Source organism: Mirounga angustirostris, unplaced genomic scaffold (genome assembly GCF_029215605.1).
Source record: "Mirounga angustirostris isolate CCGP_5_RB_7025 unplaced genomic scaffold, mMirAng1.0.hap1 SCAF_7, whole genome shotgun sequence".
In the NCBI taxonomy this organism is placed as follows: domain Eukaryota; kingdom Metazoa; phylum Chordata; class Mammalia; order Carnivora; family Phocidae; genus Mirounga; species Mirounga angustirostris.
The window spans coordinates 77685842-77757930 of NW_026991715.1; positions in this window are offsets into that span (position 1 = coordinate 77685842).

Consider the following 72089-nt stretch of genomic DNA (forward strand, 5'->3'; position numbering starts at 1 on the left):
AGACAGCATGAGAGGGGGAGGATCAGAGGGAGAAGCAGACTCCCCACTGAGCAGGGAGCCCGATGTGGGACTCGATCCTGGGACTCCAGGACCATGACCTGAGCCGAAGGCAGCCGCCTAACCAACTGAGCCACCCAGGCACCCCATTGTTTAATTTTTTTAAAGATTATTTGAGAGAGAATAAAAGCAAGGGAGTTGGGGGGAGGGGTAGAGACAGAGGCAGGGGAGAGAGAATCTCAAGCAGACTCCTCGCTGACAGCAGAGCCTGACTTGGGGCTTGATCTCACAACTCATGAGATCATGACCTGAGCCGAAATGATGAGTTGGACCCTCAGTCGACTGAACCACCCAAGTGCCCCTCTAGTTTACTTTTTAATAGTGAAAGTAGACATTGTATGATATCTATTCTTTGCTGATGTTTGTTTTATAACCCAGAATGTGGTTTGTCTGGTCAGTCTACCAGTATACTTGGAAAAAAATGGATTTTCTGCTATTGTTGAGCAGAACATACTATAAATTTCAGACTGGTCAAGTTGGTTGGAAGTTCATGTTTTCCAAATCCTTACTGATTTTCTGTTTTCTTAAATTGATTAGTGAGGGAAAAGTGAGAAGTCTTTAAGAATACTTCTAGGCTTTTTCATTTTTCCTTTTAGCTTAACAATATTTGCTTTGTGTAATTTTAAGTGCTGTTAGTGGGCGATACATGTTTAATTTATATTTCTTGGATGAACTGACTACTTTAAAATTATTTGATGATTCCCTGTACTCTTCGCAATGTTTCTTATTCTGCAATATATTGTTTTCTGGTATTATAGTCCTGCCAGCTTTCTTTGATTAATGTTGCATGGCATATTTTTTTCCCAATTTCTTACATGTAAACTATCTATATATTTATAGTTAAAGGTGGTTTCTTATACACATGCCATATTTTTTACTTAAAATTTGATGATCTACTTTTTAATTTGATAATTTGTATTCAGTGAATTGTTGAAGTGATGTTAAAAATTGACCTTGTTAGATATGGTCTCTATGTCCCAAAGGTTTTTTTCTTTCTTTTCCTTCTTTTGGCTTTATTTGGATTATTTTTTTTATTTCATTTTTTACATTGGGCAATTAATTTCATTTTTCTTTATTTTATAGCCTAGGTTTTATAAAATATCTTTAATTTATAGTCTCCTTTCTAGTAATATTATACTACTCACATAAAATATATGAGACTTAAAACAGTGTGCTCCCATCATTTGTGCTATTTTAAAAATACATGTATCATAATATATCGTATAAATTTCAACATATGTTGTTAGTATTTTCCTTAGGTAGTAAGTTATTGTATACAGTGTTATGAAATCGGACAAAAATGTCTTTATATTGATTTTTGCAATTTCTGTGCTTTCCATTCCTTTTTCTTCATCCAAATTTTCATTTAATGACAAATTTCTATCCTAGAACTGCCTACAGTCTTTCTTGTAGAGCAAGTCTCCTTGCAGTAAATTCTCTGCTTTTGTTTTTCTGAAATGGTGGTTATTTTGTTTTGTTTTTGAAATATATTTCACTGGGTATAGAATTCTGGGTTTATTATGAATTGTTTCTCTGAAGATGTGTGCTATAATTACATTTGTTCTTCTCTATGTATTTTTTCTAGATGCTTACATGCTTTGCTCTTTTAGTTTTTTTTTTTTTTTGTAACTTTAATTTTAAAGAAACCTCATTTTTAAAAAATATTTTATTTATTTATTTGAGAGAGAGAATGAGATAGAGCGAGCATGAGAGGGGGGAGGGTCAGAGGGAGAAGCAGACTCCCTGCTGAGCAGGGAGCCCGATGCGGGACTCGATCCCAGGACTCCAGGATCATGACCTGAGCTGAAGGCAGTCGCTTAACCAACTGAGCCACCCAGGCGCCCAAGAAACTGCATTTTTAACAAAAACTATTATTTATAACTCTTTAACCTTGTGCTCTTTTAGTTTTAAAATTTTTTTGGATCATATTATGTGCTTTTGTTATTGTTGTTGCTTATCCTGCTAGGGTTTCTGTATGCTGTTAGTATCTATATTTTGTTGTTTGTCTTTATTTTTGGAAATTTCTCAACTATTACTTCTTCACATATTTGTTCTGCTCCCTTTTTTCTCTGTTATCATTCTAGAACTTTAATTATATATAATTTAGACCATTCATTGATTCTACAGCTCCTGAATGTCTTTTCTATTTTTCTTTTTAAATCATTTTCCTCTTTATGTTTGAGTTTGGATTTCTACTGACTGTTAAGTCCATCAAACTAACTGTTTATCACTGATATTTTATTTTTTTAATTTTTAACCGTCCCCTTTGATTCTTAGATTATACCTTTCCACTAAAATTCCCTATGTGTTAATGTATGTTAACCTTTTCCACTCAAATCTTTCATATATTATAGTTGGTTTTCATTTCCCGTTTGACAACTAAAAATATCTGGGCTATTTCTGAGTCTGGTTCCATTTATTGTTTTATCTCTTAAAAATGGGTTATTTCCTCTTCTATTTTTAAGATGGGTGTCTTGTAACTTTTGACTGAACTATAGCTATCATGTGTAGAATAAGAGTGAGGATAAGATAAATTCTACTTTCCTCAAGTAATAGTCCTGTTTCTTTCTCTCTCAGGCCTGAGTATAGGTGACTGATTGAATCTATTCAGGAGTTGAACTGAGTTTGGATTTTGTTATTGCCATTATTGCCTTCTTGATACCATATTCTTTATATTCCTCCAGGAGAGGGCTCTGGATACTTTGTGTTTTAATATAGGACCTGGGTAGCTAGAGGATTTTCTTCAGTGTTTTTGCTCCTCCCTAAACTTTCTGCTATTCCTCTTCATTTGTTTTAGAGAGAGTCCTTATCGCTGCTCTTTTAGCTCTGCCAGTGGTAGATTACTTCTGCTAGTTACTTATTCCTAGGCTTATAATAAAGCAGGGGCAGATCTCTGTTGTCCTTGCTCACCTAAATCTTAGACAAACCTTGTGCTCTTGGACATCAGGATGAGGTTTTCTCAGAAACCTACCCTGCTTTCTTATGTCTTGGTTAGGGAAGAGATTACTAACTCTTGTCCTGAGGTTGCAGTTGCAAACCTCTGCTTGCAATCAGTACAAGATCCTGCACCCAGGAAGCTTTTCTTTTCTTTTCTTTTTTAAAGACTTTATTTATTTATTTGAGGGAGAAAGAGTGAGTGAGAGAGAGAGCACAAGAAGGGTGAAGGAGAAGCAGACTCCCTGCTGAGCAGGGAGCCCAACACAGGACTCAATCCCAGAACTCCGGGATCACCACCCGAGCTGAAGGCAGATGTCCAACCAATTGAGCTATCCAGGCACCCTCCCAGGAAGCTTTTCTGACCCTCTGCTGCGGGCAGAGGGTTTTTGCGTTTACCCTACCACCAGCATCGTGTGTTATTGCCTGTGTCTGGGACACAAGTAGTTTCTCTATACCTTTCCCAGAGGTATATATTATTTTCTTCTACTTCTCCAAAAGAAGTCATCCTTAGCTGAATCCCTATAGCAAGAGTATTTGTTGTCTCTTACACACACACACACACACATGTCAATTTAATAAGGAATTCTATTGATCATTTAGCAAAGAAATAGAACCAATCTTATATAGAGTGCTTCAGAAAGTATAGAAAAAAAAACAACTCTCCTGAACAAGAATACCAAAATACTTAACAAAAACATTTATGTATTAAATTCTAAAAAATTATGAAAAGGTGTGGAATGCTTTCTATGCTAGGAATGCATGGTTGTTTTAACATTTTAAAAAAGCAATCAGTATAGTACATCAACAAAATAAAACCTACAAATCTTGTTATTATCTCAATAGATGTAGAAAACCCATTTGTCAAATTCAACACCCATTCATTACAAACACTCTCAACAAACAGAATAATTTTCTTAATCTGATAAAGGATACCTTCCAAAAAACTACAAATAGCCTCTTACTTTACATAAAGAAAGATTAAATTATTTCCTCTAAGATTAATGAAAAGATAATATCTGATTTCATCCCTTCTTTTCAACATCAACTGGAAGTGATGTTAATTGCAGATAAATAAGAATCAAGTATGAATGGTTGTGGAGGAAGAAGGAAAATGGTTTATCTATGAATGGCATTGTGTCTAGAATCTGCAGCTAGAATTAGTAACTTGAGTAAGGTTGCAGAATAGGAGGTTGGTATGCAGAAATAAATTATATTTTTCTGTAGTAGCAATGGGATGCTAGACATTGAACTAGAAAAATACCTTTAACATAGCATCAGAATATCAGTATATCAAAGAGTAAGATATATAATGAAAACTGTGCAAGACATCTACATTGAAAATGACAAAATAATGCAGAGAGAAATTAAAGATCTAAATAAGTGCATAAATAAACAATTTTAATTGATTGCCTCGATATTTTCTTGATGTCACTTCTTACTAAACCTATAGATTTGTCAAAAATCTGAATTAATAACAGACTCTAACAAATTAATACTAACAAAAGGCTTTAGAATAAATCGATAAGCTCTTTTTGAAACTTGCATGGAAATTCAGAAGATTGGAGCCAAAACAATTCTGAATACTGCTATAGACTGAATATTTGTGTTTCCCCTCACCACCAAATTCATATGGTGAAACTGTACTCCCCAGTGTGTTGGTGTTTGGAGGTGGAGCTTTGGGAGGTTATTAGCGTCAGGTCCTAATGATGAGATAAATGTCTTTATAAAAAGAAGAAGGGGGGGCGTCTGGGTGGCTCAGTTGGTTGAGTGTCAGACTTTTGATTTTGTCCTAGGTCATGATCTCAAAGTCATGGGATCGAGCCCCACATCAGGCTCATGCTCATTGGGTAGTCTGCTTGAGATTCTCTCCCTCTACTCTGCCCTTCCTCTATTCTCTCTCTCAAGTAAATCCTTAAAAAAAAAAAAAAAAGAAGAAGAAGAGGCAGGAGATCTCTCTGCCACGTGAGGACACAGTGAGGAGGCAGCCCTCTGTAAACCAGGAAGAGACCCTTTACCAAGAACTTGACCATCCTGGCACCCTAATCTCAAACTTTGATCCTCCAGAACTGGGAGAAATAAATGGTATTGTTTTAGCCATCCAGTCTGTGGGATTCTATTATAGCAACCCAAATTTGACTCTGAAATACACATCAATAGTAATCAGGACAATGTGGAATTGGTATGAATATAGATGAATATATTAATACAATATAGTAAAGAATCTTGACAGATACAATATTATTAAAAGATTTTTTTTAAGATTTTATTTATTTATTCATGAGAGACAGAGAGAGAGAGAGAGAGGCAGAGGGAGAAGCAGGCTCCCAAGGAGCAGGGAGCCCGATGTGGGACTCGATCCCAGGACCCTGGGATCATGACCTGAGCCGAAGGCAGATGCTTAACCATCTGAGCCACCCAGGTGCCCCCTATTAAAAGATTTTTGACAAAGGTGCTGATTCAGTGGGAAATTTTTTTTAAACAAATTGTGTCAGAGCAACTCCATATTCATAAAAATAAAAAAACAAAACACAAATAAGCAAAAAAAAGTCAACAAAAATTAAAGATTATTTTAGACCTAAACATAAAACCTAAAACCATAACTTCTAGAAGATAGCATGCGAGAATCCTTTTGCAACTTGTAGTCTTGTAGACAGGACAAAATATGCACTAACCATGAAGAATACATAAATTGGATTTCATCTAAATTTAAAATTCTTCCCATTGAAGAAAACAATAAAAAAAATAAGTAGCAAGCCCCAGGCTAGAATGTGTTTTTGAAATACATCTATTACACAAAGAAGTTATATCCCAGTGGTGGACAAATCAAAATAAAAAGACAACTGAACCACTAAAAAGTGGGTGAAAAAAATTGGACACATCACAAAAAAAAATAAAAACAGTCAATAAGTCACAATGTGTTCAACATTCTTAATCATCAGGATAATACAAATTAGAACTGAAATGAGATTTAATTTTATACTCAGTAGAGTGAATAAAGAAAAAATAATGAAAATACCAGATACTATTCATTGACAATACCAATTATTGGCAATATTTTGGAGCAACTGAAAATTTTCATACATGAGAATATAAAATGGCACAAGCCATTTGAAAAACTTTTTGTTTCTTAGAAAATTCATTGTGCGTCCATCCCATGACCTAGAAGTTCCACTCCTAGATAATGACAAAAGTGATATAAAAACAAAAGTCCACAAAATGACTTGTATGGGAATACTCATACAAACAATTTATAAAATTTCAATATTGGATATAACAGAAATACCTACGAAAAGGAAAATGGATGAGCAAATTATCTTATACAATGAAATATTATAGAGGAATAAAGTAACACACTCAAGAAACATGTATGAATCTCTAAGTATTATGTTGAGCAAAAGAATACCTACTGTATAATCTCTTCTATTTGAAGTCCAGCTATAAGCAAAATTAACCTAGTAGTAGAAATAAGAAAGTGGTTACCTCTGGTAAGGTTGGGATTGAATGGAGAAAGTCATGAGAGAACTTTCTGGAGTGATGGAAATATCATGTTTCTTACTTTCTTATGCCACAGGTAATTGTTAAAATTCATCAAATACTTAAGCTTTGTGTTATATAATGTTTGTGAATTTTATCTCATTTTTTAAAAAGACTAAGCTTAAAATGATTTTGTAAAGAATATATCTTAATGATTTATTACTACATAAAGAGAGATTAAAATTTAGTAAGTATATTATGTTTTCACATTTGGAAGTAAAAAATATACATGCACAAAATCAGAGAAAAATAGTAACTCCAAATGGAGGTATGAATTATTTCTGAATAGTGGGATTTACAGTTAAGTTTTATGTATCTTTTTGCTTGTCTGTATTTTTAATCTTTACTATAATATAAAAATACTGATTTTGTTTTTGATTTACTCTTCTTAATTTGTGAGAATTCTGGGTACATAAACTGAGGATGCTTTCCTTCAGGAAGAATTTACATTTACTGCAGCCTATGTGAAGATGGACCTACTAAACTAGTAGCTCTTTAGCCTCTTTCTGTAACCTGTCTTTGTAAAGAAGTCTTGCATTGAGTATCCTCATCTACTAGGCCCATTTTTTTGTCTCCTGTACTGACTTGCTTGGTAACAGAGTAGAAACAGAGGGCTTGTTCCCATGGACCATATACCTATGAGAACAGGCGAATGACTCCGCGAATGATGAAAGTGTCCTGACCCTGATCTTGACTTTCTCTGGAGCAAAGACAGTGGCCAGCAGTAGTATCTACTCACAACCTCCCCATGGTCTAAATCCATTAAGTCCTCAGAGTGGCAGAGTCTCATTAGACATGAAACAAATGAGAAGTATCCCTCTAAATAGATTAGAGAGATTGAACTGTGAGAATTTTAGAACGGTTTCTAAACTTTTCTTCAGTTTTTCCAGTTGTTATGTGGTGTCAGTCTTAATAGGGTGCACGGACTTTGGTTTCCTTTGATTAAAAGCAGGGGTTATAATCTATAAGTCTCATCTCTACTGACAAAAAGGAAAAATAGTTATTGCATTACAAGTTCCTGTTTAGAAATTTTTCAAATATTCCTTTTCCAGATTGGTAAGCCTGAATGCACACATCCCTCTCAGTATTTTTAAAATTTCACAAGTAATATAAGGACACATTTTTTATGTGAAGCAGTAAAAATCTCCAAACTATTTCTTGACCATTATCCAATCCCACTCCTCTCACCAGAAGGAGCCACTCTTGGAAATTTAAAAGGTGAACCTCAGACATTTCTGTCTTTTCCCCGACTCCCTTTTTATTTACTATACTTTTCCTGACTTATGCTTACCTTGGCATTTACTATAATTTCCTTGTAAGTTTTTTAAATAGAAATCATATTATACTAAACCTTTTGTTCTTCATATTGCATCCTTACTAAAACTTTTCTTTGGCTTTCTCACCTGTCTTGCCAACATACTTATCAGTGGTAACAATTCTGCTACATATTTTATTCCTTCTTTAGAGTTGCTCATTAAAGTAATAGTCCTAAATTCTCTATGATAGAGAATATTTCTAAATTATCTTTTGCATAGACCAATATCCTTTAGCTCACTATTTGTGTAAAAACTTTTATATTTATACATGCCTGCCTTACTAGTGACATATTCTTGGTCAGCGTAAATTCTGTGGTAGTCACGGTCCTCTCAGTAGGCCATCTCCTTTTGACATTTATTTCCACACTGTATATTGGCATACAAAAGAGACATATTTAATTATCTGCTATAGATAAAGAGGAAATAGGTAGATATAATCTTTGTAAAAACATACATAGATCCAGTAAAATCAGATTTTTTCACTCACAATGTATTTGTTGAGTACCTATTATGGTGAGTTATTGTATTTATATGCATATCACATAATATTTGTGTGTATATATGTATGTTATTATAATAAATGCCATTCATTCATAAAATCATCCATTTATTCATTCAACAAATATTTACAGAAAGCTGCTATAGTCCAAAAACAATCCATGTCCTAAGCTTAGACCTTCAGGTTGTTCACACTGTCAACAACGTCACTACTGATAATTATTTAATGAATAACTTTTTATAATATCAGTCATTGTAAAATAATGTAAATAATGTATGTCAAGTGATTGAGCAATACGGAGTGGCTGAATTAGATAGTGTAATCTGATACCTTTCTGGAGAATTAACATTGAAGCTTCTCCTTTCTGGAGAAGTAACTATTCAAAGACCTGAATAACATAAGAAAGATAACCAAAGATTTGGATAAGTAACATTTCAGTTGAAGGAATATTTAAAGAAAGTAATTATTGGAAAAATGACTTTAGGATGCTTAGAAAATAAGAATTAATGTGATTAAAATAGAAATATATGATAGACATTGGGGAGGGTAGTGCTATGGTGAGTACCATGAATTGTGTAAGACTTTTGAATCACAGACCTGTACCTCTGAAACAAATAACACATTATATGTTAAAAAAAAGAAGATAGTAGGAAGGGTAAAATGAAAGGGGGGAAATTGGAGGGGAAAATGAACCATGAGAGACTATGGACTCTGAGAAACAAACTGAAGGTTCTAGAGGGGAGGGGCTGGGGGGATGGGTTAGCCTGGTGATGGGTGTTAAAGAGGGCATGTACTGAATGGAGCACTGGGTGTTATATACATACAATGAATCATGGAACACTACACCAAAAACTAATGATGTAATGTATGGTGATTAACCTAATAAAATAAAAAAATATAAAAAAAACCCACAAAACCTAATGATGTAATGTATGGTGATTAACATAACATAATAAAATTAAAAAAAAGAAATATATGATTAAAATAAAGTAAGGATGAGACATTTGAAATTATGCCTGAGGGGTAGGGGAGAGATCATGTATGGTATGGTAGATGAGAGTACGGGGCTTGCTTTTTTTTTCCCCCTAAGTCCAGTAGGAAGCCATTGTGGTATGATACTTAGCAAAATGTTCTGATCTTATTCATATATATTTGAAGCTCATTGTCTGCTATATGGAAAATGGACTGTAGAACAACAAAAAGAGGAAATGGAAAACGTTGGGCAAGTCCTCGTGAGAAATGATGGTAGCGTGTGGGATGGAAGTAGAAGAATGGATGGATATGTTTTGGATATATTTTTAAATTAGAGTCAGAAGGACAATAGCCACGGATATGAAGGCAGGGAAAAAATAGAGGACCCTAAGGTGAGATCACCATAGCAAATATATCTAAGACACTCATAGGGAGACATCTGAGGCACTTGTAGGAACAGCAATTTATGCTGACTACTAGAGGATAAAGCAGAGTTAGTCCCATGGTGAAAGAGGGAAGAAGCATAGCAAGAACCATGTCAAAAGATTTTAACATTATCTGGGGAAAATGATGAATAAATGCAATTCTAACTGGGATGTGGGATAATCATATATGCCAGATCAGAACGATGGATCAACAGAATCATCTGACTCCCATCATTGTAAATTCAGACCTATTCTGGGACAGATGCAATTTAGTCTATTCCAAATTTGGATGAAGTAATAGAGGTTTACAGTTTCTTGAAATTCTGGTAGGGTGCAAGATACTGAGAAAGAATTTTACACACGGAGGTGAGGATCACTAAAATATCAAAAATCTGGCATGAGGGAAAATTGAAAGTTTACATTCTGCAACCTTAACCACCTTAAAGATTTTGCAAGACAGTTGTCAAAACTGGTAGGCAAGCTATAATAAGCACAGATATGTGTGGGGGAGGGGACTCTTCCAATCAGCTGTACACAGATGATTTCCATACCTTGTGAACTGCTGTCATTCATTTTATGAAATAACACAGTCCTCAACTGTCTAATTGTAAGTTTGGTATGTGAGGAAATATGAAATAACATCATAAGTGTTGCATTGCCCTTATTTTAAAACATTATTCACTGTAATTCTTAACTTTCAGTATTTCTATTGTTAGGGTTTTTAAGAATTTCCAATAGGTAGAAGTGAAGAGCAAGAATCTCCCTTGAGAAACAGCTTTCTCTGAAATGAAGCAACTTTCTGGGTAATGAACAGATCTGAGTTTTTACATCATTTGGCAGCACAGGTAGTTCAACAATTACTGAAACCACTGATAGTCTTTTCAGCTTTTTCTTCCTGGGCATGTTATGGCAAGTATAGTATTAGCAGGTGCCTTGCGACTTAATTACAGTGATGGGGATGTGTTAGTGTAGTATATCAGGAAAGTAGAATTTTGCAAAGTGGGAGATTGATTTAGGGAATTATCAAATATTTTTCATTTTAGATTTTAAAATGTTTCAGGTTTTGCATTTTATGTTTACATTTTCTGTTCCTTCTCTGCCAACCCATTTTCTAGAAATGCAAATATATACATACATACATAAATGCATTTGGCAAGGCAGGTGATGAGATCAAGTTTTGAGATCAACTGTTACTCTGTTGTCTGATGTCATGTGAAATAATTTCCCCAACAGCTTCAAAGATATAAAATATCCCTTTAGGATCTGGTCTAATTTCTGCATCCTTTTGCTGATCTACACTCAAAATTTAAACTTTAGCAAAATCTCCCTAATGTCAAGCTTCCAAGTTACATAGTGTAATTATGGAATTGAATCAGGAGGGCCAAACAAATGTTATCACATGGACTCAGAATTTAAGGGAATTTGTGCTGATGATTCTCAGGTTGCTGTCTTCTTTTTAGCTACCATTTCTGTTGTATTTGAACTGATGCTCCTTATATTGGACTTTTGTTTTCTCATATAGGGGAAGGGTGCTTACGAATTGTATGTGTAATACCTCACATCTTCCCTGCTAGTGATTTTATGTTACTCATATTTTCAGTTATCAGTGGACCTTTCCTGTCTATTCAGACTCACATTCCTGACATTTCTTTTCTGTACTTTTCTGTCAATATGCAAAGGTGTAATTCGAGAAAAAACGAAGACAAAGAGGAAAACAACAGAACAAGACTGGGGACTTACAAGAGGAGGTGATGGACTGTTTGTTGTATGTTGTTGTCCTTGGACACAAAATTTTGCTTCAAAGTAAATCTTGTCCTTAGTTAAGCCAGGCCCAATGAAGACAACAGAGTGTATCTTAATTAGGTTTTTGTCTGAGTAATTAGGTTTAAAGAGAAACTTCCCACAGATTTCCAAATATTAGTAATACTGCCCTAGAATATTACCTTGGAAATACCATGAGATTATGGGCTATCTTTAAATATCTTGGGAGTATATTGGTGTGGGTTCCCCCAAAGTCTGGATGTGAGTCACTTACTGGGAGGGGCTCTCAGGAAGCTCTATTAGAGAGTGCTGGGAAAGCTAGTGAAGGGTGTTATTGAGTGGGCAGCTGATTGTCAATCTTCTCTGAAGTCTCTGACAGCTGTGTGGAAGACATCTCAACATTATTTCACTTAGGGATGATTAATTTATATTCAAGATTTACCTCCCTCAGTGTGAGGGCAGTTTGGGGGCATAACTTTTTGGCATGTCTGGCCTGTTGTGTGGGCCAGAATGTTAATCCAGATAAGATATGGACTCTGTGTGACATGTGGAGGCAGTTGAGATATGAGCAGGCACCAATAGCATTTGCTTCACAGGAGATATGCCAAAAAAAAGAAAATGATTATGCATCTAGTCTTTCCTTGTCTCCCATGGAAAACAAAAACTTGGAATCTTTTAAAATCAGAACAAATTAAACCATTTTCTTTTCAATAAATGCCCACCCTAAAATCAGTTTATCTGGCTTATCAAAGTACTTTCTGTCTATTGTAATGTTGCATTGCAAAACCGTGTTTCAGTATCCTTTTCCAGGGGAAAAAGTACTAGAAAGCTTGCTCTTTTAGTGTGATGCCCATTATGGAAAGTGCTTTGAGACATCCCTTTTGCAATATTCAAGCAATGATCAGCACTAACTGACGAGACCTAAAGGACTTCATTGAAATATTGCCAAGAGAAAGGGTCTATACAGTCCACTGTTACTATTTCTAACCTTAGAATCAATGTTTATGAAGTATTTGGGAGTACTTATAAACAAACAGACATTTCGTTTTTTCAAATCTCTTTAGTGCTATTGCTACAGCCAGAAGATGGGAAGATTTGGACCTAACTAGGGGGAAATCATCTTTGTAGATGCAGTACACCTGCTAGGTTGCTTGATTCTTAACACATCAACATGTTTCTGAAACTCTCTTTACCTTTTCTTCCCCCCCCCCTTTTTTTAGAGAGAGAGAGAGAGCACACATGGGTGGGAGAGGGACAGAAGGAGAGAGAGAATCTTAAGCAGGCTTCATGCCCAGTTCAGAGCTTGACTTGGGACTCCGTCTCAGGACGCTGAGATCATGACCTGAGCCAAAATCAAGAGTTGGATGCCTAAATGACTGAGCCACCCAGGTGCCCCTCTCCTTACCTTTTCAACTTTTGTGGCTAGGCATAGAAAGGAAGCACAGCCTCTCTAACATTTTCCTCTGGGTTGTGGATGGTAGCCAGGTTTGGTAAGAAAAAAAAATCCCTCATCAGGCATTTGTGAGTCATTGGTCAAACATTAAATAGCACACGATTTTCTGATTTGGCTCATCATTTCAGTATTTACAAAACTGAAATGGGGTCATGCTTAAGCAGAACAAAAGCACAGTTGCTTCTTCTGTCTTTGCTCTCAAAGTCATTTTTGGGAAAATAACCAAACTTCTATCATCTGTAGTTCTGTAGCAATATGTAAAAGAAAAGGTCCGATTATTACTGAATTAAAGTGAGCTCTCCACCAAAAACTGGCATTCTGATGAACCCCCACCTGACCACTTGGCTTACTTGTTTTATCCCTGATGAAGAAAGAGCCGGAATCGTTCAAACATTTCAAAATATCCAATTACTCCTCCAGAAATCACAGTAGCATAAAATATACTCACAATGTAGCATACAATCTTACTGTGATGGAATTTGACATGATTAAGAGGGGTGTGTGTGTGTGTGTGTGTGTGTATTTGACATATGGTTAACAGAGTTGAGCACCACAGACAGGAAAATAAGAACATCTGTTACACTCTACACTCAGTTGCATTAATAATGTATTATATTAATTTGAGTTCAGCCATTAAGAAGGAAAAATTTATAGATAAATATAACATAATCCATTCTCAGAAAACTACTTATGACCTAAAATGGCTGTTTCCTCAATTGTCTTCAGTGAACATAAATAATTTTTTGAATCCTTCTTTTTAAATAACTATTTGAAAAATAGTAATCTTAACTCTTTAGTCTTTTATTTTTGATGATGCTAACCCTTAATTTACACTTTCATGGAGTATTTTTATTTTAATTTTTCTGTCATGAGTTTGTATTTTCTCTTTATTTTTCAAATTCTTCAAAAGCCTTTTACCTAATATACTTTCTATTTCTGTTGAATTTAAAATAAGAGAGATAAATCCAGTTACTAAAGATAACTCCATTATTGTAAAGGTTTTGAAATAGAAAATATTACCAAAATCCTCTGAATATTTTTGTTAGGCTATATACAGTCTATAGTATGCAATTCTATTTATTTTACTTATCATCTTGACCTACAAATGTGTTTTTTATGCTTTGCATGTGTGATACATTCTCATACATATATTGTAAATTACTTTTGGGAAGGAATCCTCTTTTACATATTGCAAAATTATTCTTATCTCTTCTCTCATTTTTCTGTCCTCATTTTGCTCAAGGACTCTGTTTTTGTCTCACCATTATCTGTAGGCTTATCCTTTCCCTCTCTATGCTACAGGACTTCATGCAGAGCTGGGCTTCTCACTCTCTCCAAATGCTCTTTCCCCATCATTGTCTGGTTCAATGTTACTAATTCTTTGAGTTTCATCTTAAACATGTTCCTCCTTGAGGTCCTCCTTGACTCTCTAAAGTAAGTTAAATGGACATGCTATACATTCCCATAACACCCCACTGCTCTCTTTTGCTCGTTTACTTTTAATACTCATCATACTGATAATACCTTATTTTTGTCTTTCTCCACTAGATGGCAAATTTCACAGGGCAGGGACCCTGTCTTATTTACTAATCTTGAGTGTGTAGCAAAAATTATCTGGCATAAAGTTGGTGATGAGTAAAAACTTATTGAACATTGATTGTATGACTTTTAATGATAATAAGAGGAGTTTTATCCTAGAAGACTGATAGTTCACAAAATGAAAAAAAAACTTCCCATATTTTCAGTACAATATAATGCAAGCAAGTACATACTAGTCTGTAGATATACACATAAAAAGAAACAAACTCACACAAACACATCTTCTTTCAATGTCTAGCTGTAAGTTATATCACTCTTCTGGCTATTCAGTAAAATTTGGAAGTGGGCTGAGTGTGGTGTTTGTTGGTAGAGAGGAGGTTTAAAATAATCTACTTTCATACAATGATGATTAAAATATATGGTGTACCTTATTTTCAGGAATAGTATAGCCCATATGTCAAACATAGTGTAAATTCATGGAGTGTAGTTTGAAAGTTTTGTATAGATTTACATGTTTGGAAATGGCTGTTCTTTATGTTCTTAAAAAATATTTCCAGAATTTTCTAATGACCTCTAAATTTTGAAAGTCCCATCTCTTACCAAACATTTCATGACAGAATTCTTTGAATGTCAAGAGGTTCATGAAGTGAATGGGCTTTTCATTTTATTTTCTTAAGTATTGTTATTAGCTTCATTAACTAATAAAATTGTTGTTTAAAAAAATATTTCTGTCAAAGAACAGCATGTGAAAAAAAATCAGGTAGGAATAAAGGAAGGTAGGTAATTTCTATGCAATTATAGAATTTGAAATCATGGAAAATACATTAACTTTTTAAAAAAGACATTACTGTAATTAATTTGGCATAATATTATCAAAAAACATGTTCATAAACTATTTAAACAAATTTAATTGCTCTACTACATAATTGCTCCCAGAGAATAAATTAGATGCTTCTACAACTATATTAACTCTTTAAGATTACATAGAATACACTGGAGCAGTTCTTCATCAGTGTTCATCTAGTATTAAAGATGACTTTTATTCATTCCCTCAACATGTGTTTCAAAATCAAAGTCCAGTAACAATACATTCATTTATTTGTACATTTTCCTTAGACATTTAGTTACAGGTGAAATTTCTAAAAGATTTTTTTAAATGATAGCATAGTAAAAATTGTTTCTCACTAACTTATTGGGATGAATGTTTCCTGTATAGAAACCCATTGCATCGATTCCTTCTCATCCTTTTGCCATTACCTGTATTTAAAGGACAGGTATAGAATGCATCAGTGCCTTGGCTCAGAAGACTGTTATCCACTGTTGGAAGGACAAGTTTGCTATTTATTGGAAGAACCCCATTTATAAGTTTTTAAATCAGTCTCTGTCCTGGGATCTTAAGAGTGTTCATATACATAGGCAAAATGTGAATTTAATGCTTTCATTTGGCTAACTTAAGGTAAAAATAAGTCTGGGCTAAGTTTAGGGAGTTATATAACATTGCAGTTACTGAAGGACTTGGGAATGAAACCAGTTCTCTTGTATTTAGTCTACTTCCTTTGAGCTATGTTGGGTCTGGAATATCTACTCCTTCTTTTCATAAGTATTTGTTGAGCACCTACATTGTGAAGGCCCTGGGGATACAGAGGTAAACAGGTCATAAGTAGTTTGTGATCATGTAAAAATGGTGCATTCCCTTTGTAAATAATTTATAATTTATAGAAAAGTTTAAGCCACTTTCTCTGCTTAGTTACTGTGGTGAACATCCTCCTAAATATCCTGTGCATGCTTTCCCATAAATACAATCTCACTATTTTGTCAACATTTTTCTCCTTTGGGAGTAAGTCTTTAAATATATTGCCTAAGATGTACTTAACAGGATACTTCACATCAAAATCTTATACACTATCATTTTCTAATAGATCTATATCTTGACCCTCCAAAATTTTAGAATAATCTGATGAACACCAGGTTAAAATGAGAATATTAAAATTAGTATAACTCAAGGTATTTTCTCTTTGGCAGGGTAAAAAACCATCATATAGCAAATGCAGGTAAAGGGACCAGGCACATAACAGAAATAAAATGAACGAAGATAGCTGAATATGAGTGAAAGGTTTGATCAGCGTGTCTTAATAACATACCACAACATTGGTGGCTGAAGCAGCAAACCTTTATTTTCTTATAGTCGAGGAGGCTAGAAGTTCAAGATCAAAGTATAAGCAGAAGTGGTTTCTGGGGAGACTTTTCTTTCTGGCTTGCAGCAGACTTCTTCCTGCTGGTGCTCACCTGGTTTTTCTGTATAGTGGAGAGAGAGAGACAGAGAGAGAGAGAGAGAGAGAGAGAGAGAGAGAGAGAGAGAGAGATCTGGGGTCTCTTCCTCTTTTTATAAGGACACTAGTCTCATCAGTTTAGAGCCCCACTCTGTGACCTCATTTAACCATTATTACCTTAGTAAAGGCCCTGTCTACAAGTAGAGTCACCTTGGAGATTAAGGATTCAGGACAGGAATTTGGAAGGGGGCACAATTCAGTCCATAACAATAAATAAAAAAACACTGTAACATAAACCTCTAAACACCAGTGAGAGGGATATAAAAGGAATTAGGATATCTGTGGTGAAGCCCTGCCCCAACTAAGGAAAGCAACCACTGTTGAGCTCCAATCAGTTGTCCCCAGAAAGAGAAATGCCAGATTTTTCAGTTTTTTATGTAAAATCTTTTTTAAAAAGTTTGGCATATAATTCTAAAGTGTTCCAAATCTTGATGCAGGCCAAACAAAACAGTCTGTGGATCATTTCTGGCCCTCAGAGTATCAAATTAAGATCTCTGGTAGAGTCAGAAAGGCACGTTTTTAGCAACATATAGAGCAGGGTTCCAATGTTGGTCTAGCTGTTTTTTACTGATGGAACAGCAGATGTCCCCTCTTCCCCAGCCCCCTTATGTCTTAGTGTCCATACCTCCAAAATGAGCATAATAAAAAAATCTATTTTTAGTGGTGGTTATGATATTGAAATAATATGAATATATTAAACTTCATGGGACATGATGTTACGTTCCCCTCACCCCTAAGATGCCTCTCTTAAAGGAGCTGTCTGACTGCCTGAACAATTTAGGGGTCAGTAAAGAGGAGCAGATTTGTCTACTCTCCCTTTTTCTGAAACATTTTAAATTATCCGTTTAAATATATGAAGAGCAGTCATCCTCTTTTTGTCAGTCATTACCCTGTGTAGCTGGATACCTTTGTTCTTGGAAGATAAGCAGGAAATAACATCCTTTCTCCTGAATTCGATAGCAACTTTTCTGAGTTTCTACTCAAAGGTTATAACGAGCTAGTGTTGGCAGCTGGTGAAAGTTTTTGTCCTCAGGGAAGTAATAACCCCTTTTCTCAACCTAGGCCAAGTTGAAAGGATAATCTTATAAAAATTTTCCCCTTAGAATTCAAACTGATTCCAAACTTCAAAGCTCGAGGAGGAGAACCAAGCTTGGCAGGAACCCAAGGGTCTTTGACATCTACTCTTCTATCTCCTTCCAGGGCCATTTTGGATTTGGTGGAGACTAGGAATTCATGCCATATGTGAGCAGCTGAAAAGCTATTCTTTGAGCGTAGACCTTCGCTTTGATGAAAGCTTAGTAACATTTGGTGAAAAGCATCTATAATGTGTTTTCATTGTTGTGTGAAACCTGCCATGCACAGTCTGGTAAATGAGAGATGATGCGGCTTTAGCTACTGACTCCCTGAAGCTTTTCTTAGAGCAGTGTTGCCTACTCACAAACAAGACAAACCCATTTTATGGCAATAATAGTTCATTCTTACAATTACTTATGTGAGTCGATTATTTGTAGGGTCCAATTCTTTTGCTATCAAGAAATAATTTAATAAAACCCCACAATCATACTTAACCTAAATTCGAATTTCTGTGCCATAGTTATTGAGTTAACATAGTTGCTGAGGTCATAGTTATGTTGGTAGTAAAAGTAAGCCAGTTGGCTCTGAGAAAGTAAATCAAACGATTTGTTTCAAAAGCAGACAAAAATTCTGTGCATGTATTTTTACTTATCAGTAACACATTTCATTTGGTTAATGTAGTCTCAGTGTAATTGTTACTTTTATATTCAAAGTAGAATAAATTAGCATGAAGAAATGTATTTATATTTTTGAAGATGGTAGTAAAAACTCAGAGTAAGGGAGAGCTATGTACTCTTCTGAACTGGTGAAGATGCTGATTTAAAAATGCAATTTTAATACAGTGCTGTAATGCTGACATGTATTTAATATCATCCCAAATAAGCTTGACTATTTATTAGATAGAACATAATGGGTGTATATTTAAAAAATAAACTTGCTTACAAGTTTTACTATACAGTTGATAATAAGGATAATAGTTGCTCTGAGTTCTGGAAAGAGAGAATTCAAAATCCAGTGTTTGAGAACTTTTCTGTGAGTACAGGACTGATGACCCATTTACCTCCCGGTCCCTGACAGTTTCCTGGCGAGATTCAGAGTTAAAAATTCTATCACAATTGTTAAGGAAGCTCTAGTCAAGGTCACTGTGAGAGAAAGGTAATAAGGTTTTGAAGTAAAGTTACAATTAAAAATAAAAAAGGGACCAATTGTCAGTCCCTAGCCCTGAATCAGGAGGGAAGGAAAGAGAAAATACTGGGTTGATGACTGTGCAGCAGTCAATAGTGAAATGGGTCTTGATAGAGCCTTTCTATTCCTTGATAGAGCATCTTTGTTTTCTATCAGAAGCAGGGTGCCTGTCACTGCCGATCAGGCATAGCCTTGTCTTACAGTAAGAAGGTAATTTAAGCACATGGAGACCTTATCTACTGCAGTCCACATCTCTTCCTCATCGACCATTTTGTGAGGAGCTGGATCTTATCATGAGACTGTCACTTTTAGGGAAGTTGGCCACAATGTAGAAAGATCTGTGAGAGAGAAATAAAAAAAATTTTGACTCAAAATCTCTTTAATGGTTTGCCAGGGACCTTTTCCAAGCAACTACTAGGAAGTGAACCATCTTGCCCTAAAGAATTGCTACCCAGGAGGCAAGAGTTGAACTAATCATCCATAGTAGGTGCTGAAGTTATCGAATTTGTACCAACCACTGTGCTTCAGACATTACATGCAGTGACGAGTTCTCTATCATACTGTTGTAGACTTAGAAATAAACTTGATGACAACAAACAAGATTGAATGCCTTGTCTTCTTAGATCCAAGGGAGCACAGGGGCATCTGTAGACATGCAGGGATTAGGATTTGAGGACTTGGATAGCCAAAATAATCTGGAAAAAGGAAAAAAAAAAGGAGGCCTCATGCTTCCTGATTATAAATATAGAGTAATTAAAACAGTGTGGTACTGACGTAAAGATAGACATATAGTCAAATGGAATAGAGAGTCCAGAAATAAACCTTTGTGCACATTTTCAAATGATACCTGACAAGAGTGCTAAAGTCACACAATGGGGAAAGAACATTTCTTCCACAAATGGTGCTGGGAAAACTGGATACCCATATTGAAAAGAAGAATTGGACTCTTACAGAATACACATTTAATTCAAAATGGACTAAAGATCTATATGTATGGCGTAAAACTATACAACTCCCAGAAGAAAACATGGGGAAAGCTTCATGATACTGGATTTGGCAATGATTTCTTGAATATGACACCAAGAGCACAAGCAACAAGAGTTAAAATAGACAAATGGGATTACATAAAACTTCTGTATGTTAGAGGAAACAACAGAGTGACAAGGCACCACATGGCATGGGAGAAAATATTTGCAAGTTATATATCTGTTTAGATGTTAATATCCAGAATATATAAAGAACTCCTACAACTCAACAACAACAACAAAAAACGAACCCAGTTAAAAATAGGCAAAGGACTTGAATAGACATTTCTCTAAAGGAGATATACAAATGACCAGCAAGCATATGAAAAGATGCTCAACATCACTGTTCCCTAGAGAAATGCAAATCAAAACCACAATGAGAAATCACTTCACATCCATTAAGATGATCATTATCAAAAGAACAAAACTTAACAAGTGTCAAAACAGGATGGCATAGAAAGCAATATTGGTCCAGCAAATGAAATAGTTCTTTGGTATGGTGGGATTTATGTCACTGATTGTGACTGATTCTTTGAGTCTATTGTTCTTTGGAGAGCCTTCTATAATGGGAATGTGGAAACTGTAATGGGAAGTAGGTCTGTACGGGTAATTGTGGGGTAGGGTAAGTAGGCAGTCCAGAGAAGGCCTCCATATTCCTCTCTTTAAAGCTTGGCTGGCTCCTGTACCTCTCATACTTGGAGATTTTTATAAAAGCAGGGAGTTAAAAATGTGTGGGGGAAAAAGCTTTAGATTTTTGGCAAGTTTAAATTCAGAAATTAATATAAAGTAAAGAATATTAGGAGGGACATAGATCTTTTACCTCTTTGGTTACGTTTATTACTAGGTATCTTATGGTTTTGAGTACACTTGTTGATGGGATCAATTCCTTGATTTCTCTTTTTGCTGCTACATTATTGGTGTATAGATATGTCACAGATTTCTGTATGTTGATTTTGTATCCTGTGACTTTGCTGAATTTATGTATGAGTTCTAGCAATTTTTTGGTGGAGTCTTTCAGGTTTTCTACATAGAGTATCATGTCATCTGTGAATAGTGGAAGTTTTACTTCTTCCTTTCTGATTTGGAGGCCTTTTATTTATTTTTGTTGTCTGATTGCTGAGGCTAGGCCTTCCAATACTGTGTTAAACAGCAGTGGTGAGAGTGGACATCCCTGTCTTATTCCTGACCACAGAGGAAAAACTCTCAGTTTTCCCCATTGAAGATGATATTAGTTGCGGGTCTTTCATATATGGCCTTTATGATGTTGAGGTGTGTTCCTTCTGTCCCTACTTCATTGAGAGTTTTTATTAAGAATGGATGCCGTACTTTGTTGAATGCTTTTTCTGCACCTATTGAGAGGATCATATAGTTCTTATCCTTTCTTTGATTAATGTGGTGTATCATATTGATTGGTTTGTGACTATTGAACTACCCTTGCAGCCCAGGATTGAATCCCACTTGATAATGGTGAGTAATTCTCAACAAGATACTAGCAAATTGAATCCAACAGTACACTAAAAGAATTATTCACCACAATTAGGATGACATAGAAGAAATCATTTCAAGTACACAAAAGCAACTAAAACGAAAACAGGGTGTTTTAAAATGAGACATGTCTTATGATGGGAGAAATTTAAAAACAAAATAAACACTGAGTTTAAGGAGGAGAAAAAGAAATGAAATAATAGAGGATTTATTTTTTTTTATTTATTTATTCATGAAAGTCAGAGAGAGAAAGAGAGGCAGAGGCAGAGGGAGACAAGCAGGCTCCCCGCCCAGCAGGGAGCCCGATGCGGGACTCGATCCCAGGACCCTGGGATCATGACCCGAGCCGAAGGCAGACGCTTAACTGTCTGAGCTACCCAGGCGCCCCAATAATAGAGGATTTAAAGAAAGATAAAAGAGCTATTAAAATGAACATTTGTTAATACAAGATATAAATATGAAAATAGTGTAAATCATCTGGCCACTTGTTAGAAATACAGATTTCGGGACCACAGTCCTACCGCATGAGAAACTGTGAAGATGCAGCCCAGCAATCCATGTTTTAAAAAGACTCCAGGAGAGTCCTATGCTAATGTGTGAGAATCGCTGAATTACCTAAGGATCAGCGGCAGGTGGATTTTTCTTAGCAGTGGTACAGCATCCAGCATTGTTCATGATGTATGGCAAAGGTTCAGTAGAAGCTTGTTAAAGAAATGAAGAGATAATAAATAAATAAAGGCATCAAATTAGGGATCAATAAAAATAAAAAGTACAGCCTAGTTAAACAGATTTAAAATATGGTAATTGATAAATATATGCTTAAATAAACAGAATACTGAAAGAAAATATATTACTAGTTAAGAATGAAAGGGCCCTAGAGAATTTCTTGCAGCGAATCTGAAGGGCTTGTAAACATTGCACTGCTGAGGGAGCAAAAATTTCTTTGATAACTAGAAGAAAGTCAAGATGCAAAAAAGCATAAACTTTCTTTTGTTTTTCCACTTTAGTTTGAGACCTGAATCTCACAACATTTTGGAGTCCTTTTTGCTTTAGTACAATAGAAAACAAAAAGCATAGGACTCTCATTCTTTATTCCGCAATGAGGTACTAGGAGTAAGGATACCAATCACTGCTATTATAACTCATTCTTAGGAATTTTCTTTGATTCCATAACAAATATTGCTATAATTTGAAATACCTAAGTTTTTCTCAAGGTTAAAAGAAGTCTTAGACATACAGAAAAGTAAAAAAAAAAAAGTGTAATGAATACCCATGTAACACTGATTAGCTTTATTCTATATGTTTTACCATTGAAATACATATTCCCTATGTTGTTTTCCCCCCGAAAAAAGTCCACTCGTCTAAATTAACAATGACATTGGAAAAATATTGTTGATAGTATCTTTAAAAATCTGTTATATCCGTACTTATGTGCCCCTTTTTCTCTTCTCTGTCTTACTTATTTTCTCTATTTTCTTTTATTGGTTTTGCTAAAGGGTTTTCTTTTTCTTTTTAAGTTTTTAAAAAGAATCAGCTTTTGTTTTTAATCATAAAAAACAATTTCTGTTGTCTAAGGCATTTTAAACATTTTTCTCATCTTTTTAAATTTTTTTTCCTTGAGCTTTTCTTATTATATATAGTTGTGGGCTGAATTGTGTCACCCCAAAATTCATATGTTTAAGTCTTAACCCCCTAGTGCCTCAATGTATGCCTGTATTTTTAGATAGGTTCTCTAAAGAGGTAATTAAGGCCAAGTGAGGTCATGAGGTCATGGGCCCACACCAATTTGACTTATGTCCTTACAAGAAAAGACTTAGGGTAGGAAGGGGGGAAAGAAAAGATAAGAATTCGTTTCTGACATACATAGAGGAAAGACCATGTGAGGACACAGGGAGAAGGTGGCTATCTACAAACCATCAAGGGAGGCCTCAGAAATAATCAGCCTCCCAACACCATCGTCTTGGACTTTTAACCCCCAAACTTGTGAGATAATAAGTTTAAGACACCCAGTTTACAGTACTTTGTTATAGAAACCCTAGAAAATTGACGCACATTTTAATTTTTTTAATTTTTTATTTTTTAAAGATTTTATTTATTTATTTGAGACAGAGAGAATGAGAGAGAGAGTGCACATGAGAGGGGGGAGGGTCAGAGGGAGAAGCAGGCTCCCCGCTGAGCAGGGAGCCCGATGCGGGACTTGATCCAGGGACTCCAGGATCATGACCTGAGCCGAAGGCAGTCGCCTAACCAACTGAGCCACCCAGGCGCCCCGACACACATTTTTAAAACTTGTTAATTAATGCTTATTATAAAAGTCACTGATCCTAAATTAACAATTGATGAGTTTTCTCAAACTGAGCACAATCATGTAACTAAGCACACAGTCCAAATAACTGATCATGACCAGCATCCCAGATGCCTGTCTTGTATCATCTTCTAGATCTGTTGTTCCTTCCTCACCAATTCTGGCCAAAGATAAACCCCAAGCTGACTTACAGTATCATAACTTATGCCCTATATTTTAGCTAACTAGAATTTAAATAAAAACTTCAAACAAAAAAATGGAAAAAAAATAACATAGTTTTGCCTGTGTTGTACAATTAACATCATGTACCTTTTTTATATGTTTTCTTGTAACATTATGTTTGTTGGATTTCATGCATGTTGTTCCATGTAGTTGTAGATTGTTCATTCTTATCTCTATATAGTATATCATTGAGTGAATATAACATAAGCTCTCCATTCTATTGTCTTCAGTTTTTTGTTACTGAGAACATACTTATAGTGTGTATTCTAGTAGATATCTTTTGATGAACAAAAGTACACATTTCTCTTGAGTACAACTTAGAATGGATGATGAAGTCCATTTACTTAGCTTAACAGATATTTCCTTTAGTAGATGTTGCTAAACCACTTTCCAAGTGGGCTTACCAAGTTAGAAGCCAATAGCAGGGTATAAATTGACTCATATTCTCAGCAACTGTTGATATTTTTTCATCTTTTCATTGACCCATTCTGATGGATGTGTAATGGTCTTGCCCTGAAGGTTTAACTGGCATTTCCATGATAACTATTGAAACTGCATATTTCTATTTGCTCATTGGCCATTATGATATTCTCTTTTAGAATTATCTGTTGAACTCTTTTGCCCACTTTTTTGGTTGAGTTTTCTGCCTTTTTCTTATACTCTTTATGCCTTTTTTTTTTTTTTTACTGGTCCTTGAAGTTCAGCTATTACTTGTAGTTTATTTTTAGTCTGTCTTTAGTGTGTGCTTTTGTCTTTCAAAATTTTACCTATTATGCATCTTGTCTGGGAGTTGTGTTATAACATGTTCCAATAGTATTCATTTGAAAATAATTTTTTTATTTTTTATTTTTTTATTGTTATGTTAATCACCATACATTACGTCATTAGTTTTTGATGTAGTGTTCCATGATTCATTGTTTGTGCATAACATCCAGTGCTCCATGCAGAATGTGCCCTCTTTTCATTGATTTTTGTTTCAAAGATGAGCAGTCATGTTTGTACAAAGAAAATAGAAGATCTATAGTCATAAGAGTAGGGGAAATACTTTCAAATATTTCAGATTTCCACAAAATGTGCTTATTTATCTTAAGCCAGTTTCTTTGGACTAGGATTTTAAATGAAGAATTGATAGTAGTATTTTATAACTTACCTTTAAAAGATTAAATTTTGAATGTATTTTATGTATACTAAAATTTATAGTATAGATGTTTGTGTACCTTGTATATGTGAAAAACAAACCACACAATAGAAAAATCAATCATTTAAAAAACTGATCACTGTTGCTTTGTATTTGTCATTCAAAACTGGTACCCTGCACAATGCCAGTCAAAGAGTATAAAAATTTATATAAGCCAAACAGCCTTTATATTTATATTGTTTATGTTTATATTTGTATTGTGACATATATAACATATATAAATATATTATAAACACGTTATATATGACATCTATAAATATTATAAAACATATATTGTATTTATATTGTTTATACACTCTATGCTATGGAAACTACTAAAACAAAGTGAATAAGTTAACTCAGTTATCTAGAAAATGAGAAAATTTAGGAGGTGAGAAAAGTAGTTTGGTTTGAACACCAGTAATACAAGAGAGTTAGTACACTTATGAAATTTAGTATATAGTTAAGCCAAAATATGTTAGACCTAATATAGAAAGTTTGGGGGAGGGCGCCTGGGTGGCTCAGTTGGTTAAGCGACTGCCTTTGGCTCAGGTCATGATCCTGGAGTCCCGGGATCGAGTCCCACGTCGGGCTCCCTGCTCAGCAGGGAGTCTGCCTCTCTCTCTGACCCTCCCCCCTTTCATGCTCTCTATCTCATTCTCTCTCTCAAATAAATAAATAAAATCTTAAAAAAAAAAAAGAAAGTTTGGGGGATAAATTCTGGCAATTATTTATAGACTGCCTGTTGAAATCATTCCTAATCCATATGCACATTTCAGTAAATTCAGTATTCTTTATTAATGTGTCCTTAAAAACAAAACAAAAAAAAGTTCAACTATTCAATTGCAACGTTTGAAAAAAAAACAACCCAGAAATGATATATCTAGTTTTATTCCTTCTGATTAGTTCTCTACTTTGGATCCTAGAAGATCATGATAGTTCAGGACATAAATCTTTATGGAAGAATGTTTCTGACTGTAATCTGGCTCTCAATTATGGCTCGGTTGTATTTGTTGCCATCTTTCCCATTATGGAATGACACAGAGGTACACAATAATAAAAAATAAAAATATTTATCTCCTAATAAGACACTGGCATGTTGTAGGAGATGATAAGCTCTTTTTTTAAAAGGAGAACTCATTATTTCAAAACATTTCTCTAGCTAGATAATATGAACTGCTGGAAAATCAACTTTGATATCATTTAAGGCAAAACAAATCATAACTGCTTTTACCTTCTTTTCTTAAATCTTTGAAATGATGCTGTAGTTGGATAGTCAGCTAGATTTATTATTTCACTTTCTCAACCAGATGCCTCCTTCACTCACATTCTCTATTAACGGCTGCTCTTGGACGTTCAGGGTTGTGCCAGATTGCCCAGAACATTCTCCCAGACTGGGCCCAGTGTCCCAGTCTTCCTTTTGTCTTCTAGGGAGACATTTGTCAGGAACTAAGAACACAACATGGATGAGATTAATCCCTGTGATGGAGAAAAAATTATTTTAAGTGTGAGTTTGAAAAAACATAGAAAATATTCCATGTAAATAAGGAGATTAAAATCTAAATCTTGGGGGGCCAGAACTCAGAAGTAGTTGTTTCTGATCAGGGAAAAAACCGAACTGTATTGTAGCCTAGCAGAATAAAAGGCTTATTAAGAGAAGGGTGATAGTCTATGGAATCTCAAATGAATCAAAAGGGCTTAGAATTAGAAATTTGATGAACTTTAGAGGAAAAAGACATTGGCTCCCGAGGACATATTTACATTAATAATTAAAGATTTATTAATACTTTCAATAGAAAGTGTCATAAAACTTTTACATAATTTGCACCATTCTTATTCCTTAGCCTAGACTTTGTACTACATTAGCCACTCTCAGACAAGGAAGGCAGATTCAAAGTTGCTGGTAGAAGAGTATTTAACGTCAGGGACAGGTGTGGGGAAGAAGGGTGGTGAGGGTTAATTTCAGGCAAACTGCTACGTCTGGAACTATCAGGCTGTTGGCAGGACACAGAATGACTGTGTTGGAGGGGCCAGGCAGAGAGGGAGGATCCAGGATGGAGGTGAAAAGATGTCATGGAGAAAAGAGAGTGGAAGTTTGAAATACAGAGTGGGAGATAGAATTATAATTTAATTTTTAGACCTGGGAGAATATGGCTCAAGAGTTTTGTTTTGGAATCTTCTCTTAAGCTATATGGTTGGAGAAGGAGTTTACCAAATAAATTTGGGATTCCTAGCTGAACACTCCAGGTGCATGGCTCAGGAAGGCTGTATCTTGAGAAGAAATGAGAACTCAAACCACTAGTAAGCTATAGCAAGCAGTAAATTTACATTCTTGTGTATACAATATTCTTTGGTAATCTTTCTTTTTCCCTTTTTTATTTAGTTTTTTTCTTAATTTTTTATTTTCAATTTTGTAACAAAATTTATTTATTTGAGAGAGAGCATGAGCAGGGGCGGGGGTGGGTGAGAGGCAGAGGTAGAAGCAGACCCCCCTCTGAGCAGGGAGCCCCATGCGGGGATTCGATCCCAGGACCCTGAGATCATGACCTGAACCAAAGGCAGACACCTTACTGACTGAGCCACCCAGGTGCCCCTGTTCTTTGGTAATCTTGAGAACTTACTAGAAATGGATGTAGATAGCAAATTGAAATGCCAGACCGTAAAAGCTGAGGATCAGGCTATGGAATACAGCAGTCCTTCCAAATATAAACCATTCTCTAAGTCTTCATCTGGGTGTGTGTGGGGGGTGAGGTTGGGAGTCACTTACTCTCCTTTTGTAATACTTATGCTGTCATTGTTTAACTGCACAAGCCTATGGGCTGCAAAATTGTAAGAGCTCTTATTTGCAACAAGACTGCTTTAATATAACTACATCTTATATCTCGCAAAAATTAACTAAGGTATAGATAGCCAAACTGTGTGTGAAGGTGTTAAACGGGCACACATATGCTTAATTTAATGCTGTGTTGTTAATGATAGCTGATTCTCACAGTATAGATGTTTTGAACATTTTTCCACCGTGCACGAATATAATCATGTTGTAACTATTTACGAACAGCTGCCTCATTACAAAAGTGCTGACATAGCCTTTACTGTATTGATGCTGATTAGTGGGGAGAAACTAACTCACTACATTCCAGAGTATAGGAAGTTTGTCTTTCTTAGGGGTATTTTTATACTCCATGAAAACTTGACACTCTTTTAAAATGAAAGGTTTGGCTACTATTACATTTTCTCCATCAGACTTTAAGTTTTTCCCCAAGGCTTCAAAATTTAAAGGAAAAAAAAATAGGCTTTGAACCTGTTCTCAAGAATGATTCTCACATTGGAAAATTGCTGTTCATTTCAAATCCATTTTTGGAAATGCATACATCAGTTCCTCTATTCCATATATAAACTGGCCATTATGCATTATTCTGTTTTAAGCTCTCTGCCATGAGTTGAAGATATAAAGATGAAATATGTAGTTTTTTTCCTTAATAGTCATAACAGAAAAAAACACATGTGAAACTGTTATAATTGTTTAATATATACCGAGAGTGAGAGATGCACAAGTTGTAGAACTAATGAAGAGATTTTTATGTCCTATATTCGCAGGAAGGAATGGAAGACTTTGTAGAGGAGGAAACATGTCAACAAAGTTTCAAAAAATGGAGTTGGCAAGTAGACAAGGAAGGAAAACATTTCTACCACCACATATTGCCCCTGTACTCCATTCCCACGGGGGCACCACAAATATGGGCAACTAAAAGTCATTCAGTAGGGTTGGACTAGGAACCTAGGAAGAAAAAAAATGATCGGAGCTGAGGCCAGAGATGCAGGAAGTTACCAGTTTATAAAGGGTGTTTATGCCTTGCTAAGGAAGTTAAGCTTTGTCCTATAATTAATGGCAAACCACTAATTGGTTTGAAGCAGGATGATGATGTCTTAACATTTACATTGTGGCAAAATTACTTTAATAGCAGATGTGGGGGTGGATGAGGGAGAGAAAGCTTGGAGTCAGGAAGCAATAGTCCATGCATATGATGAGGAGGGTATATATTTAGCTGGTAGCAGGGGAAGATAAATTAACATTGAAAATTATTTCTGAGGTAAATATATACAGGAAACAATGGGCATGAATAAAATGGCCAAGGTCAGATGTATGGTGGATTGTAAAAGAAAAAAGTGCTACAAGCAGAAATGCAAAGAAGATTCACATTTAGGATATAGATATAAAAAAAGAACCAGCGTAAGAGACTACAGTGCACAACCATAAGAAAAGTGGAAAAAGAACCTATGGAGTATGAAGCTCTGGTTCTGTGTTCTTTTCCACATTTGCTTGTTATGTTTTCCTTTTATGCAGAGCTAAGTCATGTGATTTGAAGTCATTTCTAATTAGTCTTGTTTCAGCACAGTCCTATGTCATGTCATATTTTATTTCACTTGTGCTAATTAGCTGAACATACTGAGCTTTTTCTTTATACTCTTTTTTATTTTGACACATATAGACATAATTATTTTAGTAAAGGATATGGGGGAATCTGATAAGATATAAAACCTTTCAAACAAATATTTCATCTTTGAATCATTACTAACATGAACCACAGTTTCAAATATATCAGTGGTTTTGACTGGGAATTTTTTTCTGTAACCGAAAATTAAATCTCAGTTTTCATAATTGGCAAAAGTTAAGACGTCTGACAAAACAAGTGCTGACTCTAGTCAACCCTGTGTTGAGGGTGTGGATCAAGGGGGAATTATTAAATATTTCTAAGAGTGTAATTTCCCACTGTAGTTTAATTTTTTTAATACAAAAGTATGTGGAGGGAAACTGAGTAAAATATTAGACTATAATATTTAAAGAGAAAAATTCAAAGACATGAAATAAATTGTATGCTCAACCATATTTCTATGTTTATATTCATTAGAAAATGAATGGCTACACGGAGAGCCTATTCTCACAGGTCAAATCAATAATTGGTTAATGGTTCAAAGACAAATTTTCTAATTTTCATGTTTCTTGTCTTTTGATTTGGACTAATAGGGTAATTATAATCTTCAAACATCCATTTTGCATGAATGAAAAATTTTGGTTTTATTCAGTAAATGGGTTGTCAGAAGGCACTTTGTTTTCATTAACATAATGGACATTTTTTCACTATAGGGTTCCTTAACTTTATTTGTTGTTCCTTTTTTCGATGTGCTTATAGTAAGAAAGTCCTGGTGAGTTACTATCCACCTCGGATATATAGAGGAATACCACCTAGAGGGCGTTGGGGTATTAATCACTTAAAAGCCATCATTACTCAAATTAACAGGAAGCACTTTGAACCCCTGATAATAGAACTAGTTTCCTTAAGAGTAGCCAATTCTCCATCACTGCGTTATGGAAGACTACAACGTCCCTTATAAAATCGATGGTTCATTTATAGATGGCTTACTACTGGTTTGGCAGGAAATACTTCATAAATGTTGGAGGTTTTTCCAAATCCTTATTCTAGATATTCTTATTCTCGTTTATTTGTTTTTCTTTGTTTTTGGTTTATGGACTAATTTTATTGCTTCATCTCTTTACTGGAATGAGGACCCATGTCTAGGCATGATGAATCACAATGTGTAGTGTTATGGATTGACTTCACAGATCAACTCTTCTTTCTTAGAGTGTCTTTCTTCTCATAGTGGACTTTGCAGACTCTTAGGGGTAAATTAGATTTTAAAATACAGGTGTTGATACTTTACATAAATATATTAGTAATATTTGTGAAGTTCTGGTAGATATAACCATTTCTATATAGAAAACCATATTACTAGCTGAGTAAAGAAAGTATTTTGAAATAATTATATTCTTTTAAATAAAACAGATATCATATATTAAACTCATTTCAGGGGGCACCTGGGTGGCTCAGTTGGTTAAACATCTGCCTTCGGCTCAGGTCATGATCTCCGGGTCCTGGGATCAAGCACCGTATCGGGCTCCCTGCTCAGCAGGGAATCTGCTTCTCTCTCCCTCTGCCCTCGCCATTGCTCGTTCTCTCTCAAATAAATAAATAACATCTTTTAAAAAATCATTTCAGTAGGAAGAGTTTTCTAGATACTGTACATTACTGATTCTAAAAACTTTTTTCGTGTTTGCACCCTGCTACATCAAAGTGCCGCTTATAATTAATGACATTTTACCATAGGTCTAAGCTAGATAACAGTCATGACTTAGTCATCTAAAAACCTCATCTTAACAACTTCTTGTCATATCCATATTGTTTTGATTTGATTAAATAAAATATTAGGCAAAAATATTTTAATAGTAGCTGTTTAACAGTATGAAAAGCTGATCTGCCAATGAATTTTCATTTTTTAATCTATTAATTTTTATATTAAAAATAAATTATAGTAGAATTGTTTTCTTTGTCATGATTCTTACCCAGACTTTTAATCAAGCCATACTATTGGCATAAAAAGGGAATAATTCCAACAGATTCAATCGTTTTGCCATTAGCTCCTGTATGGTAGATGGCGTTATTCTGGGAACCATAGGTTTGGCTTGATCTACCAGCATGGGTTTATCTCAGACTTGTGTTTCAAAAATGGTGGGGAAGCATTTTTTTTTTTTACATATGAGTATAGCCTCTATTTTTTCAGAGATATAATAATAATAATAATTAATGTATAATTATCATTGTGGCAGACAGACTTGAAGGTGGCCCCATGATCTTGCCGCCTCATATTCATGTCTTTGCGAAATCCCATTCCGTCAAGTGTGAGCTGTATAAATCTTTTACTTATAGGTAATTGAATCATTAGAATCACATAAGCTTTAAAGAAAAATTATAACTAGGGATGAAGAAGGACAAATTATATGTTTAGAATATTTCCCTTTATATAAAATAGGTAAAAAGTTAAGTAAAAATACTTCAAGTCAGAATTGAATTAACTGTTGAATCAAATTAGTTGATAACATTATTTGGAATTTGGGAGGCCTCGGTGGCAATGTCGGTTGAGCATCTGACTCTTTGTTTTGACTCTGGTCATGATCTCAGGGTCCTGAGATCCAGCCGCCTCGGGCTCTGTGTTCAGCGCGGAGTCCACTTAAGACTCTCCCCTTTCCTCTGCCCTTCCCCTCCACTCTCTCTCCGTTTCTCTCTAAAATAAATAAATACCTTTAAAAACATTATTTGGAATTTAGGAAAGTATTTTTCCCTATCAATATTTCCCAGCTCAGCATTTTTTTATTTTACTTTCATAAACTAAGTACATACCACCTTCCGTGTGCAGAGGTTGGCACAGGGTCTCTGAATCCCTTACTAAGGCCTTATTCAATGTCTCAGTTATAGTACTTAATTTATTGCATAAAACAGATGGAAAAACCATATAAAGTAGATTTTAATTGTGGCAGTATGACAATTCAGTACATTTCATTGAATTAAAAAATATTAGTTAAAATACAGAAAAAAAAAGTCTAAGCATATTATCACCTTATGTAATTGTAAGGACTTTCCAGAACTCCTAATGAAGCAAACCATCCAAGGTAAGGAAGTATCAAGGTTGGATTTTGGCCCTAAGGCATGAATGAAAAAAGAACTGGAAACTTGGCTTCTTTGATCTTGTTGAGTAGAAGGAGACAGGATGAAAAAAATATATATTAGAAAATGAAATTGCTTAGAATTTTCCAAAACTTTTGATAAACAATAACCCTGATATTCTGGAAATCCAGGGAAATCTAAATAGGATACATAAAAATAAATCTCCACCTAGACATAACATACTTGAATTTACCAAATACAAAGAGAAACATTTTTAAAGCTGCCAAAGAAGAAAAACAGATCAATTATAAAACAGCAGTAATTGAAAACCAGTTTATATTCAACAACAGTAATAGGAGAGAGAAGAATCTGGAATAATTTCTTCTACGTGATGAGATAATGTAACTGTCAAACTAGAATTCAATATTTAGAATGAATGTTTCCCAACTGTGTAGTAGAAATAAAAATATCTTCAGGAAAACAAAAACCTAGAGTTTATTATCAACAGACACTGACTAAAAGAAATTTCTAAAGAACAACGTACCTGGAAAAAAATATTACATCAAATAGAAGGCCTCTAATGGAAGAAAGGGTGAGGTGAGCTATTGATAAATATGAATGAATAGTATAGACCAACATTGCCTAGGAAAAAATAATAACTAATTTGTGAAATAAAAATGGCTAAAATTAAACCACTGGACAAAGTAGCCTATGCATCAGGAAGAAATTATTCAGAGGTCCTTTTATATTTTTGGGAAATTACATAACTATTAGTAAGTTTATTACTTTGTTCAGTTAAATAGGAATGCAAAAATAGAAAATATAACTGTTAGCAGAATAAGTTTAATTATTATAATTTGGAAATAATAGAGAAATAATAAGAAATGAGGGAAAAATAACCCCTAGTAAATCTTAAAGACAGGAGGGAGAGAAACAGAAAAAAGGATCAGGAGACAGCTGAAAATAGTTTTAGACATAAATCCAAATACATCGGTAATCACTTAAATTTATCCTTTAAAAAAGCTAGAAAATGTCTGACTAGTATTTTTCTCTCTCTTTAAAAACTTTTATTTGGAAATAATTACAGATTCATATTCGTAAGTTCAACAGAAATAAAAAACTATACTGTCACCACAAAAATATCTCTTGTGCTGCCCCTTCATATTTGTATCTATGAATATAGTAGTTTTGAGTTTCTTTTAATATTTTTGCTTGTATTTTCTTCATTGTTCACATTGGCTGTTTTTGTTGTACTGTTATTCAAATTTCCTGATTATTCTCCCCCTCTGTTCTCCATTTTGCTGTCCAGCCCATGCACTGAGGTTTTTATTTTGAAGATTACATTTTTCAGTTCTAAAAATTCCATTTGGTTCTTCTTTATGTCTTCTAATTTTTACTGAGTTTTGCATTTTTTATTCATTTGTTTTAATCAAATCTATTTGCAGTTGCTTATTGAAGCATTTTAATTTTTTATTATGGTTAATTTAAAGTGTCGAATAATTTTAACATCAGTGTCAACTTAGAGGCATTTGTTGGTTATCTTTTCTCATTTAACTTGAGATATTTGTGGTCTTGGTGTGCTGAGTGATTTTCAGCTGAAACCTGGAACATTTGGGGAATTATATGATGAGACTCTGGGTCTTATTTCAATTGTGTTGGAGCAGGCCCCCGCTGACACCGCTCTGGTAGGAAGAAGGTGTTGCTTTGCTATTGCCAGGTAGGGATGAAGTTCCAGATTCTGACAAGTGGGGGGGGAGCAGCTCTTCATGAAGTCTGGCTTGGTCTGAGCCTTTCTATGCCCTCTGCTCATCAGCTGCCAATGAAGAAAATAGGTACAGAGAGTCTCCACTACACCATGGAAGATTGGTGCTAAGCATAAGAGAAATTTCTTATTTAATGCCAATAGGTCTCATCCACATCTATAGCTTAGATTGCCAATTTTATGCTGATGTTCTTAACATAATTAACAGGAATAACATTCAGGCGATGTGTTCCAATAAGAGAGAACAAGTTAGGAAATTACTGAAATTATCTTATATTGGTTGCTAAATAGTCCCTAAGTGTCTGTCCTCACCCTCTGTCCACCACTATGTTTGCAACCTTGCCCTATATCAAGGACCCTCATGGAATGCTCACTATGAATTTTCTAAAGGGTTATTTTCTTACATAGTGGGGAACTTCTGGGACCCTGTTACAGTGCTATGATCAGGATCTGCTCTGATTGGGTAGTGGGACATACACACACACACATACATACACATACATACCATATATATTTTTTAATATAAATAATTCTGTATTCATAATGGTAATGTTGAAGAAAGCTGACTATATGACATTTATTTTCATTTTTTTTCTGAATTTTTATTTAAATTCTAGTTAATTAGCATACAGTGCAATATTGGTTTCAGGAGTAGACTTCAGTGTTGGTCACTTACATACAACACCCAGTGCTCATCATAACAAGTGCCCTCCTTCATACCCATCACCCATTTAGCCCATCTGCCATCCACCTCCCTCTATCAACCTTCAGTTTGTTTTCTATCCTTAAGAGTCTCTTATGGTTTGTTTCTCTCCCTTTCCTTCCCCCCCCATATGTTCATCTGTTTTGTTTCTTAAATTCCTCATATAAGTGAAATCATATATATATTTTTTTATCTCAAACTTGTCTCTGCAGTTTCAGCTCCATTTATTCAACTGCCTACTGGACGTATCCATTTGAATATTCATTGTGTTACACACATACGCACACAATCTTTCAATAAAACCAGCTTGTCATATTGTACACATGGTACAAGGTATCAGTGGGTGGCCTTGAAATATGGTTTGTTGCCTAAGCTAAGGACTTGAAGGTAATCTTTGACCCTTTCTTCTTCACCTCTGACTTCTAATTATAAAATATCCCTTGTTTCTCTACTCTAGGAGCCCCCAAACTCACCATTTCTCTTTATCTTTTGCTTCGGTTGCTGTTACCTCTCACCGAGGTGACTACAACACACTCTTAATCGGTAGTCCTGCCTCCCGTATTCTTTCCACGGCTCTAGCATAGTCTCTTGCGTCCTCAGACAGTAACTCACTTTCAAAATTGCAGATGATCTCAGCTACAGCCCTTTCAGTGGACTCCATTGTTTCCCCCTTTGACCTCTTCTGCCCAGAGTGGTCTTGATCATTTAAAAAATAAACCAAGCATAACATTATCTTTATTTAAAATTACTCAGTGGCTTTCCATTTGGACCAAGATGACATGCTAACTCTTTTCCTTACTGGTATTTCGTCTTATCTTGGCTCTGCTTCCCTGGGCAGCCTCTTGTTAGACCTTCTTCATTTGCTGTGCCCTGTGTATGCTGGGATTATTTCTCTTCACGTAAGCCACGCTCTTTCCAGTCTCAGTTCTTTTCCTTTGTGGTTTCAAATTTGCAAAGTTGCCCTTCTGGGGTTTTTTTGGAATGTCTGGCTTCTCTTGAACATTCGCACTCCATAGTAGCACCGCCTCAGAGGTCTTGTCTAAGCATCCTCCATAAATTAATGACCTCCACCTCTGCTGTAGCTCTCTGTCATGTTCATTTTCTTCACAGCATTTATCACCTTCTGAGTTTTTTGACATATTCACATTCAACCTGTATTTATTTTTAACATGTTTGTTTTTTGTCTTCCATGATAAAATGTAAACTCCCTGAGGACACTGCTCAATCGATCTTATTCATTCTGTGTCCCTCGGTGTATGAACATGGTAATGATGATCATGATCATGATGGGTAACTTGTGTTTATTACTTACAAAGAGCGAGGCACTGTGATAAACATTTTGTACATACGATCCCATTTAACTCACATGATGTTGACTAGAGTCAAGTGTAAGTGTTAGTCCCATGGCTTTAGGAACAGATTCCATACACCTGCATTAGCTCCAGTTCCATTTCAGATGACTGGTAGAGAAGTTATTACAGAAAAACAAGGAGAAATAAGCCTCAGAAATAGGGCAGTTGATTGCTACACTCACAGCACTAACAGTATCTCAGACTAGTAGAAAATTAAAGAAAGGGAATAGGATCCATATCCTGGGAAGCCAGTTTTTCAGGGTGTAAACAGCCTGGGTCAACTGTTGGGATTCTGGCTGATTTTGTGGTAAACTGGTCGAGCACTTAATATCATTGATGCATCTTGCTTTTTAAGAACAAAACTTACATTCGATTTTGAAAAACCCGTTCCATCTGTCTTTGCCTTTAGTTGATGATAAGTAGGCGTCTTTACTTTCTTAGTAAGTTGGGCAATAGACTTTATGGTGTGACAATATATTTTTAAAATTTCCCTATATAACCAGCCAAATAACTTTCATTTCAGGATGCAAGTAATTAGTGGACTCTTATGCCCTATTTGTACATTTAAGCATAAACTCACAGCCTCTTATTTACAATGCAGTTTTATTATCCACCCTCACAGAGTACATGCACTACCCACTGTTTATCCACCTCAACATATGACTCAGGCATGTGCTGGATGTTAATACTATGGCTCAGGGTGTACAGTCATGTGGTTTTCAGGGCACTTCTCTGCCTCTGAACATGAACATTTTTCTGCTGTCCTCTACCATACCTATCTGACATTTGAGTAAAACAAGGCAAAGGATGATTAATTGGCTTTTCTTGACCATATAACTAGTGAGTCATAAAGCCAGAATGTGATTCCAAATACTTTGTTGAGAGCCCATGCTCTTAAGCAGGAATCTCTATTTTAATTCTATAATACTTAATCAAGATCACATGTGTTCCATGTAATTGAATAAATCTTCATTCATTAGTTTTTTTAATTAAACCTCTACATTTTTCTTAAGAATGCTTTCATTTTGGGGCGCCTGGGTGGCTCAGTTGGTTAAGCGACTGCCTTCGACTCTGGTCATGATCCCAGGGTCCTGGGATTGAGCCCCACATCGGGCTCCCTGCTCAGCAGGGAGTCTGCTTCTCCCCGACCCTCTGCCCCCCAATTCGTGTTCCCTCTCGCAAACTCTGCTCTCTCTCAAATAAATGGATTAAAAGTCTTTTAAAAAATATTTAACTGCAATATAAACAGTGAATCAGAAGGTTTTATCTTTTAAACCCAAACTAGTGGTAATACTAAGAGTTAGAGTCCCTCATATTCTGATGGTAGAAGAGTTTCTTGAAACAACATTTCTGGAGAGCAATTTGAGGTTATGTATCACAAACGCCTTCAAAAAAAGTAGGTATCGGGGCGCCTGGGTGGCTCAGATGGTTAAGCGTCTGCCTTCGGCTCAGGTCATGATCCTGGAGTCCCGGGATCGAGTCCCGCATCGGGCTCCCTGCTCGGCGGGGAGTCTGCATCTCCCTCTGACACTCCTCCCTCTCATGCTCTCTCTCTCATTCTCTCTCTCATTCCCTCTCTTTCAAATAAAACCTTTATAAAAAAGAATGCTTTTATTTTAATTATTTTCAATACTTATTAATTGGTAGATTTATTGAAATGCTAAACATTTTTAGGCTTGACAATGAAATGGCAAACCTCACGTGTATGTAAGTATTAACTAGGAACGATTTTGGCCAGTTGTACACACGGGGCGTACATATTCACTGGGCTTCAACGCATTTTATTTTTCATGCAAGAAATAACAGTGACTTCACTTAGCCCCATATACTTCACTGAGAGATGGACTCAGTCAGCTGATAGCTTGGGCATAGGAACTGATAAATCAATCACAATCGCAATTGCCAGAGACTGATAAAACCAAACAGAGAAAAGAATGTGTAAAGTTGCCATCTCCTGAGAAATCAGTGGCAATTTTCCTTGGACGAGTCAAGCTCTGTCAGTTTGAGGAAAAGGATTAGAGAAGTTTCTTTAGTTAGAAAGTTCAATGGACAAAGCAAGGAAAATCATTTTCCCTCAGCCTGATGACGCTCAGAAGGGTAAAGAATCAGGTTGTTAATTCAGCTCTTCTTAAATGTTGATATAGAGTCAAGGCTGCCACTCGTTTGATGGGTAGCACCTACCACTCTATAGTGTGTGTGCCAGTCCTCTGCAGTGAGGAGACTTACACGTAAATCCTAATAGAGAGGGTGGGTGGTAGATTGGTTCTTAAAGCAGTCAGTAGCTAATGAATTATCATCCTGGATGAAAAATGAGGTCATGAAGATTTAAATATGGCAAGAGAGAAGAAGGTGCTGTCTGTGCAGGAAAAATAGTGTGAACCCATCTGTGGTAATAGATTAATTGCCTTCATTAACAAAGATGTATAATTTACACCAACCATCAATAAATGTTTCAGATCTACTCAGGAGTGATTACTCTGTTGATAAAAAAAGATAAAACTTATTCCCAAACAAAAGTAAAAGTAAATGCATTTCTAAAATTTTCTGTAATCTGAAACATAGTTCGGTAAAAAAGAATAATTATGTATCAGGTAAAAAAAAAAAAAAAGATGACAAAAGAATTGCCTTAATAAACTGCATTACCTCTAATGAATACTTTTTGTAAAGCTCTGCAGTAGTCTAGGAGGTATTTCTGGCTGGAGGAAGCTATCTTTACTGGCTGGAGTTTTTTCTTTGGCCTTTAAGATCATCAGACTCTTTTAAAAAATCATTTCCTGAAGTTTTTCCCTATCTTAGCTCATAGTATTTTCCCTCCTCTGTTCAAAGAGATAAGTCCTGCCTTTCATTCTTCCATTAGTGTATCATTCTTATGTCTGAAGTATAGTAGAGAAATATACTTTAGAAAAACTTCAAAAAATTTAGTTTTTCCTTAAATGATGCCAAAGTAGGTGGCAGTGGATTTGGAAATTAATTAGGGAACAATATCCATATAGCTCATAGGATATTTTAGTTAGCTTACAGAATTAAATATAGTGGAGAAGGAGATAATTATTGAAATATAATAACATTTAATGTAGAGCAGTCAGAGGGAAAAGGCTATCAGGACTCCAGGTTAACTATAATTGAATTCTTCTGTGCCTTTGCTAATTGCAAACATTTCATATCTCACAGACTTTTTTTTTGTGAGTAGCTGGTATATTTAATAACACAGATGGATTATTTTGGGGGGAGTGGCTGGGGGGTTTCTAAACTCATTAAGAGACTACAGTTTTTAATAGCTAAGAGAAGTTAATACAGAATAGTTTAAAATGTTGAGGTAGTCTGAAAATTTTTTTTTGCATTTTTTTATTTTATTATGTTAATCACCATACATTACATCATTAGTTTTTGATGTAGTGTTCCATGATTCATTGTTTGCATATAACACCCAGTGCTCCATTCAATACATGCCCTCTTTAATACCCATCACCAAGCTAACCCATCCCCCCAACCTCCTCCCCTCTAGAACCCTCAGTTTGTGTCTCAGAGTCCATAGTCTCTCATGGTTCGTCTCCCCCTCCAATTTCCCCTCCTTCATTTTTCCCTTTCTACTTTTTTTTTTTTTTAACATATAATGTATTATTTGTTTCAGAGGTACAGGTCTGTGATTCAACAGTCTTACACAATTCACAGTGCTCACCATAGCACATACCCTCCCCAATGTCTATCACTCAGCCACCCCATGCTTCCCACCCCCTACCACTCCAGCAACCCTCACTTTGTTTCCTGAGATTAAGAATTCCTCATATCAGTGAGATCATATGATACATGTCTTTCTCTGATTGACTTATTTTGCTCAGCATAATACCCTCCAGTTCCATCCACGTCGTTGCAAATGGCAAGATTTTATTCCTTTTGATGGCTGCATAATATTCCATTGTGTGTATATACCACATCTTCTTTATCCATTCATCTGTCGATGGACATCTTGGCTCTTTCCAGTTTGGCTATTGTGGACATTGCTGCTACAAACATCGGGGTGCACGTACCCCTTCGGATCACTACATTTGTATCTTTGGGGTAAATACCTAGTAGTGTAATTGCTGGGTCCTATGGTAGCTCTATTTTCAACTTTTTGAGGAACCTCCATACTGTTTTCCAGAATGGCTGCACCAGCTTGCATTCCCACCAACAGTGAAGGAGCATTGCCTTTTCTCTGCATCCTTGCCACAAGTTGTTTCCTGATTTGTTAATTTTAGCCATTCTGACTGGTGTGAGCACTTAGTATGTTAGAGGCAAGGTGCAGATTCTGGAGATAGATCAATGAACAAAAGAGACAAAACATTTCTTTTGTAATAGAATTTACATTCCAGTTGGACCAGACAAAATTTAAGAAGTAAGTTATCTAAAATATTTCAAAGGGTTAAGTGTGATGGGGAAAAAATGAGCAGTGTTAGGGAGACTGAGAATATGGTGGGAGGGAGTGGCAGTTTAAATGGGCTAGCCCTTGTGAATCTCTCTAAAAAGATAATGCTCGAATACAGACTTGGTAGAGGTGAGGAAGTGTGCCACATGGGTATTTGAGGGAAGACCGTTCCAAACAGAAGGAAGAACCAGTGCAAAGATCAGGAAGTGGGAGGACCCTAGTCATGGCCAATGGACAGTAAAGCCGCTCTGGGTAGACCAGAGTTAATTATGGAAAGAGTAGAGTGAGATGAGATCTGGATCTTACACTTCTCTGTTACTTAAATTTGTGCTATTTTACTTATGAATAGATTTGCACATAAATACATGTATTGCATACACATTATTGGCTTTTAATTAACTTATACTGAAGTAAACATCTATCATATAAAATGACATTAAAGTGGTCCTTACTCATTCTGTTCTTGCTTTAAAAAAAGAAAAAAAAAAGGAAAAGGATATGAGGATAATTTGCAATTAATAATGTCTCTGTGAATTTACCTTGTTTTTGTGATATTGGATTCCTTTAAACTATTATGTTAATTATTTTTCAAAAACCATTGCTTTAATAATTTGATTTTAGAATTTTTTAGAGTTATCATCTCGCCATTTCTTCTCTGTTGTTTTGAAAATTACATTTCTCTGTCAGAAATGCCAAAAAGATCCTCCTTATTCTGAAACTCTCTATGTTCCTATCCCACTCTGTCTCAGAGGGTCTAAAATTATCAGTGTCTGTATTTTGTGTTAAAGCACTGAAACCTCCTATCATATGCATGGATTTTCTGGAAATGGTAAGATGTTGAGTAAGTATTAGTATAATAGCTTGAATTCATCAGAGAGCAACATTTTATATTATAAAGCACTTTACATCCCTTTAAAGCATTTTCATATAATTAAATTTTTTCAGTCCTTTGGGGTATTATTACACCTATTTTGTAGATCAAGAAAATAAAGCTTATAGAAATTAGTGACATGAACTTAATCATATTACTTAGTAAATGGGAAAGCCCAACCTACACTTCAGATATTCTGATTCCAAGTGAACTTCTTTGTTTTACAAAGTATAATGGGAAGAAAAAAAAGTAATTCACAAGGAGTCCCTCATTGCCTAAACTTCAGATTCTTATATGGGCAGGTTTTATCTTCTCTGACCACAAATATTTAAATTAAATCTTGCCTGTTAATCTTTATCATAATACCCTCACTGTTGCTTGTTTATTAGTATCAATAATAATTTGTTTACTCGTTTTGGTCTGTCTCTTTAACTAGAATACAAATACCATGAGGTCAGAGACTGTGATGTCTTATTTACCACAATAGTGTTATCTTGAGGACTCAGCACAATGTCAGGTATCTAGCTGGCACTCAAATGACTGTTGAATGAATGAGTGACTGTTGCATGAAGTGGTAACTAGGACATGTTGACTAAAAATGTATCAAGCTGTGATTTAGGGCTTGTTATTAGAGGGTTAGGATTTCAGCCCCACCCCTGAAGCTCCATGGGACTGGAGGTTGAAATCGTCACCCATGGCCAATGATTTAATAGATCATGCTTATGTAATGAAGCTTCCATAAAAATTCCTGACTTTGGAGACCTGGGTTGGTGAACATGAGGAGGTGTTAAGAGGGCGCCAACACCTTGAGTGGGTATGGAAACTCTATTCCCCTCCCGCCCACACCTTGCCCTGTGCATCTCTTCTGTGCAGCTGTTCCTGAATTACGTCATGTTATAATAAACCAGTGATCTAGAAAGTAAACTGTTCTCCTGAGTTTGGGGTGAACCCTACGACGGGGGGTCACAGGAGTCTCTGATACATAGTTGGTCAGTTAGAAGTATAGGTGACAACCTGGACTTATGGTTGGCATCTGAATTTGGGGGGAAGCAGTTTTATGGAAATGAGCACTCACTGGGTGGGGTCTGCACAAATTCTGAGTAAATTGTGTCAGAATTGTAGGATACGCAGCTGGTGTTGGAGATTTCGTGGGTGTGACAAATGTGGTGGGGTGGGGTGGGGTGATCATATGTGGTGATCAGAAGTGAAATATTTTTTTTTAAAGATTTTATTTATTTATTTGACAGAGAGAGACACAGAGAGAGAGGGAACACAAGCAGGGGGAGTAGGAGAAGGAGAAGCAGGCTTCCCGCGGAGCAGGGAGCCCGATGCGGGGCTCGATCCCAGGACCCTGGGATCATGACCTGAGCCGAAGGCAGACGCTTAACCGACTGAGCCACCCAGGCGCCCCTCAGAAGTGAAATATTGAGAGCAAGTTGAGAGGAGACACAGGAGAGTATTCTTTTCATGATTAAATGAGGTTACATATTTAAACTGCCTAGCATAATTTTTGGCCCATGGTAGGAATTCAGTAAAAAATAGAGAGGCATCCTTTTTATTTTTTTTTTTTAATAGCCAATTCCAGCATGTTTTCTTTAAACACAAAATGTAGCTGAATAATTAGTCAGAATCAAGCCCACAGTAATGACAATATGTTGTATTATGAAGGCCAATATTTCAGAATAGGGTGAAATAATTTAATATATATGCTATAATTCACCAAAGTGACTGATTGTACCATTAATTAGTAGTGATTTTTTTTTTTTTTTTTTTTTACTCTCTCCAACTGTATTTTTCATTTTAGTTAAGAATATATATTTTAGGGGCACCTAGGTGGCTCAGTCGGTTGAGCATCCACCTCTTGGTTTTGGCTCAGGTCATGGTCTTAGGGCCGTGGGATCAAGCGCACAAGGGGCTCCATGCTCAGTGGGGAGTTTGCTTGGGATTCTCTCTCTTTCTCTCTCTTTCCCTCTGCCCCTCCCCCACTCACGCTCACACACGTATGCTCTCTTTCTCTTTCTCTCAAATAAATAAAATCTTTAAAAAAAAGAGAATGTACAATTTAGTATAAAATTAGAGAACACATTTGAGACTTTTCCTGATGAGAGGGCTTTTGCAGAAATGGTCTATAAACCAAAAATATGGAAACATTTTGAATTTGAATCTCTGAAGAAATTAAATTCAAGCTTTTTCAGAGTTTAAATACTGTATCCCCTCAAATGGCACTCTTTCTTCCTTATTCTTTGCAGTATTAAAGAACATTTTTAAAAACTGCTTTAAATAAGAGATGCTTCGGAAACAACGTTAACTCAGGTGATCGCAGTGTTTTTTTTTTTTTTAGTCAATTATTGATCCTGTTTGTTTCATTTGCAGAACAATTATGTAATGATGTGCAAGAGTTGTATCTTTCAAAAGTCTTTCATAAACTCCTATGGAATAAAAAGAACCACGGATCAATAAAGTTTAGTTAATTCTTCCATATTAAAAATAAAGTCATATTGATGACATTGTTGATGAACATTGCAAGCCACAATTTATGATTTCAGAGTTAGGTTACTTACAGCCTTTTTGCCATACAATAGTGAACTGTACTGAGTCTGTTTATAGCTGTGGAGTAATGGAAGGCAAAAATCTGGAGTTTGCCAACAGGAATTTTAGAAAATAAATCAAGATAAAATATCCTACTGTTACATAGGCAATGCTTATTAAAAACCATAAGGAAGTGAATGAGCTGAATAATGCAGGTTTCTGGGAATTCTCAACAGAGGGATAAGCAAATGTAAAGTCCTGAAGCACAAGCTATCTTGTGTTGTTTGTGATTAAGAAAGTAGCAAGGAGCCAGTGTGTAGGGCACAGAATGATGAAAGGGGCAGGGCAAGTGGTAAGAATTGACAAGGATACCCGTGCTTGCTCTTTCTGTTCCATCCTCCTTCATGAGCAGATTTGGTCTTCTCTGACCACAAATATTTAAATTAAGTTTTGCCTGTTAATCTTTATCACAGTACCCTGACTGTTCCTTATTTATTAGCATCAGTAATAATTTGTTTGTTTTGATCCATCCCTTTAGCTAGAATACAAGTGCCACAAAGTCAGATACTGTGATGTCATCTTTACCACACTAGTGCTATCTTGAGCACTCAGCACAGGGCCAGATACCTCGGTGGCACTCAAACGACTGTCGAACGGTTGACGGAACGAGTGATGTTTTGTGAGGTGGTTAAGTGGGACTTGTTGACTTGCTAAAAATGTACCAAGCTGTGGCTTAGGACTTGTGAGTCTTTTTATGTGCACATTGTATTTCAGTAAAAATTGATCCCTCCCAAAGTGCAGAATAAAAATATACACAATTAAAATCTAACAAACTCGGGGAGGTGGTGATGAAAACAAAAAGAATAAAACCAGAAACAAATGGTGAACTGGACCAGACCAGTATGTGGTCATCCATAGCTGTTTGGGCAGCCTTGTACCCACCCTCTCCATGATGACTTCGCAGTACCTGGGAACTTCCCACTCTCCCTGCATCCTTTCTCTTGCCTCTGAAGAACAGAAATCCTACTCTTGCTCCCGGTCCCAGGGAAGCAGTGGACAAGGAATCTTCCTGTCAACCTAAACTGAAAAACTGGCCCTTGGAAAGTTTTTTGTTTTGTTTTGTTTTGTTTTACCAAAAAAGGAGATATAATTTTACTTGGGATACCTAGCACTGTGTAGTTAAGTTATGTTTTCAATTAAATCACCATTAAGTAGCATATGGGGAACTAATATCATTTAATTCACTGGAAACAGTGAAATCAGAAGACATAATCCCACATCACTGACTCTTCTGAAGTCCAACTATTGTATGCAATAAATGTTTAAAATAAGTAATTTAAAAATAAGGTATTTTTATTAATTCATTGAATGTTAAATATTAGTGAGAACAGAAATGAGCCTTCTGATACCAACCGAAGTTACCTATACATTCCAGATGCCAACTTATTCCCCCTTGCTTGTGTTTAATGCATACACAGCAGGTTTTAATAAATTAATAATATACCACATACAAAAAGCTCAGTTCCTTCAAAATAAATAAAGCAATAAGTAGGTTGCCCAGTTGAAGAATTCCAAGAGGTAGACTGAAATTTGGTTCATGTATACACAAGTTATATAAAATTCTTCATCTCATACACTGCCATTTACTTGATAAACTTGTTCTAATCAATAACAATAATTTGAAAATTTATGATTAAATATTAAAATTCTTCTTCAAGTTGGATAGTCAGTGTTTAAAAACATTTTCAATAGTTTTTTGTCCCCCTTGTCCCAGGTTTCTTAGTCCGGAAATCATTGCTGAGATATTTGGACTCTCCTTTAGAAGTATAGAAAATCCAGTGGCTGTGACTGTTGGGAAATAAATAAAGCATTCCTTTACCCTTCACCCTACTCTCCAGTAGTCTGCCACCAAGTATCTTTAGAATTGGTTAACCTTAATGGGACAGCCAGAGGTAGATAAATGTTATCACTGTCTTTTTTTCTTCCTGAATCCACTAAATAAAAAAAAAAGAAAAAGAAAAAAGCTGATTATCTGGGAGAAAATGTAAATGTATACATTTTTTATAACATCAGCCCTTCTTGTTGACTGATTGATTGGACCCAGTTACTGCCTGATATACTGGGGAGGGGGGAGAATATAGAACTTAAATTAACCTGTTTGCTTCTTTGTTTGTGTGTGAGAGAATAGCTTTTGTTACAATGACTGAGCTTTTATCTTGTAGAGTTTAAGTGACCAGAACCATTTCTTGATTAATTTGCAAAATAGACTTACCCTTTGTACAGATCTTCTCAATCATTAAAGGTTTAATTGACCTGTTATTTGGCAAATGGACCAGGCTTCTCAGTCACAGCCTGAACCTGAAGGACGGAATGCTCTTCCTAGCCAACTGGCACACTGCGGTATGACTATAAAACATAAGCAAGTGGCAAGAATCTTAGATATAATCTTGAGGCTTCACGAATGAATCTTCCTAACAAAGCTATATTTTCTGCATTAAAGATATTACTGGGAATATTTTGTATCTGCTTTAGTACTGAGCCACCCAGGCGCCCCAATATTTATTTAGTATTGACTTGTGTTTAAGGTTAGTGACCAGGCATTGGAAATGCAGCCGTAAAAAAAGAATGGTTCTAAACATCCATGAGTTTATCCATGAGTCTAGTTGGAAGAAACATCCATGCAAACTGCAGTTCATAGGGCTATAAAAGCAGCCTATAAAAGACCAAATTTTATTTAATTCATAAGAAATATTAACATTAGGGGCGCCTGGGTGGCTCAGTCATTAAGCATCTGCCTTCGGCTCAGGTCACAATCCCAGGGTCCTGGGATCGAGCCCCCCATCGGGCTCCCTGCTTGGCAGGAAGCCTGCTTCTCCCTCTCCCACTCCCCCTGCTTGTGTTCCCTCTATCGCTGTCTCTCTCTCTGTCAAATAAATAAATAAAATCTTTAAAAAGAAATTAACATTAGAGATTTGTAACTTCAGTAAAAATTCAGCCTAGTATTGTTTTAATGTAGTGCATGTTCTTTTATTATAAAAATGTTATCTCATTACCCCTGAAGGTTATGATAGGAGGCTAGAAGAAACAGGATCCCAGAACCAAGAAACATGGTAAGAGGGGCTGCACAGTGAGTCTGGGTAATGGAACAAGAAAAATCAGAATACATCCATGGCAGAGGGCAGAAGTTATATGGCTAACATTCATTAAAAAGGACTTGTTTTGTCCCTATTCTTCCTTCAGAGGAGATTGCTCTACCAGTAGTTTCATTGCTTAGATGCAACAGAAACTTAGTACCCAGTTTTCTACCCAAACTCCAACCATAGTCCTGCCATCTCAGGGATACTGTGTGGGAAAGTGTCCCAGTTTTATGACACTCCTGAAACATTATAAACTGGCCTACTCCTCATATGAATGAACATGGCTACCAAAGCCACGACCCACATCACCTAGAAGTATCAGTCTCCATCATTTCTTTTTTGAATACTCAGTCCAAAGCAAAACCTGATAAATAACATGATTATCAGGGAACCTCTATTCCTATTTGGAATAGCTCTTGTTGAGACAGAAAGAAGGTCACCTTTTTGTCTTCTTTACCAAAGGGACACCACAACCTACAAATAAGTAAGGCCTAGACAAATATATGTCTCAATCATCTTCCTACAAACTAATGTCATTGTTAAATGTGTGTGCATGCATGTGTGTGTGTGTGTGTGTGTGTATTCTCTGAATATTATAGTCATGGCATCTGAACAAGTTGAGATTCTATACTTCTATTGGTAGTACCAAATGGCTTTTCTCCCTAGATCTCTTAGGCATGAACCTACAGGTCCTTTGACTCACAGACTCTCTCGTTGCTATGCTATGAGCAAGACCTATGCTACCAGGACCCAGAAATCAGGGCACGTGCCCAGGTTAACCTGTCTTTGAAGAGTAGATCTCGTTCTTCATAATAGCTGGGTAATGTGCTTCTCCTAGGCTAGGTTGCCAAAGGCCTTGGCAAGTCACTGGATAGGATATATATTCTGTAATTCTTGGAAAACCTACTTGAGTTCTCAGGACTTTTAGCTAGTTTTTTGCCCAGTTATCATGAGAATGAGCATACAGACAATTCACTAAGAAATTTTGATGAACCTGAGAATTAGTAAACTTTATTATCCTGTCCAAGGCTATATGTAATGGAAAACAGAAGCTTTTTCTAAGACAAAGCTGACATGTACATCACTGGGTAACATGGAGAACCCTATAAAAAAAAAAGTGAGAGCCTTTTCCAGGTAATCATAAAATGTTCAAGGTCTAGGAATTCCATCTCATTTTTGGTGGTGGCCAACCTTTGACTTTTATCTCAGTTCTAGAAACTTAGACCCCTGTCTTAATATGTCACATATGGTTTCTTATCCTGTTTTTGTGTTTTCCTGGGATGGTAAAATAAGATTTTCTTTCGTTTATGACTTTGTTAATTCTTCATGGAGACTAGAGTACGATCTCTGCACTTCATTTCCTGTGATTGAAATAATGTTAGACATTCCTGATTTTATTTTTATTTTATTTTCCTTTACTTTTGGTTTGGTTTGATTTCCTAAACTAGCTGACAGATTTTTGTTAGATAATGATCTTTACTATAATGGATTTGCTGCCCTACATGGAAACTTTATCTCAGTTCTTGGTTTTCCCTGGTCTAGCCTGTTCTATTATCAGCCAGGTGCTATTTCTGGTGATACAGAAGAAACAGAAGACTGATGCTTTCCTGTTGGCAGGAGCCTCAATCTGAAGACTTTAGATTCTTTTGAATAGAGGATAGGAAAAAAGAAGGGAGCTAGTACAGGGAGCTCTTTTTAGGTGGTAGGTTTATGCTGGGCAACTGCGTGTATGTACGATCCTTTGGATGCTAAATTTCATGGGAGCTGGAAACATGCCTTTTTTTAAACAGAGTCTAGCAGAGTATGTCTTGCACATTATGCATAAATACTTCATAATATATTATCATGTTTTCCTTTCACATACAGCTAATAAGAAAGATATCATGATCATATTATAGATACAAAATTGACATTCAGAGAAATTAGGCAATTTACCCAATAACATTTAAAAATTTTTTTTGAAGATCTTACTGGCTTATATGAGAGACAGAGAGAGAACAGAAGAGTGGGGTGGGGCAGAGAGAGAAGGAGAAGCAGACTCCCCACTAAGCAGGGACCCTGAGATCATGACCTGAGCTGCAGGCAGATGCTTAACTGATTAAGTCACCCAGATGCTCCTGCCCGGTAACATTTTAAATGACAGCTCATTATTCAAATCTGGGATCTAACTCTGAACTATATTTGACTATTGCCATATGTATTTACCCTTTATGAAAAAATTTAGTTAAAATGCTTAAGGTCACAAGTGAATTTGAATTATATAACCCTGTATAAATATTTTATGTTTATTAAATTAAAACAAAGAATCCAATTTCCATTTATAATCTCTCAAGATATTTATCCTACACAATATTACGATTCTTGAGAATTTGTTACTTCATTATAGTTAATAAAAATATGCATAGTAAGAGGCTTTTTGCTCCCATACCTAGTCCTCATGAATTCAATTCTGATTTTGTGGTTTGGAATTTATTTTATTTTATTTTATTATTTTATTTTTAAAGATTTTATTTATTTGAGAGAGAGAGAGCATGAGCAGGGGTGGGAGAGGGAGAGGGAGAAGCAGGCTAACACTGATCAGGGAGCCCAAAGCAGGGCTTGATCCCAGGGCCCCAAGATCATGATTTGACCTGAGCTGAAGGCAGATGCTTAACCAACTGAGCCGCCCAGGCGTACCTTTGTGGTTTGGAATTTTATACTCTGATTTCAGAAAACCCAACTGAGGATCTTGGGATTGAGAATATTTTCATAGTTGAACAACAATGTTAAGAAAATGTTAATATTTCCTCAAATCACTATAACCAAGAAATGTTGTTGAAACTCTCTTTCCATACTTACAGAGCCTTAATTCTATCTGTGATGACTTAATTCCAGCACGCATGAGCATGAGGATGCACCAAAACACTCTGATTTGACTTTTTAAAGAACTATAAAGTTTCACAAACTGAATACACTCATTTAAAATAAACAGTACCCAGACCTAGAAATGGACTAATACCAGCAGCCTGGCTCTCCCCTTCCTCTTGCTATCTTCTTGTCATTACCACTTCCCCCCAAGTCCTACAAGAGGAACCAGTGTCCAGATTTCTTACTTTTTAGATTAGTCTTACTTGTCTTGGTACTTTATATAAGTGGAAGCATATGGTACACGCCTTTTTTCTTCTGACTTCTTTCTCAACATTAAGCTTGTGAGAGCCACACACAATGTAGTATCTGAAGAATATTTGTTCAAATTTGTGGGCACATGTCTTTTGATCAATACCTGTTTATGCTTTTGTCAAGTAGATACCTGTGAGTAACAGTGCTGTGTCACAAGCATGTATATGTTTAGTTTTAACAGATACACTTTTCTAACGTGACTGTCACAGTTTTCAGTCTCAGGGGTGGTTTATAAAATTTCTGTTGCTCCACGTCCTCATCAATGTTGTATTTTTCTCTTTTTCATGTTAGCAGTTCTGAAGATTATTTAGTGCTATCAAATTGTGGTTTTAATATGTGTTTCTTTGATGACTCAGTTGCTCATTTTTTACATGTTTATTGACAATTTCCATATTCTTTTTTGCTAAGTGTTTGTTCCACTTTTTTTTTTTTTGCCAATTTTTTAAAAAAATATATGCTGGGCATGAATCCTTTCTCAGATATGTGTGTGGCAAATATCTTCGCTCACTCTGTTGGTTGCCTCTTTATTAATGTCATCTTTTGATATGTGAAAGTTCATAGTTGTAATATATTCCAATGTATTTATTTTATGGTTAGTATTTTGTGCCTCATTTAAGAAAACCTTGCCTGGCTCAAGGTCGTTTACCTTTATTTTCTTCCAAAAGCTTTATTGTTTTGCCTGTCACACATTTAGATCTTCAGTTCATCTGGGATTGATTTTTATACCTTGTATAAGCAGGGGTCAAAATACAATTTTCTTTATAGATAACTAACTGACCCAGCACCATTTATTGAAAATGCTGTCCTTTCCCCACTGACACTCTGACTTAACTTTATCTTGCCTCTGAATTTCTTCTTGGCAGGAACACTATCCATTTTATACACATGTTCTTTTCTTACCACCCACCTTTCTTTCATTGTAAGTACAGGTAGCTTAAAACCAGTTTATCTCCAGTTTAAAGAAAAAGATAAACACACACACATTTTATGTAAACCCTGTTTTTTTTTTTTTTTAATGGACCTACATTGTCAGAGAGGACGGACACTGTATTATAACTACCACGATTAGAAAATAGTTGGCTCGACAAGTCCCAGTATGGGTAAGTCTGTCATTGGGGGGGGTAGAAGTAGTGAAGAGGCCATAACATCTGATCCACTCTCCTTGCTTCCCTGTTCTGTGAAGTCTGGAAGTGGAGAAACTGAATAAAACAGCCATCTTTTTTCCAGTTCCCCTGCAAACTTGGGTTCTGTACGTTGATAAGTGGCGCTCATACAAGACTCGAAAGACTGAAAATAGCAGAGGAGATGTTCCTGTAGCTTTAGCTGTTTCGCTTCCCAAGTTCCATTGTGGAGACCCTCACAGTTTGTGCAGTGGTGCTCAGCATCCTGTCTTATTTTGGGGTATTGAGAAATAGTTCTGTCTTCTCTCTCATTCCTAGACCAAAGCTCTGTCAGGTGTCTTTATAGGTTGAAGTCTTGCTTTTCATCTTTGTGTGTGTGATAGAAGTTAATAGTTTCTTCAGTTGACCTTGCCTGTAATTCATTCTGGGAACTTTGCCTGGAAATCTAGCCTAGAACACACCTTTTCAATATTTCTTTTTTTTTTAAAGATTTTATTTATTTATTTATTTGAGAGAGAGAATGAGAGACAGAGAGCATGAGAGGGGGGAGGGTCAGAGGGAGAAGCAGACTCCCCGCCGAGCAGGGAGCCCGATGCGGGACTCGATCCCGGGACTCCAGGATCATGGCCTGAGCCGAAGGCAGTCGCTTAACCGACTGAGCCACCCAGGCGCCCATTTATTAGGATTTTTAAAACTTTTTTTTAAGATTTTATTTATTTATTTATTTGAGAGAGAGAGAATGAGAGACAGAGAGCATGAGAGGGAGGAGGGTCAGAGGGAGAAGCAGACTCCCCGCTGAGCAGGGAGCCCGATGCAGGACTCGATCCCGGGACTCCAGGATCATGACCTGAGCCGAAGGCAGTCGCCCAACCAACTGAGCCACCCAGGCGCCCCCTTTTCAATATTTCTAACACTTGGGAAAGTGTCACACTTCCCATAGGAAATCTCACAGTGCCTAAATAACTAGAACACCATATTTCCTGCAGTCGTGCCCTTTTGAATAAAGAGACTACAAAATTTTACTGACGGCTGAAGTACTTAAGGTAAAGAGGGCAAAATGCAGGTTGGTACAACTAGCTCAAAAATAGAATTCTGACTCTCAGAGGCAAGGTTACTATCATGGCCATAACAGAAGAGTAAAGAAATGATACCACTAAAGAGAAATAGGCTCGTTAAATATTCGCGTGGTATAACGTGATAACATCCTTCAGTGAAGAGAAAGCATGCTTCAGATTATTAATTGTCAATTTCAGTCACGTATTTACTCATTGTTTTTCCTTACTTGTCATTAACCAAGACAGGATGAGTTCATAATGAATACAACTCTGAACTCCAACTTTGATGCATGAAACAGATTTACTGGTCCAAACTTCCAATTTTATTTTAGATCTTCCTCAATTTATAGTGGGGTTATGTCTCAATAAGCCCATTGTAAGTTGAAAATGTCATAAGTTGCAGATGCATTTAATACACCTAAACTACTGAAGGTCCTAGCTTAGCCTAGCCTGCCTTAAATGTGCTCAGAATGCATACATTAGCCTACCCCTGAGCAAAATCATCTAACACAAAGCCTGTTTTAGAACGAGGTGTTGACTATCTCATATAATTCATTGAATACAACCTGAAAGTGAAAACCAGAAGGGTTGTATAGGCACAGAACTGTTGTGAGGGTAGCAATCATTTACCCTGGTGATGGCTCACTGATGGGGAAGTGAGCCTCCCCTGCTGCCCAGCGTCCCAAGAGAATATCGCACTGCATATCGGGAGACCTGGAAATGATCAAAATTCAAAATTTGAAGTACAGTTTCTACTGAATGTGTATCACTTTTGCAACATCATAAAGTTGAAAACCCCCATAATAAATTGGGTACTGTCTGTATTTGCGATTGAAATGTTTACCCAGAGGAAATGAAAATAATTGATTATTTTTCCTTTGTTATTATTTATAACCTACCTAAATCCATAAAGGAGCTGAGGTAAATTATATAATAAATCATTAAAATAATACTAAAATATGACGATGTATATAAAACCAAAGATAATATTTGTGCCAAAAAATAAGCATGAGGCTAGAAACAGCAGCTGAGTACAATTTGACTTTAAACTTCCTAGAAACTGAGATAAAATAACCATTTTTTATTATCTATTATGTAAGAAAAAATAAAATTCCAGCCTATCAGAATAAACAAAGATTTTCCAAATATAAACTGTGAGAAACATTTAGAGAAAGAGTTGCCAAACTGTTAAAAATGTAATAAAAAATGAAATTGTAATACAGTTTATTAAGTAATAAAATAAAGCTTAAACAATCTCATATTTGAGGAAGATTAATGATAGACACACTAATAGATCAAAATATATTAAATGCTGTTTTGATTTTCCAATTACATTCAGTATTAATCTTTTAAAAAATAAAGTGGACAGTAAACTACTAAGCATGTTTTTTATAAAGAGTTATATTATGTCCAGAAACTTCATAAAATATGATATTGCATTTTCCATAAGGAATATTACTTTACTGACACCAGTGATTTATGTGAAAATAAATATATATTTGAAAATACAAAAAGAGATACAGTTGAAAATAAATAAAAACCAATTTCTTTTAGCTTTTAGTTTTGATTTTCTTAGCTTTCCATCAGGAAATTCTTACCGAGAACCTATTTTGTTTTGGGGACTACAGGAAATCCTGGTAGTGTAAAAGGCATTTACGTCCTCACACTTGCACAACCCAGTTCTTATTCATATGCTCTGATTACTTTTTTAACATGGGTGAAGCAGAACAAATTAAACACGGTTCTAACATTTCTACTTCCCTTTTCTGACATCATCATTATTATTTTTTTAAGCTTCCAGCAGCCATCTTAGCTCTGTGTCCTGGGTTTTTGTTTTGTTTTGTTTTGTGTGTGTTTTTGTTTTTTTTTTTTTACCCCCCTGGGGTTTTTGCTCTGTGTTCTGGGGTTCTTACTGTTAAAGCTTTATTATAGGAGATTACTTCCATATTGCTAAACTCTCATTTATCACATTTATGGGTTGCACCCTCAGATTCCAGGCTGAGGCATTGACTCTGTTCTTGCCAGCCCATGTTGTCTATGTTTGCAGCTTCTTTGATGTATACATTCTCCTTTTTACTGGGAAGCCAATCTGATAGGGATTTAACCCTCATTGTTTGCTGGATTGTCAGAAAAGAATTATTTTATAAGGTGTCTGTCTCATTTGAGGCTTCTGTGTTGTGTTCAGGCATGGGGAGTGATAATTCTCTAACACCAGAGAGTGAAGGGCCACATCTGTAAACCCAGTGGTTCAGAGGAATCTACGATTTCAAGTTTCAGAACTGTACTTAACTGGATTTATCTCCACATGTGGGTCCACTTCGTTTCTATTATGGCTTTGACCTTGGTTTAGAAGACCTCCTGGAACTGAGAGTTCAAGATTCTCTGTACTTCCTTAAATATAGTTAAGCCCTAAACCTCGTCCTCTGCTCTGTGTTTCAGATACAAATGATCAGGATTTCTATAAATGTTGCCAAGGAGACACTGGCTTTCACTTTGTGCCTTGAATTGATGATTAATCCTTCCAATCCTGTCATTACCAATCTTCTACAAATCAGTGGAAGTCAGCAGCACTTAATTCCATGGCATTCATGATGAACTATCCTGTCATACTTCTCTAGTAACAAAGATATTGTACCAGCTGGGTTGTCCCTTTCTACTGATATCCCATTCCATTTAACCATTGATGGAATTTTTAACAATTACATTGTTAATGACATGCCAGAGGCTAGCCACACTCCACTTACTACCCATTTATGGCTGCTCAGTGCCAGATTGCTGGTAAGTGATCCATTTCCCAAATCCCACATTACACTATGCTTCCTCGAACTACCCTTGGTAATGGCTGTCTTAGATTGTGTTTCCTGGAAATAAAACTCTGAGTCAGAGAGTTGTACCAGAAGATTTGTTGAAGAATGGTCCTGGGGGACACACCTAAAGAAAGACAAAAATCAGAGAAAAAAATCTGTGCCACAGTGTTGTGGGAATTGAGGTCTCAAAGAGTTCTGTGGGGACCTCTGGAGTTAAATGGTCTTTCAGAATTGTCCTGAATTGGAACAAGGGAGCTAGAACTTTTATCCTTGCCTCAGCTAGTCACTGGCTTCAGACTGAAACCTGTGCAAGGCAATAACTTTATATGAGGATGCTTCCAATGCTAATTTCCAGTGAAGGGCACACAGTATGAGCCTCCTGCTGCCCAGCATTCCTAGCAGCTGGGGGATAGATGCACTGACCCTAGAGAGAAAGGGGACGGAGTTATCTAGGCAGAACATCATAGGACTCATTTTAACCTGCAAAAAAAAGTATATAATACAATTTACTACGCCCTGGATATTATAGTGTATTGGAAAGAGACAGCTGACATTTTTGAAACAATGAAAAGGATGTTTGTGTGTTTAATTATGTTGTGAGATATTTGCGGGTGAGGCCTGTTAACCTACACATGTGGAACCAATTGTGAGAGATGGTAGAAAGTAAATAGAGGCCAAAATTGTTCACTGGATTTTACATTTTCTTCCTGCATGGACTCACAAATTTGGAACTCCCATCATTTGTGCTCTGTCTTGGAAGTACTGGTGACTAGTCTCAAGGTCTTTATGTATCTGTTCTTATGAATAAATGATAGCTTTTGACTGTGAGACAGTGAGGACTTGGCATCAGTTGGGTTCTACGGCCTATCAGGCGTAACAGGTTTTGTGTCTGCGGGACCTGGACTTCTGTCACTTTTGTTTCTCTCACAGCTTTCTGCCCTCAGAAAAGTGTTTTACTCATTGCTGCCTTCTTCACTCACCAACTCCTTGAGAGAGCATTGGCAAATATCATACGTCACCCAACCCATCATCAAGTGTCCAGGTTGTACTCTGGCTGCCTGTAGCCTTCTCTCTCTTCCCATACAGATAATCACATCTTGCTCTGCTTCCATAGTACTTTATGCATATCCGTTTTATCTCCCTGCATCGAAATGATTCGTTTTCCTCTCTGCTGTCACTTCTGTCTTCCATGCAACGTGTATCCCACGGAAGAATGAATGCATTTTATTCATTTTTTTCCCATTGGTTCGTCAAATGGTCATTATTCTGAAGGGCACCAGGGGATACTCAGATACTTAAGACAAACCACTGCTCTCAGTGAAATTACAATCTATTAAGGGAAAGTAAAGTACAACAAGTTAATTACAATGTAGCATGATAATGTTCTTAACAGTGTATGTCTTTATATGTAAGCACTGAGTCTGGTATATTTTGACAATTTCGTGATCCCTGAGAACAGTACGTTTAGAATCAACTTTGCTTTTGCTCATGCAATTCCTTCTGCCTGAATTGAGGTTCCTTCATTTAACTAAATACTGTTCTTCCTGCAAGACCAGTTAAAGTGGGTGATCCTATTTTGAGAAGTTCTCAAGAGATGCAACCTAATATATTTAAATCTTGCTTAGGTGAACTTCCTCCATAATTTCACAGAAAAAAAAAATCAAGCTTTATTATTAACTTTGTTTATTAACTAATGCCATTATTTGATAACAGTTGCTATTATTTATTAATAATTACTATTAAGTGACCATCTACTATGTGCTGGCTACTATCCTACACACTTTGCATATGTTTTTGCACTAATTATCCATGCAGTCTTAGCAAGTAAATATTATTTTCATTTTACTGAAAGTAATATAATTATCCTTATGACTCAAAGGCAGTTTGTTGGTGCCTCAGAATGATTAACTGTTGTCTAAAACCACAAAGTCATTGTTTGCTTTCTTCCTCTTGATAAAAACTGAAAATCTCTTGAACCTCACCCGTTGAGAGACGTTTCCTATGGAGGTTAGTGAAATAGTATATTTAAGACATCCCAGACACTCAGAAACAGTACTCTTTTTCCAAATAGTAACCTTATGTCCTTGGCCACCTAGATTGTCTAATTTTGAGGGGTTGGTTTTTACATTGTGGAACATGGTGAAATTTCACAAAAAAAATTCATTAGGATATGGAGAATATAAGATTTTAGAAACATTTAGCTTTATAGAAAGATTATATGCATCAAATCTGGGTAAATAATTCCTTTTTATTTATAGATCTCTTTCTAAACTATTTCCATCTTATCTTTTTATGAGTATCATCCTTAGCCTTGAGGTAATTTCAGTCTCTTATAGGTGTTCACCTGTCTTATTTAATTTACTGACAAAGAAAGAAAATAAAAGTGGCCCAAGATGAAAATACTTTCTCAGAAATTCTGTGATTTCTTATTCAGGCTAATAAAACATTGTTAAATGTGAATCCAAACAGAAGACAAAAACTGTGTGTGTATGTATGGAAAAAGGAAAATGTATAGCATATAATGGAAAAGAGAATATACATACATATAAATAATGCATATACAAAGTGTGTGTGTGTGTGTGTGTGTGTGCACAAAAAATAACCCAGAAATGTATGACTTTGCAATAAGAGTTATCTGAAATTTAAGGACACCTGGGTGGCTCAGTCCATTAAGCGTCTGCCTTTGGCTCAGGTCATGATCCCAGGGTCCTGAGATTGAGTCCCGCATTGGGCTCCATGCTCAGCAGGGAGCCTGCTTTTCCCCCTTCCTCTGCCTGCCATTCTCCCTGCTTGTGCTTGCTCTCTCTCTCTCTCTCTCTCTCTCTCGGTCTGTGTCAAATAAATAAATAAAATCTTAAAAAAAAGAGTTATCTGAAATTTAAAGCAATGTTTTAGAAATGTAGGCCTTAATATGTTTTTCCAGTTAAAAAAAAAAAGAGAGACATTTTGGACCTTGAATCTTTATCATATTGTGTTTCCTTTTACTACTACTACTACTACTAATTATTTTTGTAGCTGTTTTCCTTTAAGTATTATATTGTATATATAGAAAGATTTTTACCATAGTGACTAATGTAAATAATTCCCCGATCACTCTAACAGACCAAATGCTTTGCTCTCATTATAGTCTTTTAATATCACAGTGTTTTTTCCCTGAATACTCAATAAATGTGGCTATTAGTTGATGGAAATCATTTCATGCTCATTGAAAAGCAAAATACATTTAATGCTCATAGCAGTCAAAGAACCACTGAAAATAGATCTCAATTTGCCTTTATAGCATCCATTTCTCTTTGTGAGTCAAAGAAGTCACACTGAGAGCAAAACAGGTGCTTGGAAGCCTGCTCTTACTAGAGACCATTAGCTTCAGGAAATGTTAAATGTTAAGAAATATTTTCTTTTTCTTGATTCCTGTTCAGGTACAACCTTCTCTGTCAAATGCCTCTGTCAACCTATATCTTATCTCTCTTTCTGATTTCTTGTAGCTGAAAGACTGATGCTGAAATCCTAGTATGCTACATGCTGTAGCTCAAGATTCATTGAGAAAAAAATTTTAGGTTGCTGTGCTGCTTTTCTTATGAAGCATTATAATTGAAGGGAATATCATTTTTCTTATAGGTCACTAGTTTCAAATAACATAGTATTTAACATAAGGACCCACCTCCTTGTAGAGTGAGAAGAAAAAACAGTGTTAAATTATTCCTTATTTGGAAGAGACATTAACAGATCTTTGTTGAAACTCTTGTTTATAAGAATAGTAGGCAAAAAAAAGGAAGAAAGTAAATATGTTTTCCCCATCAAATTTCTGTTATGGTAATCATTAAAGTGTCATTATTATAGGGAAAGTTCATTGTGCCTGTAAATATCAAGTATCTTGTGAAACCATAATTATATACCAATCAGGTATATTTAAAATGTAAAGAGCTGTAGTGAGTAAACCCCAAAACAAGTGTTATTAAAAAGGGTGTTTTATCTTTTACTTATTAGAAATCAAAGAGCTGTTTGAAACAAAATACATATATGCCTCCAGCTTCAAAACAGAATAATGATAAAAAGCTTCTCAGATAATTTGTCCAGCAAACATTTTCTTGTGGCTCAGCTATGTTTGATGAAGTTGAAAAGCAGTGACTGGTGAAAAGAAAGAATGGGGGCGCCTGGGTGGCTCAGTTGTTTAAGCGACTGCCTTCGGCTCAGGTCATGATCCTGGAGTCCCAGGATCGAGTCCTGCATCAGGCTCCCTGCTCGGCGGGGAGTCTGCCTCTCCCTCTGACTCTCCCCCTCTCATGCTCTCTCTCTATCACTATCTCTCTCAATAAATAAATAAAAATCTTAAAAAAAAAAAGAAAAGAAAGAATGGCCTGTTATAGAGTTGCAACATTTTTAGGGTAGTTCTTCAATACCCATTTTATTTTTTTAAAACTTTCCATTTCAGATTGATGATTCATAACAACTTGTCATTGAGAAAACTCAGTGCATGGAAAATAAGAATGTTTGTTGCTTATTTGTTATATACCATGCCAATTTACCAAAAGAAATGCGTCCAACCCTGCTGTCTGGTCTGATTTATTGAGTAATGACTCTTCATGAAACTTACAATTGGATCGAAAGAGCCAAACAGTCATGTGCATGGGACAACTAGATTCAAAGATCGATGGCTTGGGACTAGATCTTTGGGCAAGAGTGTTTATTGAATACTTTTATCTACATTGGATAATTTTATAGGTACATTTATGTTTATTAAAATTTAAAGGCATCTCTCTCTGTCTGCCTTGCATTAGCTTCACTGTTCTAAATAAATAATCCATGTCCAAACTATTATTTGTAATTATTGATACTTTTAGTATTTTCTTCTTTCCTTAGAATAATTATATTTGCTTTAGAAAGATGACTTTAATCTCCCTTCTCATAATTGAAAAGGTCAGACAAAAAGGATATAGGGTTAGTTGCTGGGAAACCCATGTTTAAGACTAGTTTGTGGGCGCCTGGGTGGCTCAGATGGTTAAGCGTCTGCCTTCGTCTCAGGTCATGATCCCAGGGTCCTGGGATCGAGTCCCACATCGGGCTCCATGCTCCGCAGGAAGCCTGTTTCTCCCTCTCCCACTCCCCCTGCTTGTGTTCCCTCTCTCGCTGTGTCTCTCTCTGTTAAATAAATAAATAAAATCCTTAAAAAAAAAAAAAGACTAGTTTGTCACAATAACTTGAAACTCAGGCTCTCTGGGATGTAGTTTTCCTACCTCTGTAACCAAAGAAACGCCCAGTGTGCTCCTATTTTCACTCAGGTGGAAAGCAAATGCTTGAGGTTGTAGTGCTCATATTTTATCCTGTTTATCAATGTCAAAACAAAATGGAGAGAATATCTTTTTTTTCTTTTCTTTCCTTTTTTCTTTTTTTCGTAGTTGTGTTTCCTTTAAGAAGTGGTACATTTGAATTCAGTTGGAAATCTCTAAGTCTCCTTGTCTTCTGTAACTTCCAAAGAAATAACTAAAATCTGTCTTTTACTCAGAATCACAGAGTTTGAGAATTAAGGAAACAAAAACAAAAATAATGTAATCATTCAAGAGTAAATTTAATCTATATAGTTAGGTTTCTTGAGCTAATATGCCTTTCCCTTAATTCCCAGGTTGTTTCTTCATATGATTAATAAACAATGATAATAATCATTAATCATCGAGTTCTGCGTTGTGGCATGTATACTTTATCTTAGTCATAAAAATTCTGAAGAAATTGATTTCTGCCTATTTAACATGGTTGCAAACATTTTAGTCATCTGTATGCAGGGTTACGACTTTTCCTTTTCTACATATCATTCTTATTTACTTATTTTTAGTATCACTTGACCACTTCCTATTTGTTTGATTTTTAAAAATGTAATACATCAGTTATTTGTGAACTTAAATGATTATTGCCTCACCTTAAGTGATAATATTTGGGAAAACATTCATTTGATAGTTAAAATTTTCTAGTATATATTAACATAAATTTGAAATGATTGAAGTAAAAAAAATGTCCATTTATTAACTATGGACAGTCTTCTGAGTTGATCCCAGTGGTACATGTACTACATTGTGGGAAACTCTGCAATGCGTCTTTAAAAAAACAGTTTCTTGATAATTTTTTTAGGAAATAAAAATAAGATATATCACAAAGGATGAGAACTTTATGTCCTTTCAGCTTTCAGAGTTTCCATATTTTATTTTTTAATCATACAGGGAGGGGAACTTCCCTCACTTCTCTGGGTATGAGATACAGTTATTCCCCCTGCCGCCCACCTCTACCCCCCTGGCTTGGACATACATTAAAAAGATGTGACAGAATATATTAAGTTCTGAAATATTTCAATTGAATTGAGTAGAAAAAATGAAATAAATATTGTTTCAAGGAAATGAAAAAGATTTCACAGTTACCTCAATGAAGCATACCAGAGAGTGACATGGAGAACAGGGGGTATTTCATTCACAAAGACATAGAGTTTAGTTATCAGATAGGAATACGACCCAATAAACCTAAACTCTTTTACAACAGAAAGGATATTTCCTAAGGAAGAGGTAGAGTTATGATATTATACAAAAATATAAATAAATAACCAATGCCAAAAAAAAGTTCTTGAAATAAGCTAATAATTCTAAAATCTAAATTTCATATTTTCTAAATTTAGTGTTTAATAATATGCCTTTCAATTAGAAGTAGCACCTTTAACTATCTAGAGTTTTGATTTTGTATTTCAGATTCATATTAAATTTGTAATTCTAGAAGTAATGATTTTATTTAAATGTTTTTAAGAATTGAAATAATACAATAAGTCTTCATTGAAACTTTGTCTCCTACAGCTTTACCTACCAAACACGTTTATTTAGATTTTCTATAAAAAAGTAATATATTCAGGTTCACAAATAATTTGAAATATTTTCATGCTAAAGGCAAACTATGATTTTCTTAATATGATTTCCCATATTTACGATCTATAGTCAAAATTGTAATGTTATCTATTTGTGAAATACATGCAGAAAAGTATCAGTAAAAAGGAAATGACCCTCTCGGCCCTTTTTCTTCCTTCCAAAATTCTATCTCACCATATTTTCTTATTATAAGCATCAGGTCCCTAGAATATTGAAATGTCACTACTCCTCTGCCATGTTCATTTTTTTCAGTTGCACTTTGATGAATATCGGTTTCCTCTGCCCCAAAAGCCTGACTCCCATTTCTTCACATATCATACTCATAGTCATTCTTCCAGAATCAGTCCAAACCTTTGTGAACCTTATCCTACTTGTGAATGCAGAGGTTTTGTTTTCAATATCTTGTGTTGCTATAAAATTGTGTTCATATCCAGCAATTGCAATTATTTTGTGTTGTGATTTTTCTGTTTACCTTTGTGGGTCTCTCATTTGTGCAGAGTAAGGTAGAGATAACATCCTATTCATCTTGTATCACCCAGCTGGCTTAATTTCTGACTTTTAATATGCATTCATTAAATGTGTTGAAAGGATGATCAAATAAGTCACACCTACACAATGCTACAGAGAAGAGTCAGGGTTTTATTCCCTGATAACAGAAGTTAGAGAGATAATGCTGATTGAATTTTTTCCTTTACACTTGAATGTTTGGATACCATAAAGACATTGTATTAGAGAGCAGGAAGAATTACTGGGTGCAATAAAATGTTGTATTTCTTAGACAGATTTATCTTGCATTACTGTGGAAAAAAGACTACAAGCAAGAAAGGGATTGGCATAAGAAATAAGTGAGAAAGCTATAGCAATAATATTATTATGAAAAGATGCTGTAGAGGTAAACTTGGGCAGACAGAGTTAAGGAAAATGTGAAATAATTTAGAGTTAGAGAAACAGTATTTAGGGATAACTGGCTATATTCAAAATGGTCATAGAGAGGGGTCTCAGATGATGAGGTTTATTATTTGGATGGCATTCATAAAAATATGAAATGAAGGATAATGAAAAGATTTTATTCTGCTTATAGTTTGGGACATGAAGGTAAGGAATATGGTTATCTAAGTTTTCAACATATTGTCATTGGAGTCCTAATGGACAATTTAGATAGAGATAGCCAAAAGATAAGAATAATGTCTAAGGATTAAGACAGATTTCTGAGCAAAAAATGAAGTCTTGGAGATACAATCAGAAAAATGATCATTTAAAGTAACTGTTTATACCAAAGATATAATGTAGAATGATATGAGAAGTGAAGAGAACACTAGGGATAACAAGGAGGAATAAATCTTAAAAGGCAACTGAGAAGAAAAAAAGAAAGAAGAATCTTACAGGGATGAGTATCAAAAAAGCAAAGGGAGAGGGTGCTTTCAAGAAAGAATAATTGTAAACAGCATCAAATCTATGGAGATGAGAGTAAGCTAAAACTAATTTTATAAGTATTAGTCTATTTTATCTTATTAGAAAGTTTCAGATTATATCCAATAAAGACAAATTTGGTGAACATTTCCTCTACACTAAAATACTAAATGTAAATAACAAAATATTTTATAAAAACACATACACATGTAAAAAGAACATTCATTCAAATATGAATAAAAGTTAAATTGTATCACCCAATCTAATAAGAGGAATAGAAAACATAATATAAAATTTTTGTGTTAAAATATTCTAAAAAAATAAGTGATACATTCTCATTGAAGAGGGAGAGTAAAATGTACTGAAGAGGAAGATTTAAATCAAGTTGAGTGCAGAATTTTTGTTAAATATTTTTTATGTGTTGTACACAGTATTATGCCACTTAAAATACAAAGTTTAAAAATTAATGATCTAATAAAGGTTTTTGAAAATATGTTAATATACTTGATATAGGAAAATGAGGCAAGAAAACACTGTGGAAAGAATCACAGTAGGAAATATGTTCTACCAAACTTAAGCATATGAAAAAAATGTTGAAATTGCATGACAAATAGATTTTAAAATAAGTTAGTTAATTGACAAATTATAGAAACAATAAAATGTGTGACTTTTTTGGTAAGTGACAAATAAGATGTGATATATTAGTAGTAAAATTTTAGATATTATTAAGAAAAAAGAATTTATTCCTCATACCAAACAGAATAAGATTCTAGATGACTTACTCTTTTAAATTAGAGAGAACAAACAACAATTTTCAACGAATTGTATTTATTGGTTGAACGATTCATTTTATAATCCTTACTGATGGCCTACTATATAATAGGAGTTTGGTTAGAACATGGGGGTGCAATAGTTAAAAAAAATCCATAATATCCATAATTCTATAGGTGTGCAGAGAAGGAGTACCTATTACATATTGGAAAATCAGGGATGGTAAAGGATCAAAGATGATATTCAAGAGAAAGTGATTCATAAATTGAGGGCTGAAAGATGATTTCTTATAGGAATAGGATGGGTTGTAGAGAAGAAAATTTTCGAAACATCAAAAAAAAAAATCCTTAAGGAAACTTCTAGATGTGAAAAGCATATTTGAGGACACTAAAGTTATCTGAGTACAGCTGAACAAGAAGATAGCAGGGTATGTCAGAGGAATTAAGGGCCTTGGAGAACTTGCTTAGGAAATTGGACTTGGTTTTAAGACTAATAGGAATGGCTAAATGATTAAAGTAGGGGAGTGATACAGTTATAAGTAAGAAATAATATCAGTAAAGATGAACAGATGAGGATGAATTCAAGATACATTGTGATGTTCAATTGGATGACTCAAGGATTTACTGCAGTGGAGGATAAAGGATAGAGGGGAATTGAGAGTAATACCTTTTGGGTTGATTAACTGGGTAGATAATGGTGTCATTTACAAAGATGTGGCTGACTTGGAGAACAGATTTGGAGTATGCAATATGTTAATTTTGATACACTTATTTATTATAGTATGATTGCCATTACCATAATTATCACTTCTGTTTAATGTTTTGAATAATTAAGTTCTAGTCGTTTACCAAGTTTGATGATTATAATTCAATATTGTTGTGTATATTCACTATACTGTACATGAGATCCTTAGGACTTATTTACTACTGGTTGCAAGTTTGGATCCTTAAAAAAATCTATTTTATCCCCTAGGCCCTTTCCCTGCTGAATACCATTTTACTCTGTTTTAACAAGTTTGGCTTTTTTAGATTCCATACAGAAGTGGTATCATATGTTACTTATCTTTCTCTGTCTGATTTTTCTCACTTAGCATAAAGTGTTCAAGCTCTATGCACATTTTCACAAACTGCAGTGTTTCCTTTTTTTTTCTCTTATCACATATATATTATATTGTCTTTATCCATTCATTTGTTGGTGGGTAACAACCGAGGTGGTTTCCATATTTGGCTATTGTGAATAATGTTGCAGGAAACGTGGGAGTGCAAATATTTCTTCAATGCATGTTTTCCTTTTCTTTGGGTATCAGAGGTGGAATTGCTGGATCATCTGGTAGATTTATTTTTAAATTTTTAAGGACGCTCCATATTGTTTTCTGAATATGTGGCTGAACCAATTTACATTCCAACAGACAGTGTGCAACTTTTCTCCACATTCTCAGCAACACTTTTGTCCTCCTGATGATAGTCATTTTAACAGGTGTTAGCTGATATTTCACTGTAGTTTTGATTTACATTTTTCTGATGATTAATGATGTTGAGCATGCTATCATGTACCTATTGGCTCTTTGGATGTCTTCTTTGAAAAGTGTCTACTTAGTTCCTGTACCCAGTTTTTAAATTAGATTTTTTTTAAAAAGTTGTATGAATTCTTTATGTATTTTGGATATGATATAAGGTTTGTAAATTTTTTTTCTGTAAAAATTCTGTAGGTTGCCTTTTCACTTTTTTAATTGTTTACTTTGCTGTGCAGAAGCCTTTATATTTGATATGCTCCCACTTGTCTAGGTTTGCTTTTGTTGCCTACGCTTTTGGTGTCATATTTATGAAATCATGGGCAGGACTCAGGTCATGAATATTTTCCTTTATGCTTTCTTTTAGGAATTTTACACTTTGAAATCATATATTTATCTATAATACATTTTGAGTTGGTTTTTGTGAATGGTGTAAAATAGGGGTCCAGTTTCATTCTTCTGCATGTGGAAAACTAGTTTTCCCAGCACCATTTGTTGAAGAGAGTATCATTTCCTCATTTTATATTCCTGGCACCCTTGTTAAATATCAGTTCACCATGTAGCATGGATTTATTTCTGGGTTCTCGTGTTGCTCTATGTGTCTGCTTTTATGTTTGATTACTATAGCTTTGAAGTATATTTTGAAATCAGAAAGTGTGATGTCTCCAGCTTTTTCTTTCTCAGGATTGATATAGTTACTCATGGTCTTCTGTGGTTCCACTTGAATTGTAGAATTATTTTTTCTGTTTTTGAAAAAAAAAAATGCCATTGGTCTTTTGATAAGGATTTGCATTGAGTCCGTAGATTGGTTTGAGTGGTAGGGACATTTTAGCAGTATCAACTCTTCCAATCCATAAACACAGGATGGCTTGCCATTTATTTGTGTCTTGTAAAATTGCCTCCATCAGTATTTTGTAGTGTTTGGTATTCAAGTCTTTCACCTTTGTAGTTAAGTTTATTCCTCAGTATTTTATTGTTTTTGATGCTATTGTAAATGGGATTTTCTTCCTAATTTCTTGTTCAGATAGTTCATTGTTAGTGTATAGAAATACAACTAATTTTTCTATGTTGATTTTATATCCTGCAACTTTCCTGGATTTGTTTATTAGTCTTAACAGTTTTGGGTGGAATCTTTAAGGTTTTCTAAATATAAGATCATGCCATCTACAGAGGGATAATTTTATTTCCTTTCCAATTTGGATATTTTTTATTTCTTTTTCTTGCCTAGTTACTGTGGCTAGGGCTTCAGTACTGCATCAGATAGAAGTATTAGGATTGGGCATCCTTACTTTGTTCCTGAACTTAGAGGAAAATTTTCCATTTTTCACCATTGAGTATAAAGTTAGCTGTGAGTTTGTCATGTATGGCTTTATTGTAGTGAAGTATGTTTCATTTAAGGTGCATTTTAAAAATCTAACAATATATCGAATAGGCAGTTGGATTCAGGTAAAAATTAAACACTAGGGTTACAAATTTTGGAAGTAACAGCAAACATTTAAAGCAATGGGATAGGCTAAGAGAGGAAGGATAAGAAGATAAGAGAATCAAGGAGGGTCCCTTCTTATAATGGTGGGCTAAGTAATTTGAGCCAAACCTCCTATTGAGGTCAGCTGGAAAAGATGGACAAAATATTTGTAAAAATCTGTCTAAAGTCAGTGGGGAACAAAGAAATCAATGAAGAATTATGGGGCCAAGAGCAAAAGTAAATAAAAATGCAAACTAAATGAAAATTCAAACACAATAAACCACGAATTTTGAAATACAGCTAAGGCAGTACTTAAGAGGAAAACTTAAAGCATTTAATGTTATATATTAGAAAAGAAGAACGGTCTAAAGTCAAAATTTCCAAATTAAAAAACAAGAAAATGAAATAAGATTAAACCTAAATTAGTTAAAGGAAATAAATAAAATTAAAATGGAAATAGACAAAACAGGAAACTGAAAAAAAGGAGATGCTCAAATGAACCCAAAAGCTGACTCTTTGGTAATACCAATAAAATTAATCAATCTGCAGCATCTGATCAGAATGCCAATATCAGGAATGAAAAGGTGACATCATTGCTAATTCTGGTGATATTGGAACAATAATGAGGGAATACTGTAAACAATATTATGCCAATAATTTTGACATTGATAAAATACAAGTAAGTGGACAAATTCTTTGACAAAATTTCAACCTTTAAGAAGAAGTAGATAGGGTAGTAGCTTCCTAAGAAGTAACAATTTAATCTGTACTTAAAAACTTTCCCACAATCAAAAGTTCCAGTGTAAAATTGCTTCATTGGGAAAGTCTACCTAACATTTAAGAAAAAAGTAATGTGAGTTTTCACACAAACTGTTGCAGCAAACTGAAGAGAAAGGAATAATTCTCAATTTCTACTATAAGGTCAACATTACCCTAATACCAAACTTGACAAGGATATTAAAAAAAAAAAAAAAGAAAGAAAGAAAGAAAGGAAAGTATAGGCCAATATTCCTCATAAACATAGATGAAAAAATTTTAAACAAATTTACTAAATCTAACCCTATATACAAAGATGATCTATCATGATTCAGTGGAGTTTGTCCCCATATACAGAGTTGGTTTAACATACGGAACTAATCAATGTAATTAACCATATTAACAGACTCAAAAAGAAGTTACACGATCACTTCATTAAATTCGGCAAAAGTATTTGGCAATCTAATATTAGCAAACTAGCAACAAAAGGGCACTTTCTCACTGTGATAAAGGACATCTATGAAAAAAACCTATAGCTAACATCATAATTAATAATGAAAGTCTCCACCCCTCTCCACTTCCCCTCACCCTCCGACCCCCAAACAGGAAAGAGGCAAGGATAAACATTCCCACTACTTCTATTCAATATTGTACTAGAGGTTCTAGCTAATACAATAATCAGGTTAAAAAAAAGGGAACAAAGAAGGAATGAAGGTTTTCACTGGAAAGAAGTAAAACTGTCTTTATTTGCAGAAGATATGGTCATTTATGTGTAAAATTCAATGGAATGTACAAAAAATGCAACTCAAACTATTAAGCGAGTTTTGCAACATTGAGGAATAGAAGATCAACATAAAAATATAAAATGTATTGGGACGCCTGGGTGGTTCAGTCGTTAAGCATCTGTCTCCGGCTCAAGTCACGATCCTGGGGTCCTGAGATTGAGCCCCGCATCAGGTTCCCTACTGGGTGGGAAATCTGCTTCTCCCTCTGACCCTCCTCCTGCTCATCCTCTCTCTCTCTCTGTTTCTCAAATAAATAAATAAAATCTTTAAAAAATATATAAAATGTATTTATATATGCTAGCAATTAATAATTGAAAATTGAAATTTTAAAAAGAGTACCACTTAAAATAGCATCAAAACACATGAACATATTTACAGATAAGCATGGTGAAAAATGTTGTAATAGGCAGAATAATGGCCTTCCACAGATATCCGCTCCCTAGTGTCTGGAATCTGTACATGTATTATATGATAAAGCAAGCAAGGATTACAGTTGTATATGGAACTGATGTTCTAATTCGTTGACTTCAAGATAAGGACTTTATCCTGGATTATCTTAGCAAGCCTAATAAAATCAGAAAAGTTGAATGTGAAACAGGGAGGCAGAAGAATCAGAGACTGTTGAAAAAACTATTCTGTTGGCTTCAAAAATGGAAAAAGGCACCACAAACCAAAAAATGCAGGCAGCCGCCAGAAGTTAGAAAAGGTAAGGGAATGGATTCTTCCCATGAGTCTCCAGAAGGCTCACAGCCCTGCCAACACCTTGATTTTAGCTCAGTAGATTTATTTTGGACTTCTGACCTCTAGGACAGCAAGTTAATAAATTTGTGTTATTTTAAGCAATTTGTAGTAATTTGTTACAGCAGCAATAAGAAACTGAAGTAGTTGTCAGTGCCTTGTACGCTGAAAGTACAAATATTGTTGAGAGAATTTGAAGACCTAAATAAATGAAGAGATACAACTTTTTCACAGGTCAGAAGATCCAATATTTTTGGGCGCCTGGGTGGCTCAGTTGGTTGAGCGACTGCCTTCGGCTCAGGTCATGATCCTGGAGTCCCGGGATCGAGTCCCGCATCGGGCTCCCTGCTCGACGGGGAGTCTGCTTCTCCCTCTGACCCTCCCCCCTCTCATGTGCTCGCTCTCATTCTCTCTCAAATAAATAAATAAAATCTTTAAAAAAAAAAAAAGAAGATCCAATATTTTTAAGATTGAATTCTTAAAATCAATCTCCCCAAATATGATTATAGATTAATCACAATCACAGTTTAAATCCTAGCAGGCTTTTTTTTTTTCTCAAGAAATTGGCAAACTGATTTAAAAATTTATATGCAAATACAATGAACTTAGTATAAGCAGAAGATCCTTTTTAAAAGGACAATACGTTTGAAGCACTAAATGCCATTCACTTTCAAGGCCTTATGAAGTTACAGTAATCAAGACAGTGTAGTGTTGGCATAAGAATTGTCAAATAGATCAGTGGGACAGAATAGATGGTTTATAAATAGGCGAACACATGTATGGATAAAATATTTTAAATAAAGGTACAAAGGCAACTTAATGAAGAAAGAATATTCCTCAACAAATTGTCTGAAACAATTCGATAGCCACATGAAAAATAATAAACATGTAAAAGTCTTTTGATTTATACCTCATATCATATAAAAATTAACTTAAACTGGATCATAGAAGTAAATGTAAAACTTTAAAAGTCATCCAGAAGAAAACATAACAGAAAACTCTTGTTAATTTTTTTTTTATTTTTAAAGATTTTATTTATTTATTTGATAGAGAGAGACACAGCGAGAGCGGGAACACAAGCAGGGGGAGCAGGAGAGGGAGAAGCAGGCTTCCTGCCGAGCAGGGAGCCCATGTGGGACTCAATCCTAGGACCCTGGAATCATGACCTGAGCCGAAGGCAGCCACTTAACGACTGAGCCACCCAGGAGTCCCTCTCTTGTTAATCTTGATATTAAAGAGATTTCTACAGGAGTTGAGAATTAAAACAATATAGAGATATTACTACATCTATTAGAATGACCAGAATCCAAAATGCTGGTAACACCAAATGTTACCAAGAATGTGGAATATCAGAAATTCTCATGCATTGCTGATTGGATTACAAAATGGTACAGTCACTTTGGAAGACAATTTCGGTTTCTTAAAAAACTAAAATCTCGCCCATGTGACCCAGAAATTGTGCTCATTTGTATTTTCTCAAATGAGTTGAAAACCTACGTTTACACAAAAACTTACACACAGGTGTTTATAGCAAACTTTTAATTGCTACAACTTGGGAAACAACAAAGATGTCCTTCAGAAGGGAATGGATAAATAAACTGGCACATCCAGGCAATGGAATATTATTAGTGCTAAAAGGACATGAACTCTCAAGCCATGAAAATACATAGAGGAATCTTAAATGCATATTACTAAGTGAAAGAAACCAATCTGAAAGGCTACTGTATGATTATAACTACATGGCATTCTGTAAAAGTAGTAACTGGAGATAGTACAAAGATCAGAGTTTGCCAGAGGTTGGGAGAAAGAATAGGCAGAGCACAGAGGATTTTTAGTGCACCCAAAACTATTAACTATGGTGCTGTAGGAGTAGTTACGTGTCATTTTACATTTGTCCAAACTCAGAATGCATAGCACCCAGAGTAAGCCCTGATGTATACTATGGCTTTTGGATGATAAAAAATTTCAGTGTAATTTTAATAATTGTGATACATATAACACTCAGGTGCAAGATGTTGATAGTGGGGAAGGCTGTGCATGTGTGTTTTAATAAGGTAGGTGA